The following is a 72,089-nucleotide window of genomic DNA, read 5'->3' on the forward strand; positions in this document are numbered from 1 at the left end:
AAATCCCATGCTGCTTCTTTTTGCAAGGCTTTTTAGAACAGCAGGGGAAGGGGAGGGAGTTTAAGTTATACAGGTTAGATCCATCTGGCAAAGTTTGATGTACACACCTTCTGTCTGTGAAGGACACCTTAAAATTAGTTAATAAAAGAACAAACTGTGCTTATAAGGTGTCCTATAAGATTATAGCTTAAAGGTAGAAATTGCTTTGATGTTGTAAATTCTACGTAAGGTTATGTTAGAAAAACCTTTGACTTCAGGAATTCTGTTATTAAGGTAATCATATTATTTCCTGTTTGTCATTTTGGTCTGTTTGTGAGGTGGTTTTTCAAACAGCTACAAGTAAAGGATATTCTAAGTGACAACTGAAATAGCTGGAAATCTTCCTTACTCCTCCAAAGCACTCAGAGGAGACAGATTATTGTGTAGTCAGACCTGCTCTGTGAGCTTGACTTCACTGATTTAAGTTGAATACAATAATGCACACAAACAAGAACCTGAACTCCTTCCCTTAGGGTTTCCTGCCCTGGTCTCTTGCTTGAAGAGACAATTCACATTTTTCATCTCTCTTAAAACAAATTAGTCCCACATGCCAGCATGTCTTAGTGATTATTCAGTAATTATCACTGATATTTATGCAGGTTTTCAATAGCTAGACTTGGGATGAGTCATCAGAAGGATTTTATGCTCCTGTGAAGTCCTGTCCTACCTCCTGCTTAGAAAAGTCATTTAGCTGCTACTGAAATGGTTTCTGCTTGGCTTGAATTTAATCAAGATTTTTGGGCTATCTGCATTATTTTTCTTATGCAAATGAGAATTTTAGGTGCCTTTTAATTAATGCTTGACTGACTTACCTATTTTCATGGGTTAAAACTGCATTTTGTTTGAAAGTTGCAGACTTCGTCTTTGTGTGTCTAAATGTGGGTGTTAAGTTGTAGAAATGAGATTTGAATTAAAAGAGAGTAAATCAGAGCTAAATTGTAAGGTTCTGCCACTGCAGCACTCTCCATGCTGAGACAAAAATAATTTTTCTGCCTATTTTGTTCACTTTAGTCTTTCTGACAGAGTCACTGTTCATTTTGCTGGTTTTGGTTGTTTATTTTTCTTTTTAAAAAAGCAAGTTCACTTTTTCATCTTCTAAATCCAGTTCTGGCATCTCTTCAAATCAGCAAACTTTTTAAATGGCTTAAGATGGCTTTGATTTTTTGCAATTAAATATCAGTTTTTCTAATCCAGCTCAGCTCTATTTTGACATATCAAGCAAAGTTCTGGAATTACTTTCCTCACTGACTTTTGTTTTGGCTTGTGATTCTCTTGTAACTCTATAGGGTGTAGAAATCTTATCTCTGGTTTTGTGCAGTGGAGAAGGTCCTTTGGTATTTTTTTACCTTTAACAGACTTTGTCTGCTACCTACCTGTTAATCTCATGTGTATGTATGTCTTGCTGTCTAGTGCTGTCACAGGGTACTGCTAAATTACTGTCCCTGCATTTCTTTTTTTCTCGAAGTCTTTTTTCAGCCAGGTCTTTGTGGCAGAGCTTGCACACAAAGGACTAGGTGCCACGTGGCGAGCACTTTCTCTTCTAGTTGTGCTGAGGAGAGCTCTGCACTTGAATTCATGCCTGCAGCAATTTAATACGAGAAATTAAGATTTCACATTCTTGATTGCAGCACAAGAAGTCTAAACTAACTCCTTCCAAAAGCTGAAACCATGTGGTCCAGCTCTTGCCCTAGTGAACTAGTCTGTGGCAAGTTTTCCAGAGAGCTATATTTGGCTAGTCCTTCTATTTTATTTCTTCTACTTGTCTACCCTGCTTTCTTTCTCAATTTCCTTAGTTTTCTCACATCTGTTTTTTACTTTTCCATGCTTGCTTTCTTTGTCCTCATATTCCTTTAACCTCTCTTATTTTCTCCTTTTCCCTTGTCCCATTCAATTACATTCTCTCTCCTCTCTCATTCTTTTCTTCCTTGCTTCTTGCCACCCCCCATATTATTCTGTTTTTCGTACCCCCACACCTACTCCTTTCAGCCTGCTCTGCTGCTGTAGTTGGCAGCTGATCTCTGTCAGGCAGCCCAGCCAAAAATGAAGTTAAGATTGATTTTTTTGGTTGCTTTTTTTTTTCCTTTTTTTTTCTTTCAAACCAGCTGGACTAGTAATAATTGCAGTTTGTCACACAGTCTCAGTGGGAAATGTTTTGTGAGTAAATCTCGGTCAATCATAATCTGGCACTGTAATAAGGACCTTGTTTAGTCTAGGGGCACTAAATAAATTGGCCTTACATCTTTGCTTTCAAGCTGTATTTGAGCCGTGTTTTGTAATTGCCATTTGCATGCCAGAGGGATTGCGTAGGGGTGCTACTCAGATCAAAGTTACATTCATCTGGGCTTGGGTGTATTAGCTGCAATTAGTAATGTAATTTTAGGAGACAATGCCACATTTGTGGGATGAACTGAAACTACAGCAGCACTCTAGCAAAAAAAAGCAATGTTGATGCAGTCTGTTTCTCTACCAGTAGCAGAGACTAATTGCAGTAGGAAGTACTTACATTATACACACAAAATCCCCTGACATATTTCCAAAGTAACACGAAGTACTAACTGAAACTTTAGGTACTTCAGAGCTGTGCCTCTCACCAGGAGGAGGGAAAGCACTGCAAGGAGAGGACATTTGCTTTGTGTGTTACGTGTGGATAAAAGAGATAAGTGGCCATGAGTCAGAGAGAGAGGCAGGAGGGTTTGGGTTGTAGTTCAGGTTGCTGTCTGTTTTCTCATTAATTAGTTGCTTGCTTTTCCCCTTCCAAGAACAGTTCTGCTTGGACATTGTTTTTGATTCTGATGAGAAGAAAACACAAAACAGTAACCTTTCATTTCACCTGTCCTTTAAAAAAAATATTAAATGTTATGCATTTTGGTAGGCAGTTGTTTTGGCTCTACTCTGTCATCTTGGTCTTGTCTCTATCCACTCTAATTCTTTCCTGCTCTGACCCAGTGTACAGCAGGGAAGATCATAACAGACCCTGAGGAAACTACAGATCCAATGGTTACATCCTTTACAAAGTATGGCTGTGTGTGAGGAAGGTGAGGTTATGAGGTCATTAATGAGGTCACTAAAGGTGAGATTATGAGCACTACAGAGTGTGGCAATTGCAGTCAAATTGTGCCTGAAACTTGCAACACTCTTTATCAATGCAAAGGTATCCAATAAAAGATGTCTTTTGGATATACAGAGTCAAGGGCCTACATTGTTTCAAATTCTAGACACCCTCATACTCGGCTATGGAAAAAAGCATTTTGGGTTGAGCACTATAGGTCATAGTTGTGCATCCCAAGAATTGAGCTCAAGTGAGATTTATCTTTAAAAAACCAAAATGGATCCAAGGGAACTGTTCTTGTTGGACTTGGCTGACATGGATGTTTTTTTCAGTTGTCTCAAACTCATCTCCATGTGATATGTGGAGCAAGCACATAGACAGTAAGTACCTATCTGTGATGTTATTACAGAGCCCAGACGTAAGCTTCTGTAGGTGTTCTTCAGTAAGGGTCGTTACAGAATCACAATTCAGGTTGGGAGTCAATTCAGATTACTTGGTCCAAACCTCTGCTCAGAGCACAGACACTGGGAATTGTATCAGGCTACAGATGTTGTGTCTGGGCAAGTGTGAACATCTGCAAAGATCAAGACTTCCTTCAACATTTGATCCAGTTCTCTACCATACCCTTCATACATCCCCTTTTCCCCTCTTCGTACTGGATTGGAATATCTCTTGTTCTGGTTGCTTCTTTTTTGTATCTCTGTTCATCTGCTGGAAGAGTGTGGTCCCTTCTTCTCTATACCTTCTGTTTAGGTGCACCCATTGTAATGGCAGCAAAGAAGGAAAAACAAAACCAAGGGAGGGAAAAAACTGGGTGTAGCTTAAACCTGGTAATGTATCACACTGCTAAAGCAGGAACAGCACCAATGACTGCGGAAAGTCCTACAGAGGGACTCAGATCACCTGGATGGCTCCTCTCCTAAAAGACCAGCATGAGAAGGCAATGGAAATGCCCAGTTTAAAGAGATATAACTGGGGTTAGACAGGAAGTGGGAAGGGAAAGCTTTGCTGTAAACTAATTCTTAAAATGGATAGATTTGGCTATTGAAAGTGTGCTTGTGGACTGGACTTCTGCTCTCCTTGGAATGCACTCAACATAACATAAAGATGAAAATATATTGAACTGATGTTCTTCCCTGCATTTGGAATAAAATATGGAAACAAGAAGAGGAACTATGGAAAATTATTGTTACCACAAACCACCTTCCCTGAGTGGAAAATGTCAGAATTTATTATCTTTTCTACAGAGATGCATTACTCTTACAGTATTAATTACAGTACTGTTCTACCCTACTTATTGTTTTGGGATTTATATTTCTAGTTACAGATGTTTTATTCAAAAAATCTGACACTTTGCTTTTGAAATATGTATCTCAAGATTGTCATTTACGACTCAATTATGTTTTCCTTCTGCAAAAGTCCATTGGCAGTAGAGATATTTATGTAAGCCAAGCAATTTGGAGCTAGCTCAGGTCTGTAGTAAAATGCTCAGCCAAACGGTTTTGATAGTAAATGGAATATTTTTTAAAATGTATTTTTAAATGGGTGGATCACAATCGTGGCTGAGAAATCTTTGCTGTTCCCTTTTCTCCCATCAGCAGCACTCATATCCAGGCTGAATAAGTCCTTTAGCGACATTCTTTGCTCAGGGTTGTTTGATGTGGTTCCAGCAGCTTCAAACACAGGAGGCATCCAAACTGCTGGAAATTGAAAAGGCTGAAACTCCACCATCGTGGGAGTCCAGAGTGGTGGTGGGGCAGCTTGGCAGTGCCTTGTGGTATGAAAGATGCACACACACAGAGTACTTCTGCTCTCCTGCTCTCCAACACTCTTGGAGCATCTTTGCCAGCAGTGGGGGCTGCTGGAGAGGCCAGCAGTGTGGTGGCAGGGTGCAGTGAGCATTGGCAGCACAATGGGACAGGTTATCTGCTTGTTGGAGGGCAGCTGCTGGGAGGAATGACAGTGACACATGTGCCCTGGCTGTGCTGAAATGAGTGTTTATGTGACACCATGCCTCCTGCTCACTGTGCTGTACTAATGAGCCCACCGGCTCAGAAAGAAGGTGGGGAAGGAGAAGGTGACTGCCAAGACTCAGGGAGTAGGGTCATGTTGTGTCCATGAGACTCTTTCCTTAGGTGGTGTCTTGGGGATGTATGGTTGCTGTGGGTTTTGTTGTTGGGAGTTGGTTCCTAATGTTGCTAAGCCCAGTGGTTTGGTAGCTGGTGTGTATGAATGGGCTCTGCCTATTGAGAAACAGCAGCCAAGAAATGGATGGATGACTGGAGTGGGAAGGGCCGGAGGAAAGGCAGCCTGGTGATCATGAGCACCTTTCTTGGACAGAAAGTGATACCTCTGCTTAGCAAAGGTCATTTGTGAGTGCAGCATCTCCCCCTGCAGCAGGAGGTCCTGGGGAGTCCAGCTTTAGGAGCAAACAGATAACTGGATGCTCCAACCTCAATCCATCACCTTTTTCCAAGACCTAGGCTGGCTAGAGCACACTGATACTCCATCAAATCAAAGCTTTCTCTCTGATGGTTGTGCAAATGAAAAAGTTCATTTTAACAAAAAATTCCCAAGTAAGAAGACTCAAATAATTAGAGGAAGCCACCCCAGGGGTATACAGTATCTGGTTAAAAATCTTGCTGAAAACTGAACAGATTATGCTTGTTATATGTGGTTAAACTGGGCCACTAATATTAAGACTGTTCAAAACACAAAATAAATTTTCTTCTGTCAGAGCTTGTGGTTCAGTGTTCACACATTCTAGGCTCCAGTTAAATGATTTACTGTACTGTTTAATGCCTTTCAGCTGTCACTTGCACAAAAGGATCCCTTGAATGATCTGCCAGCAAACAAAGGCAACACTTGCCGCAGGTGGAGTTGGGTCAGGAGTGCAAAACCCAATGTGCCAAGATACACAGGAGCAATTGTGAAAGCCCCTGTGACCCACACTTGGTACTCAGAAAAGTGAAGGTATCACAGCCATGACTGTATCAGTGAAAACACATTATTTGAAATATACTGAGACATTCATTCTGCTGCTGGTCTTCTGTGAGTAGTTGCCTTTCCGAAGGCCTGTATCACAAACATGCTTCAGTTCTGTGCCCTTAGGAACTCTTCTCTGTTTCTGTTCTCTAAACGGTGTGAATTTTTGAAGGGTTTCTCAAAACTCCTTCACAATAGCTTTTTTAAATTTCTAATTCTCAGATAGAAACAGGCTGAGGAGAAACAGGTGCCATGAGACAGTGAAAAATACACTTCAGGAACAAGGAGGGAACTACTCTTCTCTAATTATAGATTTTAGGGTTTGAAATGGCCTTGAGTTCCTTGTCTTGTCCTTGGCAAGCTGCAGTCATGGCATATGACCAAATTATCAGTGTATGAACAGCACCTAGCTGTGACTCCAGTTGTTACACAGCTTCCTCCACCTCTGGAGTGAAACTGTAGATGTACTCAGAAATTAAATACCTGCATTAGGATTTGGCTTCAGTTTTGGAGTTATTCACCGCTTTATATGTTCAAGACCAGACCAAACTATTAGACTAAATCTAAGGTGACCACAGTGTGGAAGGAACAAAAACCTTGTCTTGCCATTTCTATATGAACCTTGTAACTTATTTTTTACTTACTAATATATATTTTAGAAGGTCCTGCTTTTAAGACCACATGATGAAGAATCTGCTGCAGTCCCAAGTAAAACCTAACACTTACTTAATCCCTGTTAATACCATGTACCCTGGTACATCTGAAAATTTTCTAGACTGAATTTTTTCAGGCCCAGGAGGCATTTTTGTGAAAGTGAGTTGGTTTTGTAGGTAGCTGAAATAGCTGGGATACCTTTTGAAGATCTCATCCCCTCTACCAGCTGATCTGCCAGAGCTCAAGCTCACTTATTCAGCAGAAAACTGCTTGTTTATTTTCCGGTGAGGATAGTGTATGGGATGAAGAAAAGACCTCTCTTCTAGAAGTAGGGAGTGTTTTGGGCAGCCTGACCAGTCCTCCTTAAACATGTTTGAAGACTCTCACTCTGTCACACACTTTTCTATGATTCTGAATAGCTCTTGCAACTTTCTTCTGAATTCTCATAAATTTTCTCATAAATATCTTTAATTCTGTGACAGAAAATGACATCAGCTTCACTGCAAGGTCTGCTCTTGCCCTTTCCTGTGAGCTATGATTCAGCACTGTTTGAAAAGGAAAAGAGACACTGTTAGCTTCTCATTGTTGTTCCTCTCTGTACTTTGATGGGTAACTCAGCTGGGAGACCTCTGCTAAACTGGGAAAAGCAGGCAGGATCAAACTGCTTGAGATGGTCTGAGTCTAGGACAGTCTCCAGAGCTTGGCTGACACCACTGGCCCAGAACAGCCTGGAAGTCGAATAAACCTCCACACATTCAGCAGAAGTAACTTCTAGGCTCCAAATGCACCTTGTAAAAGAGCCAAGCTACGTTTGTGCCATGTAGCTGTGTTTTCAGATCCGAAGCAGTGGGGCAGCAGCTTTATAGCTGCCCTCCAATTTCACAGCAAAATCTTTTATCTCTAGTAACTTCACAGATATGAAGCAGTGATATTGTATCACTGTCTGTTTATAAGATGAGGAAACCTGAGTGGAGTGTTGCACAACAGATAGGAAGGTGGCAGTAATAATGAAGTTATAATTACTGTTAATTGCTTACCAGGTTTTTAAAAGTCTCCACCTCCACACCCCCCACACCAATTTCAAAGGGACATTTACTGTCTTGTCTTATCAAGACCTTAATTGTTGTGCTGGGTATGACAGAAAAAGCATACCTCCCAGTTAGCCACTTTTCCATGTAATTATTCCCTCTCTATTTTCTGGAATGTGGAAGGGCACACATAAAAAAGGAATGCATTTTGCTAGGAGAGGAAGCAGAGTTAAAAAGAAACACAGGAGTCTGCATTCCTGTTTTTATCAAGATGCGTTCAGCAGATCTTTTCTTTTAAACTCTTCCAGAACAGCCTTTGCTATAGACCATAGAGCATTGCACTGTAGTCAGACAGGTTGCACGATGATACGTTGAATAATAAACTTATAAAATTAACAAGAACCTAAATACCTAACTACCCTCATGGCACTTTTTGAGTGCTTTCTGTACTTAACAGCTCACTTTTTTTTACCTAAGTGTCCATGTCATTAATTTGCTTCAGAGAAGCTTGCTCTGTCTCAAGCAGAATAGACTCATTTGAGTGAACAAAACTTACTTCAGTCAAAATACTAACCAACCAACTTTTCTTATTGTCCTCTAAAAACCCAAGGAAATATCATATCCAAAGCATTCTTCTGGCCACATTTTTGCAGCTCCTTTTCCTTGTGGATGGTCAACAAGGTGCTCGAAAACATTGTAGTACTATTGTACTTCCAGGACAAAGTGCAGAGTTAAAAGTGGTGTTACTGCAATATCAAATTGTTCCTCTAAAAAGATCAGAAGTGGTGTATCCTAAACAAATGAAATTATTGGAGATTTCAGACTCCTTGGGTCTATTTGATTATTTGTTTATTCATTTGTTTATTTGACGTTACTGTGTTTTAACAAAAACCAAGAAAAGGGCAGCACAGTAGGAAGGAAAACCTGAAATAGAATATTTGATGAAAGGCTGGGAGAGATGGGGTTATTCAGTTTGGAGAAGACTCCAAGAAGACCTTATTGCAGTCTTTCCATATATAAAGGGGACTTATAAGAAAGACAGAAATACTTTTTACCAGGTCCTGTAGTGACAGGGGCAATGGTTTTAAAATTAAAGAGGGCTGGTTTAGAGTGGGCATAAGGAAGAAATTTTTGACTGTGAGAGTGGTGAGACACTGGAACAGGCTGCCCAGAGAAGTTGTAGATGCCCCATCCCTGGATGGGCAGGTTGGATGAGGCTCTGAACAGCCTGGTCTAGTGAAAGGGCGGAGCTGGAACTAGATGATATTTAAGGTCCTTTCCAACCCAAACCATTCTGTGTCTCTACATTACTAAATCATATATTGTAAAGATGTTCAGGAGCAACTACCAGAACCCTCCGGGATATCTGTTTCATCTCCCTGGCGGCAACAAAGATGCACTTCCAGGGGGCCACTATGCACACTTCACCTGGTGTTACTGCTTGTTTTCAAACACCAACTAGTGGGGTCTCCTGGGTGGGGAAGTTTCTACTCTCACTGATAAGAAAGGCACGTGGAAAGGAATAGAAACTCCAAACTCACCTCTCCATAGAAATCCTATTTTTAAGTGGAGTGCTGGAAGCTGTGACATCTAAACCACTCTGGACCACTCTACAGTCAAACTAGGTTAACATTTCACTTGCATTTCAAACACAGTTGATTCCTTTTAGGAATAAGCCTTGGAGATGGAACTATCACTACTGAGTCAGTCTGACACAGGATAAAAACAGTGAAGAAGTACAGTCGGTTCCTTAATTGTTGCTGTAGCTGTAAGACGGGAGAAATCTTTATGCCTTTACACAATAAGAGTGGTTGAGAAAACACTGAGTGGATTGTGCTGAATATTCATTAACTTTTTTAACAATGACACATCTGGGAGATGTGTACATTTGGCAATCACTCTCCAGATAGACCAAGAGAGAGGTGACATCCACAGTGGGCACTGGAGGGTGGAATTGTGCATGCTGAGAAAAAGCCATGACCTTAATTAACTGCTCAGATTTTCAGCTGGATTACCCTAATTTAAAGAAGGCCAGAGTCTAGCACACAGGCAGCTCCCATAGTAGCCAAATTTGTCCAACAAAGTCTGGCAATTTGTAGTAGGAGGACTGTGGAAAATTCCAGCCTAGGGTCATGTCAGGCTCCATATTGGGCAAGGCTCCTGCAAGCTAGAGATGATGGTTAGCACAGAAACATGATGCACAAGGTATAAACACTGTGGGGCATCCTTTCCAAACACTGCCTGCTGGAGAATTTGTGGAGTCCCACTGGTCCCTGCCTAGGAGTGAAGCTCACTGGGATGTCTTGGCAGGAAGGATGCAGAACAAGTGCAGCATGCTGATTAAATGATATATACATAATTAAGGGTTGTAAAGCCAAACACTCTGAGCAGCCAGAGCCAGTTAGCTCTGTAAACCATGCGCAGTGCGCCAGTGCCAGCTCCTCAGCTGTAAAACCCCCCAAGTACACTCCAGGAAAAAAAAGTGTTAGAAAGCACTTATGGGGAAGCCCCTCATAAGCATCTGAACTACTTTTGAGCTGTGGTTTGGAAAATTTCACATTTCTGTGGAAAGATTTCTGCAATGAGGCTGCTCTGTCTTCTGAAGGGCTACGTGGAAATTGATTAAAAATGCAATCTCTGCAACTAATATGAATAACAGAATATGGTGTTCTAAATAAAAAAATACAGAGTGAGGCTTTTTTTTTTTTTTACCTAAAATTGTCAGGGTTCATTTAAATTGAACTTCAGAAAGCCACAGAGATAAGAAATAAATCTTCTCAGATCTGCATGGATGCCTTTTCCAAACCTGGCGCTGTTCTCCTAACCCATTTGTTCTGTGCCCAGCTCAGCTTTGCACTGTTGCTGAGTGTGGGTGAACTTGCATGGCTGGACTGGCTGCTGCCCCCAGCCAGTACCAAGGAATGTGCAGTCAGCTGTGCTCCAGCAGAAGCTGGGTGCTGGGGGTCACTGAGGGACTGGTCAGTGGCTCAGCAGCCATCCTGTTAGAGAGATGCAAGAAAAAATAAACAGTAACTGGGACACGTTTCACTTGAGACTTTTTTTCAAACGAAATTCTTTCCTGTTTAAAGCATCTGGCACATTTTAATGGAGAGGGTGTCACTGGTTTAATCAGGGTCTTCATGTTTGGCAATGTCCTGGCTAAACACAGCACCTTGTCACCTCATGGAACACAAAATTGTAATCACACTGAAAGATTTGTAGGTTTTAGTAGGATTTAATCCCTGTAATGGATGAGAGCACTTTCAGCTGATGCAATTCCTCTAGGCTAGAGCTGAAATGACTACAAGACCTGGAGCTGCTGTGAAGCCATGCCTCTGAGTGATGCCTCAACACCCACTCACACATTTCCCCCTGCCCCAATGCCATGTTGTGGGCAGTGCAGGCACCTGGGGAATCCTGGCATAACTTCAGGCCATTCCAGGCAGTTTCCTCTCTGCTGCTGCCAGATCTCACCTCAGTATCTGCAAGGAGGAATTTTTTCCGCAGTAGGCAATCCCAGTAGAACAAGTGATGTAGAGAAGTGAGAGGAAAGGAAAGGTAACAAATCTGTCCAGCAGAAACAAAGCTGACATTTTTGAATTAACAGCAGAAAGTCTGGCCAAACCTTTGAGTCTGGCTTTTAGAGTTTGACCCCTACAGGCAGCGAGTCATCTGGAACAATTCTGAATTTTTTTCTTTATAGTTTTTTTTCCTTAATATTCCTTGAAACAGAGCTGAAGCTGGAAGAAGAAGAACTGGACCATTCAGTCACACCACATGGAGAAAGTGTGCTGAGTGGCAACAGCCAGTGCTGCCTCCTGGTCAGAAGTACCCCGTGAGCAGCACTTGGTGTGTGCAGTGGTGCTGAGCCCTTCTGCCCCCTGGTACCTCTGCTTTGCAGGTGGTACCAACACAGGCTGCCAATTCATGCACAGCATGAACAAGCAAAGGCCACGATTCTCTCCAGCTCCCCTACAGTCAGGTGGAGAATTGAGGAGGCACTGAAAGAGACACATTTGAATCCAGCGGCATAGACAGAGGCAACCTAAAATGCAAATTCCAAGAAAAAAAACAAAAAAACAACCCCCAAAAGCATGTGCATCAGTTCAGTAATGGCAGCAGTACAAAAGAGGCAGTTTGCCCTTAGGATGTCTGTTTCTGCTTTCTTTGTGTGCCTTGTGTGATTGTCCTTTGAATGGCTGTGCACACCTGGACATAGCAGAATGCCAGTACTGGATACCCAAATTATGAAGTACCATTAGAAGCCCTTTGTAAAGCTATAAATTTGTCAGTTGCTCGAATTGAGATTTCTTCGGTAGAGCTATAGTGATTTAACATTTTATGTTCTACTCATTTTCATCACCGTACAGCTGTTACTCACAAGTGCAGTGTTTGGCATCTTGCTCTGGCTAACTACAAATTTTCCAAATATCATTGAAAAGGCAGTTTCTGTCTGACCTATTGTAGTGGATTGGTATTTTGACTTTCTTTACTGGTATTTTAAAATAATTTTCATCTCTGGCACTTTTTTTTTCCTCATATGTATGTCCTGTCCAGTGACAGACAGAGTGCGATAAATTCTGTAGTTTATTTTCAAATGGCAAAATTGCTTCCAACTTCCAACTGGCCTTTTTCTGGAAGATTCATGTCTTCTTTTAGCATTCTCAGTTATCATAGACTTTTAACTTAAAACTCTGACATCAAGGTCTGTCTCTTACACAGGAAACTTTGTGCTCAGACTTGCAAAGCCATGGAAATTTTGTGTAGACGATTGATGTTATTTAAGAAACAGAGTTATGGTACACTGTGCACTTTGAAGACTATTTTTTCCTTTTGTAATCTCTCTGATTATATTCTTCTTATTAATGATATTTCAAAAACATCAGTGGTAAAACTCTGAAAACAAAACGGCAGCATTAAGTGTCTTTAGGGCAAGTAGCAACAAACTTATCCTGTATAAAAGAATACACTTGCTGTTTTCAAGGAAGCACCTTCTAAGAAATTGATGGGAGCAGAAAAAGTTCAACCAAAATACCTGAGGAATTTTAAGTAAGAACTTTCTGTGTTTCTTGTGTGACAAACCACTTAACCTTTGCTACAGAAAGAACAAAAAGCATGCAAATAGGACATTCACATTTGTACACAGCTCCTGAGGCATCCCTGGGCATACAGGGCAGCTACACATTTAATCTCAACCTAATATTAATCTCCTCACTACTTTTAAGAAAAATATCCAGAAATGTTTCCTTCATGAACAGCTCCCCCCAGGTTTTCATCACCTAAGTGTTTTCTCCTCTGCCTCAGGCTGCCTCTTTTCCACCTTCTTTCAAACTGATTAGGGTGTTTTTAGGACAGCACTGACTGTGGGCAGAGGCTGAGCACCTTTCCTGCCCACATCTCCTCTTTCTGGCCTCAGCAAAGGAAGAAGCCCAGCTCTAATGCTTCCAATTATATGTTATTTATCTTTTTATTTGTCTCCCAGATAATAAGATTGCCAGAAATACAGTATAGCAAGGTCAGTAATAATTGGTTGGATATTTACTGTTCTTCAGTGCAGACAGAAGCCATGTTCCCTACTTCCAAGCCACATCAAATTAAATATCATGTAGCCCTTGACTGTTGCAAGAAGCAGCACCCAAACCTTCTACGACACAGGACCATCACCCTTGAACAGGAACCATGGTCAGGACTGGATTATTACTTGCTCAGACAGAAGCTGTGAGAAGAATATTCTGAGTAGGTGAGGTGCCACGAACTGGGCACACCACAGGGCTGACCGGAGGTGCTGGGGGAGAGCAGGACGTGGTGGGGGACAAGCACAGGGAGCGAAACACGTGGCCTTCCATGTTATCCCCTGCTTGGCAAAGGCACAAGAAGAAGTTGTTCTTCTGAAATATTTTTAAGAACCGGGGGGCTAAAAATAGACACAGGGAAACCACAGTGTCCCTGCTTTATGAGTGTGCTCTAGAAAAGCCATCATCCCAATCCAGTGCTTGAGACTGCAGGAGGCCACACAGAACAGTATTCAAAAAAACTAAAGCAGCATCTTTATTTTATACATAACCGTCAGTATAAAAAGTTTATTACATAAGAGCTGTTCTGTTTACAATATATTATATTGCTTCAAGCTGATGCATAAACTTCATACATTACAGTTCTGCTTTGTTTACAATATATTATGTTGGTTAAATGGCAACACTGCAGTTTCTTTTTAATGCACAAAACTGTAAAGCCAAAAATAACATGGAATTGTGTTATTCAGTTTTTAAATTAGGGAACTTATTTTTTTTTTTCTTAGGGAAAAGTCTAAATATACAATTTGTAAAAATTTGCAAAATGCACCTTTCTTTTTTTTTAGGCAAATTACATCTGTAGTCACTGAAATAATTCAGGGCTAGCATCTACAGGGTTTTCTGCTTGAATACTGTTACTTAATTTTTGGAAAATATTTGCAGCTCTATAACCAAAAAAGGAAGTTTAAATGTAACTGAAGTATAGTACAAAACACCATCCAAAGCACTGAAAGAAGAAGCCTATATAATCATGCTACAGAAGTATTTATAAAACTTAAAAGGAATAGTAAGTGTCAGCTCAGTGGTTTATAATGAAGCTAATAAAATTCCAGCTGGTAATCTTAACTGTAATGAACAGCATTTTAACATTCAACCCATGAGAGGTTAATGAAGGCTGTGAACTTTGTGTAACACGAACCATTTCAGATGTTGGAGCTCACCAGATATAATTGGATTCGGGTGGAACATGTGTCTCCTCGGCCCTTTTCAGTGAAGGCGTGTGCTGCCTGTGCTTGCTGCCTGCTGGCCTCAGGGCGCTCACACTGCTGGCTCCATACCCTGCAAAATTAGCCAGTTCAAGAAAAAAGAACCCACAGAAGTGGGCTCACGATCCACAGCTAATATTTCAACTGGAAACTGTCTTTCCCATTTGAACAAAGGATTTTGCGTTGCCTTACAGAAGTGCTCACGCCTGTGTTACTCCTCAGGCTGAACAAAGTCCTGCCAGACAGAAAGATGCCAGGGAGCCCAGGGACCTGAGCACAGCCAGGCTGTCCCTTAGCCTTGGGTTCACATGTGTAACCCCCACACCAGCTGGGTTACAGTCACGATGATCTGCCAGCAAAAGGTTCTAGAGTGGGGTGCCAGCAACCCCTCGGGGACAACCAGCACCAGCTACCTGAGCTGGGCTTTGGTTTATGGATGAATGCAAAGAAAAAGAACACCAGTGACCATAAATACCTGCGGGGAAAAAACCCATCTGAAACAGGCTTACTAAGGCCACTTTGTTGTGGAAAATGAAAGTGAACAATAAAAATGGAATTCAAAGTATTATGTTGTAATTCTTTATAGATTCATTTACCCATCTCATTACTTAAAGCTCATGGAAATGATTTTGAAAAACTGTGTCCTCTGTTCAATTTTTTAAACCACTTATTTTTTTAGAAAACAGCTTTACCAAAGAGTCATCCAATTGATGGAATATGAAACAAGTCTCTCAAGTTAGCTATAAATCTCTCAAGATTTGTTGATTTTGGTTTCAGTTGAAAAGAGTGAATTGCAGTGCATGGACATTAATGGACACTTAAAAGGGGGTGAATTTTGTCCAAATGTCCATTTCACAGCTTCTTTGCTAAAAACAAGAAGAGTGTTGCAGTACTAAACACAGCAGGACTGTACCCTAACTCCAAGTAATGAAGGATGCAAAACCTTGGAGTTTACTCCAATGTGAGACTATTGACTTCTCATCACAAGGCAGGTATGAGCTTTGGTTTTGCTGTACAGGTAATTAACTTCTTCAGTCATGGTCACCTAAGGCATTTATTTGTTTTCATTTGCTGTCTCAGTTTTTTTATAAGAAGATTATGACAGGAAGAAAAAGTTCATACCAAATCAGTTCATAAGTATGAACTGTACTGGTTTATTTTGTATTGGTTCATATTGTATTGGTTCATTTCCTTATATTTTTTTCTAACCATAACTTATATTAATGGTATTTCTCCTTCAGAGAATAGCATGAATACTTAAGCACAAATCCACTAGGTAACAACAGAAAAGTGGACTCCCAGCTTTTACAGCAAATCGAATTTTCACAGCAAAATCCAGCTTAGTTGGATAACACTCTGTTTTTAATGAAAATGCTATACTTATTCTAATATATTTTGATGTGACAAAAATCATATGTATCAACAGATTTTAATAAAAGTGAACATTCAGTTGATGCTGCAATGTAAGGTTCACATTTCTTATGGCTGATTTGTTTTGTAGCTGCAAAATTTTTCAACTTTTTTATTATTGACAGATAAAACACAATGTGAAGTGGTAGGTAGCAGTAATAAATATTAATATCTTCTGGGAGCATATAAAGATTGTATATTGAAGATCTGCTGTTACAGTACCATTGCATGTGAAACATAAAATTAAATCTGAAGTTCTTACTAGATATATCCAATTGTATTTCAAATAATTATACAGTACCATTTTAAGCCCAGTGAAATGATCAGTCACTACAATAGATGGTAAGTGGACCAAAAAGCACAACAGAAATTAATTTTGAGAACTTTAGCTTTGCTTTGGGGCAATGTATTTTGTATGCTTTGGAACACAGGTGGGAGGAGGAGGAGAAAGCCATGAAGTTGATAAGAACAGATCTTGCATAATTCTTCAAGTTTTCCTTAAAATTTCTTAAGGACATTTTATTTTTTCTAAGTTTCAATCAGTTTTAAAACCTGTCAGAGTTTTACTTTCAAAAGTACCTACTCAGCATTTCAAAACTAGCTGCTATTACTGAGGAGTACTGAAGAAATTGGATCCCTTCCATACTATGGCTGAATGACATGTAAGGTCATCCTCTGATGGACACCAGATTCTGGAATTTCAAATACAAAAATGATCTTGATAAAACACTTTCAAATTATTATGAGTTTTTTAAAGGTAGGTAAAATGATGGAGTACTGAAAATCTTTGTTCTATTGCTTGGATTAAATATTAGAGAAAAAGGAATGCAGTGTCATTAATGATGCTGGAAAAGCTTTCAAGACATTAATTTCTGTATAGCATTGAGTGTGCAACACCTCAGATACGACTCTCAGGGTTTGTTTCCCACTTACTTTTATTGCAGTGTCTGCCATGCCAGCCTTCTTTGCAGTGGCATTTGTTGGGCTCCACACAGGTGCCATACAGGCCACAGCTGGGTTCGCAGACAGCTGTAAAAAAGTGAACACATACACCTGGCTTCTTGACATTTCATCCAGAGACAGTCACACTTTTGCTTTCCCTGCTCTTTCACATGATGGGCTGGTCAAGGCACAGGATGAGGCTTACAAAGTAAATCTGTGCCTTTGCACTGAGCACAGTAAGAGCCCTGAAACAGTCCACACTCATCACTTTACCTGAAGGGTCTGGCTCTGCCCCTGGCAAGAGAATCAGGTTGTACAGCAGAGCTGAGCATCCACCAGAACCAGTGGGAGAAGGACAGCTGTCCCCAGCACCTCACTCACAAAATGTTCTCACTGTATTTCAACATGGCAAAGTATTGACATCTTATTAAGCATTTCTCTATTACTAAACTGCTGTTGCTGAGCTGACAAACTGCTGTTTTATGGAAGCTCAAGAGTAGAGAAGAGACTGTGAGGACACTTCTGTAAAAAAGGATTTCTGGTTTTGTAATTTCCTGGAGTCTGTATGATGTATGTCCAGAAAGTAAAATAACCTTGACAACAAACAATTAGTACTGACATGTAAAAAAGATGCTGCACAGTGAGCTCGATGCTCCCACAAGGACCGATGGAGTTGCTTTGGTACTTACGCTTTGAACACAGGTCTCCCTGGTAGCCTTTGGAGCACTTGCATTTATTCTTACCAGTACATTTGCCTCCATTTCGACAGGGTTGATGGCATTTACCTAGAAATTGAAAACACAGAAACAATGGTCTTAGTCCCCTGTGCCACTGAAGACAAGTGTCTGACAAACTTGCTTTGTACCTGAATAACTCATCAGATGTTAGAGCGTGCACTATGGATCCATCGGGAAAGACTCTGCTGGAAGTCTGTGCTTCCAATTTATGAGCATTCTTCTCCTTTGAAAATACCACAATAATTTGGCATGGCCAAAGCCTGTGTGTCCTTGCAGCTTTCACCCAGGTTTGTGCCACTCGGACTCTGCAGAATCCCCCACGACTGGTCAGTATTGACTCCTGCTCTCCTCACCCTTCACAGGGGAGGCAGCACTGGCCAGACTACATGGCTCCAAAGAGCAGGATCCAAACCTGAGGGGCCCCAGCAGAAAACAATCTAGTGACATCTGATTGTCAGTAAGATACTCAGGAGATGACAGATATTGCAGACAGTAAATGGACTGGCTGGGCCTGTCAGCTTGCAGCACAGGCTGGGGAGCATGGGGGTGCTGTGCATGGTGCAATGAGGATGCTCCACATGGCAGATCAGAAAATACGGGCACATTAAAAATACATGCCTTCTTTCCTGTTTGCAAAGAACAGAGCAACGTTGCTAACAGTAATTGGAACTGGCTGACATTTTTCCAAGCTCTTGATCTGGAAATTAGTTTCCTTCACAAACAGATTTTGCCAAAGGCATGGGCTGGGTCTGATGGTGTTGTTGTAGGAAGTCTTGTTTGACTCTGATCGCCCCTACTGGTGGAAGAGAACCACTCTCAATTTCTTTCTTTCTTTCATGCCGGGCATGACACACCAGGGACCTTCTTCAAAGTTAATGTCTGATGTCCCATCATCAGGCTGCCTGTACCTTGTTAGAATTTGTCTGCTTTACTGAACTAATTAAATCTTCATTCATCTCTAGGAAGGGAAGAACAGCACCCAAGAGCTCAGTCACTCCCAAGCAGAGGGAGGCTCACTGTCACCTCCCTGGGCACTCTTGGGCCAACAGGAACTGCACCCTCACTTTCCTGCCACCTTGGTGCCCATATGTACCAGAGCAGCTTTTCTTGTTATTGTCCAAAACCATTTTTCACCTTTTCTAATGCCACTACATTTCCTAGATTCTTCAGAAAAAGAGAAAAAAGGCACCCTTCCTAGATTTAACATTAATATTTACCTGAATCTGTGAACAAACCAAAACTGGAATCTGGGGCAGCAAACAGCTCCCTTTCCCTTTCCCTTTCCCTTTCCCTTTCCCTTTCCCTTTCCCTTTCCCTTTCCCTTTCCCTTTCCCTTTCCCTTTCCCTTTCCCTTTCCCTTTCCCTCTTCTCTTTTTTGTTGTTATGTTTTCTTAAGAAAGGTATGAACTGAGACCTGCATGCCATAATTTAAGTATCAATACTGGCTTTCTGTGCTGATAAGCTCATTTCATGATCACAGACTGCCCTCTCGGGAGCTCAACATCACAGGCAGCACCTGCATAGCCCCCAATCCCTGCAGACCTTTGTGATACACATGTATTGTCAATATAAAAGAAACACTCATTCCTGTTGTACAGAATTATTTTAATAACCCTGAAACAAGTTTCATAAGTAGCTGAACAAATTATGCTAAGGAGAGTTTCTATAAAAGCACAATTTCTCTGCAGGAGCCTTTGGGGTGGGAAACTTCAGGCATTCTAATTTGGAAATATTTGCATCCCAAGTAATTAACAACTGAAAAAGCAATGCTAAAAAAATCAATGTATTTTCCTAGTTCTTTAAGTAAGTCCAGAGGATACGGGTCAAGAGACATGACCCAACTTCCACCAAGTTGCAACAGGCAAGCATTTGGCTCAGCACAGCTCAATTAATTTTGGACTAAGATATTACCACAGAATGAAGGAAAGAGTAATAACTCTCTCTGTTATTGACTGAGAAATGGAAAAAGCAACAAAACAGCTGTTGACAAGAAGGGGAGAGATCCAAAGCAAAACAAAATTCTCTGGATTCAAAGTGAAACACTAATTAGAGACAATGCATACCTATAACTAGAAAAAAAATCTGGAAGATTGTGAATGTTTGTTAGTGTTGTAGACTGGATTCAGTACACTTCACAGGAGTCTTACAGAGGGATTCAATTATTACACAAGCCCTGAAAACATATACTCAATGTGAAAAAAAAAAAAAACAAACCAAAAAAAAACCAAACAAACAACAAAACCTTGCAATTTTCAGAAGATGGCTTTCTGCCTGTTGAAAGGTTTCCCCCCAGCATTATTTTAAGAAACCCATGACTGAATGTAGCTGGCCCTGGATCTTAGAAAATGGAATGAGCTGTGTTTCTGCTTCGGTGTTTCTAAGTCTTGTCTAGATTTCCTGCCATCTAATGCTGTGCAGGTGCTGGTGCAGCGCCCAGAGGTGATGACAGCTGTCAATCACAGTCTGACAATTCCAGCCCTGTCTTTACAAGAGCCAGAATGAGTGCATAGCTTTTCTTGCTCTCATTGACATTGTCCCAGTTAAGGTTTTAGCATGCTGTGATCCTGAATTTGCTTTTTTTTTCCTTTTGTATAGAAACAAGTTTACTTCCTATATATTAATTAATTAGAGTTTCACAGGTAAGCCTTTCCAGGAAATCAACACAGTTGCACTTATCCCAAGTACCAGTAGACAAATATGAGCATCAGCTCCTCAGACAGATCAATTAAGTGGACTGCCTTTAATTATATATGCTGTAATAACAGTTCTAAGAATTCTCCTCAAAAACCACCACCACACATAAAATGCATGGTTCTCTCTTTGAACCAAACTTCGATCTTCATCTGAAAAATGCCAACAATGTTGACCTTTTGGGGACTGAAGAAATGGGGTTCTGCCAAATAGTCAAATTTGAACTTGATGAAAGCCTGGTTACTAGTGAAAACAGAACAGGGCAGGGGGTGAGATGGTCCAGCAATGAATCAAACTTCTAAGTAGGAAACTTGTTTGGAGGCGTGTGGCATCTGACTCTGAGGGTTCCAAACTGCTGTGTGAGACCCTTGTTTTGCACTCAGTGGAGGCAGGACACGTTACCATTTAGGCATTGACACTAGAAGAAGCTGACATACATGAAAGCAAGCACACAGAGATGCTACTCACTAATTTCACACTGGTCTCCTTCATAGCCTGAAGGACAAATGCATTTTCCCAGATAGAAACATGTCCCTCCATTGAAACAGGTTGTTGTACAGTTTGCTGAAACAAATAAAAGAGGAATGAACTAAGTCGTTAATATGAACTAGGACTAACTTGGACTTAACATTCTCTGCTGTTCATCATAAATAAACATTGAGTAGGTTGTAAAAGCAGGATTAACCTCTTTTCATCTGGTTTACAAAGTAAGACTGAAATGCAGTAATTCCTACATAATGCTTTACATGGGCAAACACACAAGGCAATACAGAATGAGACAAGTGAACAATACAGCAATGAGCTCTCTGAGGACAGACTGTGCTACATCTCTATCAGACCCCACACATAAAGCTCATTGAAGGATTAAGGCACTATTGCTATTGAAACTGCCACCAAAAGAATAAAAGGAGCACAGCCTAGGACTGGAAGCTACTTCTACAAGAGGATACTTCACTACAGTTTTTAAGTAATCCTTTGACTAAAAAAAGTCTGTGAGTTTTGCTGTGTGGTGACATAAATGCAAATGCTCTGACTTTCAGCTGCCGAATGACTTACATTGTGATAGATGTGACTTTTCACCAGACATCTGGGATTCACATTAATCCTTCAAGGCATCAGGAGTATTTAATTAAAGTGCACATTTGAAGCATTTTCTAAATGTGGTACAAGTTTGTTCAAAGACTAAATACAAGACATGAAGGCATTGACACCAACACTTTGTGCAAAATAATAAGGTTCCCACTATTGTGCTGAAAAGTCCTCTAGGACCTTTTGCATTCAGTCTTTTCTTTACATAGACCTGCAACAGCAAGTGCAGCACGATATTCTGCTCAGCCATGAGCAGTTATATTTCTGCAGGAAATTACTTGTTTTTTTCTACACAGTAGCTTAGACTGTTCCAAATTACTGTTCTGAACAACTGATTGTTGTTTTTTACCCTTCATGAGCCCCAACGTGCAACAAAAAATGAACAGCTTACATATTTTTTCATGTGTCCAGACGCAGCATACTAATTTACTAAATAATTAGTAAAATTATTTTTACTACAGGAAACTAGAGGTCAAATAGAGGGGGTTTTTTTTGTAATTTTTTTATCCCCCCCCAAGAAATAGAAGTAATTTTTGGGATAAGATCCACAGTTTTCAGTGGATCAACTGAAGTGATTATCCAAACTTCCCTTCACAGAGCTGGGATGTATGGATACCTATAAATCCCTGTATTATTCCAACAGCTGCCAGGCTGTGCTACAGCACCTATTTTAAGAACCACAGTATTTTAAAAACTTATTTACTTATCGCTTGCCTGACTTTCCAAAATGCAGTCCTAGAGGGAAACTGCCAGAGGTGAATAAGGAGAGGCTGCTGCGAGCAGAGCAGAGCCGGGGGTTTAGCTGGCGTTTACCTTTGTCGCAGTTGATGCCGTAGAACCCCGGGGGGCAGATGCAGAGGCCGGGTGTGATGCAGAGCCCGCCGTTCATGCAGCGAGGAACACACAGGGCTGAGGAATGGGAAGAGCAGAAAAAGCATTGCTGGTGGGATAGCAATTGGTATTTAAATACATGGCATGTTGACTCCTTAAGCTACTTTTCCTTCTGCTTGTTGTTCAAGTCACCTTTGCAAAGTCCCTCTGGTAAGGGGTTAAATCTATTACAGCTTTGGTTTGTATCTGGCAATTTCTGTATAGTGCTACTAAAACCTGTAGGCTAATTCAAGTTCAAATCTGATTCCACATGTAAGCAGAAATTGTCTCTTTTATAGTTAAATACCAGACAGAGGAGAGCAAAGTATCCACATACACCTACACACTCTGGATATTTAAAATCCCCCCAGACAATTACTCTCTATGACTGTATTCTGGTTCCTCAGCTGTGCAGGCAGGACTATCTCAGAGGGGTCAGTAACTCAATGGGGTTCCCAGACAGGCTTTACAATGAACTTTCCCTATTCCTGCACACCTGAGCTTAAGCATGGCTACCTAATTTTGGCTAGGAAAACCTGCTGCACTGCCAAACTGTCCTGCATGCTCTCAGTGAATTTTCTCTAGAGCTCCTGTGCTCTTCCAAAACCTCTATGCCTTGTGGCCACCCCAAAAGGCTCTTCAGGGAGACATGTTAGGGGGCAATGCTTCACTTTGCGGTTGCCCACAGTTGCCCACAATGCAGCAAGGTTGTGTCCATGCTAGTGAGTCAAACAGCACCCAGACATGGGGCCAAATGGCCCTGTGAAATCATCTTGTGAAATTCTTGGTGGCTCGGCTTTGTTCCGACTGACTAGCAAATCCTCCTGGCCATGGCCCTGGGTTGAGTAGTGACCGTGGGCTCCTCCCAGGAATGAGTTTATAATGGGTTTGTTGGAAGGTAAGAGTTTATTAAACATAGGAATGTAAGCTGTGCCAGTCGCTCTCCAGGCCAGAGAACAGTCCTTGATCTGTATTTAATATTTCTGATGTAGCCAGATTATCTGGGAGTGAATGATTATATTAGAGTAGGATGCCCATGGGGGTGGGCATCTCCAGTCACCCTGGGGAGGGACTGCCACTGGGAAAAGGAAGGGAGGGATAGGAAGAAGTTTCCTTGCCAAGTCACACTAATTTCCCAGTTCTTCACTCCTAGAAACATTGTTTTGGGCTATTATCCCCTCATGGAAGACAAAGAGAATCTTCCCTTTATCTTCCCATTTTTGTTTTCAGCCTGCTTACAAATCTGATCCTATCTGCAAATAAACAAATGCAGAGCATCCAAAGCACTGGTTTTTGTTTCCCAGCTAGTCCTCATTAGCAGAAGAATTTTATTTAATCTTCTTGCCAGATGGATTCCCTGTGATTAAGGATCACTTAGCTATTGCATCAGTTTTTGTTAAAAGCAATTTGTGAAAGAGAAAATATTTTTCATGTAAGCAATTTGTATTTCCACCAGACCATGGATGACAATAACAATTCTCTTACATGTTTGAACTCAAAATATACAAAATCTTCAGAATAGTCCAGTCTTAATTTTTGGAGAGCCTACAGTGCAGGAGATACAGTTTTATTGAGACTGGGATAAAGAAGATAGTTGAGATTTTTTATTAAATTACCTTTCTCACAATGAGGCCCATAAAATCCATCAGGACATTCACAGACATGTCTTTCGTTGCAAACTCCTCCATTTCTGCATCCTCCCGGACATTCCGCTTCATAAAATATAGCAACAATCTTAATTAAAATGCTTATACTTCAGCTGCCAGCCAGATCTCAGTAGGATCAATATATTTCTTTGACACAGCAGTTAAAATATTTGCTGGCAGACAAACACTGAAGAAATGGAAATTCAGCTAAGATTTTTTCAAGATAAAGTAGTTTCTCTTTTAGTAGTCTACAAATAGAAGTTCCATCCTGTGTTCACTCAGGTGATGCACTTGACAGACTCTGCATTTTCATTGCTCTACTGCTCTGTAAGTGCATGAGCAATAAAGATGTTCTGCTCAATCTAGCACTTCCTTTTCCATGTGGAAATGAGCAAGCAACTTAGTGCAGAACTTGCATGGCTGGTTAGACCTACCCTTAGTGTGCAGGACCAGTTTTGATTTCTGAAGCCTGAAGTAGACCTCACAGCAACTTGCATTGCATTAATTACCACATCTGTTACTACTACATTGAGGTGACAGTGATGAAATCTGTGCTCATATGAAAGAGTGAGCATCAAGGCTAAATGGAAGAAGGCCAGAAAGGAAGATGAAAGCACTCCTGCACAACAGTTCTGTATCATCATCAACTCTCATTCATATCTCAATTATTGATCAAATATGTAAAAGCATTTGGCAACACTGGCAGGATTATACAAGAATGAGAGATACCTCTGGGTGCCACCACCATCCTCAAAACACCAGAGTCCACCAAACAAGAAGGCAAACTAAATCAAGCCCTATGGAACACCATCAAAAAGGCTGCTGGGTAGAAAAACAATTACTCAAAAATACCTTCCCAGATCCCTCACAGAGAATAAGGCAGGCAGGAGAGACTGCCTATTCCCATTAGAAAAACTTAACATCAGTAGGTATCAGTGGTAGGCACAACCTCTTCATCTTGATGCTCTGCTGTGTGACATTCCAAGTGAGAAGGTTCAAAACCTCTGAGGTAAAATGATATGCTTTAAAAGTAAAGCTGTTTGCAGTTGTAGCAATTGTAGGAAAGGTTTTTTGCTCCTACTGTGTTCTAACACTGTATTCTACTACTCTTTCTGGAAATGCTTCTCTCTTTGTACTCAAATGCAAAGCTGCTATTCATTACCAAAAAAATGCATACTTAAATACATACCATTTCAAGAAGAAAAATAGGAAAACATGTATTTTTTCTTTGTGAACACCTCTTAGCCACAACAAATCCTCTCTTATCTACATAATTGCTCCCTTGCTTCCCTCACTTCCATTTGGGGCCTTTCTGTATGGCCAGGGATAACTAGAAACCATGACTAGGGCCCTGACAGGAGCTCTTCACCATGTCTGATATATCTCAGAGGAAGGAAACTCACGCCTACTTTAACACCAACTAATAAAGGCATTCTTATCCTTCTCAGCATCTGTCCCAAAACACTGCTGCATCCACCTTACTAGACAAAGGGCAGGAATGGGAGTTATTCCAGTATGGGCTGGAAGAGATGATGTGAGAAAGCTCTTCCTCTGCATGTCTCTACAGTTAGAAAATCTTTGTTGTGTATCTCAGCTGGCTTCAGGAACAAAGGACTGGGACAATAATCAACCCCAGGTTTCTTGAGAAGTCATATGATGCACTACTAAATTGCTATATATTACAACTCAGATAAAAATGGTAAAAACAAATAATGACACAGAAATGATAACTTGGATGAATGCTACTACTAAACTGAGTTTGGAGCCTTTCCTCTGTAAGCTATTATTTTCCAAAATACAGACCTGTAACTCTGCTGTCCCTATTGGAATACCCCAATGCTATTTCTGAAGTTTATTGAGTTCAGTATCCTTGAGTTGAACTGAAAATAAAAAGATAGGAAAAGCTTTGTGTTGTATTTACACCAGATATACAAGTTCATACATGAGATCTGATTGATTTTGTGTCCTTTGAGTTTCCATTTTTCTTCCTATTTCTCTGCCCACTTCTTCTCCCCCTCCTCCACTTTCCCTGGGCTAATTGGCAGCAACAAGGCTTCAAAGGAGACAAGCAGCTTTGCTATTTGTGCGTAGTGAGGTTTCAAAGAATAAAGAGCTCTTGCTCCCACTGCTCATTCTTTGAAGCCACACTACAGCCAATTATCCCAGAAAAAATAGTGCAGAGAAGAAAATGTGGGACCGTGAATGAAGATTTAGTAGGAGAATAAAAATTTTGTTCTTTGTACATCAGCCCTGTCATGGGGTTAATTTGATACAATTGCATATGATGTGGGATAATTATCTTATCTTAGACACGGATTTTTCAGTTTCCATACCCTCAGCTTAAAATGATAATTATAGTTGTTTGTGGTGTATCAAATTAATTCAGAAAGTCTTATTAAATAGTGCTTATGGTTCATAGATCAGTTGATTGAACAAGTGCTCTCCTTTCCAAGCAAACACTGCAGTAACTTCAGGGTCCTCTTCTCCTACCAGCCTCTGTGTCTTCTGTGTGCTTACTGCTTGATTGCTGGAAGTACTGAACACCAACTTCCACCATTTACCTGTATCAAAAGTCAAGAGGTTGCAGAAGGTACTGAGCGAGAGAGAAGGTAAAGCCAAGCTTTGCAGAAATTTTCTGATTTAAGATTTTTGTATTCAGTTTGGATGTGCAAGTTTGAGATTTAGGGAGCTGAAGACACCAAGCTGGAGCTAAGGCACTGACAGCATTAATTGATACCAGTGTCCCACCATAGTTCCCAGAAGGTCAGTTCCCCAGATGATGTGCCATTTCTGGAAACATTAATCTCAGCCTACTTTCACAGAACTAGCTCTCCTCCAAGCACCTCAAATCGTTTGCTGACAGGGGCTTTTCATATGATACATCTCTGTATCATCAGTGTCCTTCAAGTGATGAGCAGTGAACAGGAGGAAGGAGAGATGTCTCCAACCCAGTCTGCTAAGGGAGTTCAGTAAGAAAAGGCTCAGTAAACATGTAGTAAATGATCAGCAAATGCTCACATAGCCAGAAAGGCTGGAATTCACCATGATTGCTACACATTGTGTGACTGCTTTATTTTCATCCTCTTTAGCTCTTATCCTAAATGAAACGTAAGACAATTAGGTGACCTGGTCTAACAGCATTCCAGCATGTTTTCTTCAGTGTTACCTTGCTGACAGGTTTTAAAGAAGATGGCATTCTGAGGGGTCTGGAGAATAATATTGCCTTCTGAATTCATTATGATCACATTCACTTCAAATGCAGCGACCCCATCTTGTTTTCCAAGGCAAGGAAATCCAACCTGAACAACTAAAAGGATAATAGTACCAATTATACTTATATTTACATGCACATATACATATATACGCATACATTGAAATATTAAAAAAAAACAAAACAAAAAACAACACTATAGATGTATTTAAGCTTTGGAGGAATGCCATTGAAGAAAACTGGCAACATAGAGACACACAGATCCCTTTATTCAGAGGTGTCTCTAGGGTTAGAAGTACAGCAGCACAGGAGAAGAGCTTGTGCTTATTTGCTGAAATAACCTCAAGAGTCTATAGCACAGACAGTGATCTTAACACAACCATACTTTTATTGCAGATGAGGAAATTACTCATGTGGAGGTATTTAAGGGTATATCAAAACAAGCTGGAAGCCTACTTTTAATTTTCTGATTTGAACTGCTCACTTCTGAGCAGTTTCTATGCTGACATATGATTTTTGTAAAAACATATAATTTGGGAAAAAAGTTACTTTAGATAAGATTTCTGGTTTGGATGTTGCAATTAATACCTAAATAAGATACTGATCTAACCAAAACTTACTCCATAAAGTCCTGACAAAATGGTACACTTGAAAAGTATAATCATGGGTGCAGTTTTTAAGAAGATATAGACACCTCACTCTGACAGAACCCGTTAAGCATAGTGATATTTGGACTTTGCCTTTCCAGGAAAAGTATTCAAACTCCTTTTAAATACAAAGAGTTTAAGCTACTAACTAAGGCCAGTAAATCTGGAGTATTTTAATGATGAAGTAAGTCCAGTACCTCAGAACTATGGAATTCTCTGCTGTGATTGGCACAAGAGATTTTGAATAATCTTCAAATGAAATTATTTTATCTCTTTTCTTCAAAATTGGCTCTTCTTAGCTGCTTTATAAGTCAATTCCAACTAATAGAAATTGTTTATTCCTTTCTTCTGAAGCTGGCCTGAGGCTTCCAAATGAAACACAGAGCTAAGAGCCATACATTTGGGTTGGTTTAGACTGTTTTTTACAAAAATTTTGTAAGCTATAATTTAGCTTTTTTTGTTATTTGGTGCCTTGATAAAATACAGAATATTTTATTGCTGAAACACATTCTGCCTCTGGTAAGTCCTACAGACTGAAAAGTTGCTTGCAGTTCTCATTCTAAATCAATTACACAGTCCAAGGGCTTTCACACCAACCTTTGCAAAGACCAAAACCATGTAACCATGTGTCAAGAAGGAAACTCTTACAGTTGGTTTTTAAAAAATACATTTTAAATGCTGTGAACTTCTTAAACCATAGTAACTGTCTCATAGCATAAGTGCAGGAAATCAGTGCTTGGATTGGGATGTATTTTAGTTGAACAAATTGCAATGGGGAGGAAGGTGTGGCAGACTGTTAATGACAGCACCATAGCAGTATCTAGATTTCACTGAATTCATAGCAGCCCCTGAACTCCCCTGAGATGGGGCTGTGGTTTAAATGCCTAGGGAAAAACCCAGCAATGCATCCCTAGAGTCCAAGGCCACAGATCATAAATTTATTATTCCAGAACTGCCTACTCTGGAAGCATCCAAATTTACTTACCATGTGTCCGAACAGCTAGGCACACGGATATGGAGCAAAGGACCCTCCTGTGAGCAAAAACAACCTGGATCCTGGCTGAACTCTGTGGTGGTTCAGAGTTGAAATAAAGCCCCTAAGCTTTTCCCAAATTTTTGTATTTTTATGCCTGTTTGAATAATGCTAAGAATTCACCAAAAGCACCACTATCAAACCAAAGCACAGAGAGAAGTCCCCTGCATCAAAAAACACATCCATGATCTCCCATGGCTCATCACAATGCTGACCAGGGCCACCGTAGGGCAAACCTCAGCTCTGGTCCCTGCTTCCCAAATACAGGATGCAGTTTACATTTGTCCATCCCTGGATAAAAAGAAAGAGACGGAATCACAGATATGGGCTTCTTTCTGTTAACCATCGTTCCACCACCAGGCCAGAAAACAGCCTCTCCTGCACATAAACATTTCTGTATCTTCTGGAGCACTTGTATCCAGGGCTGCAGAGCAGATGGCTCTAACAGGAGCAAAGAAAGTTTAACTAAATTGAAAAGGAACCTAAGGAAACCTAGTGACTTAAATCTAATTTAATTTTAGGTAGTAATTAGAATGTGCTCCTAGGATGCAGAAGATGCAGGTTTAACACCTTTTGTCTGGGAGGTCATGCCTTTTCCCTCTGCTCAGGAAACTGATGTTCTCTAAATTGTCTTCAGTAGAAGCAGGCTGAGAGTAGCTCTCTATGTCTGCAAGTCCTTCAAGTTTACAAGCAATTACCTTACCCACTAACCAAATATGCCAAGGCCAACAACAAAAAACACCTTTAGTCTCAGGTGGGACTGCTTAAGGGACATCTCTGAATGACCAGTCTCACTAGAAGCTGGCATGAAAGGTCTGGAGAGGAGTGGGAGCCCATACACAGCCCTGCAGCCCACTGTCACTCTACCAGCATGGCAGACAGAGCAGAGATGGTGCTGCACTCAGAAAAGACACTGATTTCTGCCACTGAGCTTGGAGAGATTTTCAGCCTCTTTGGATGCTCAGCACCTATATTTTAATGTCTCAACACCAGCAGCGAGGAGGGAGAGAAGGTCTTGTTGTGGTGGCTGCATGAAATGCACAAAGTAGCACTGTCAGCAGCCTGGTCACACCAGCCTGCACCAGCACTGCAGTGCCTGGGTCAGACAGGGACAGGAGGGGCCAACCCAGGGCACTCAGGGGGCCAGCTCTTTCTCAGTCACAGGCCACTACATTGCTTCTGGGCACAGACCTATAGCTGTGTTTACCTTTCTGAGTGTGGTGTTCAAGATGTTAATCACTGATACAAAAATTACTCACTTTATTTTGAACTTGCTAACCTCAGACTGAACCACTGGACCTTCATAGGCTTTCCCCTGCAGGCAGAAATGAGCAGCCAGCTGCTTGTCATTGGGCAGGTATCCACACTCCTCCCAAATATCTTCTTTTGCACAATCTGATCGGTCAGCTCTTTAACCTCCCACTGAAAAGCATCTTCTACAGCCTTCTTAACATCTTACCAGGTCTAATAATATCCATGTTGTGACCACTGAATTGGGCACCAATTCTGGGACTTGGGAATGGGTTTTCAAATAGGTCTAAGGAACCTAGGTGATTTAAATCTCACTTAAATCCAAAGAGAGTTTGTTACCTCATCTCAGGATCTACCAAATTAGAGAAAGCTAAGAGAAGGACAAGGCTGCACCTAATGAGGAGCAATTGAGTAGGTTGTGACTCTTCAGTCAGGCAAAGAGAAAAAAAAAATCAGGGGATACATAATAGATGTGTACAAAATCATGGATAGAATGAACAGTATAGATTGACTAGTGCCTCTACCAGTGCAAGGACCAGTGCCCATCAGATGAAGCTGTTGTAGCCAGACTTGAAACAACAGGAGGGGAATCTTCATACATTGGATGGTAGTGAACTCTTTCCAAGGTGATTGGAGATAACCGAAGATGATATGGACTCAAGGAGAGCCTGGAGAAGTACTGGAAAAAGAGATCTATAACCCATGTGGGCTTATAAAATAGACAAGTCACTTAAGACAAAGGAAATCCTCAAGCTGAAGGTAGTAAAAGCTGAGAGAGTAGACAGAAGTATCACATATGCTCGTCCTCCTTTTGCTCTTCCACAGGTCTTCTTATGGCCACCGTTGGCCATAAGGCAAACACAGGTTAGAGAGGCCCTACACCACTAAAGCTGTTCATATGCCTTGCTTGGAGACAAATATCTTCAAAGCAGTTTTAAGAGTCCACTGATTTTTAAAAAAACACGGGGTTTAATTACCTCTGAATAAGGTATCTGTTAATCCTCATTCTTGTTTCCCACGCTCATATTTTACTATAGTTGTCATTCCCCTTTTATTTCTCCTTAATTGTCTTTAAGGGCAATTAATTGGCTAAAACACTTTTTCAAAAAATACCATCTGTTGATTTGTTACTAAAAACAAGATTGTGACTCAATTTCTTAGGACATCTGTATGTGTAGAAAAATGCTTTGGTAATGCAGTAGATCCAGGCAAACGAGACTAGATTTGTCAACTCTGTTTTGCCTACATTTAAGTTACAGCAATAACTACAAAGTAGCAAACAATCAATACCTTTATAGCATGTCAATGCTATATTTAGCTAATTTTGGCCAGCTAACAGGCAGTGTAAAAAACCCACTATCATAGTAGTGTCCCACCATTAACAGTGTACATGTTTCATGGTACTGAGCACTGGAACACCAAACAGGACTTAAATGCTGCTTATATATACACCCAGTGCAGCAGTTCCCTGCAGATGATCCATGTAAGGGAACACCCATGGACATGCCCCTATTAGCCCTGGAACTGAGGCACCAATGCTGCCAAAGGGGTCCTTTTTGGCTTTAATAGGATCCCCCATCGTGATGGTTAACAGACCTTCTGCTGCAACTATGAGCTCCCATCTCTGGCCTCCCTGCACTCATAGATTAAGTTTTCCTAAACACAGTTAGAAAGGGGTAATTTTGGTTTAGCCTTTCTAGATAGTTAAAAATTAAAGGAGAAACTAGCTTTTATTTGAGAGTGCTGAGTGCAGCAGAGAGTGCTTTTCACATATCTCACATGCTTTATATAGCGATGGAAATAATGCTTAACAAGAACTTGGCCTTTATGACTTTTAAGTTGCTCTTAAGTATCTTTGTTTGATACTCATTTGGCTTGGAACCAATTCAATTGCAGCAGTTGTGGTACAAATATCATAGCATCTTTTATCCAAATCTATTTTTAATACCACTCCTTCAATCCACACTGAATGGAGAGACCAATCGTTCAAGTTAAATTCCAGATGTCATGGCAAAAATTTGTATTGAAACATTACTTCAATGCCAATCTACTGCAAGCTGAAAATGGAGATTATACACAGACTTTCAGAATTTATCCACTGAAAAGGAGAGAAGGAATAAAGACTCATAAAAGGTGAAAACTTGTATATCAGTGCTTCATTTGCAGTCCAATCCTCCTGTTTCATTACCCATTTCTTTCCCACATTTATCCCACAGGTTGGCTGAGGCAGTTTAGGAAATGATGATCACTAAAACACTACTGTCATCAAGATATGCATTTCTGCCTTCTTACCAGAGGCTACTACATATGAACCCTGAAACATATGATATAAACTGTTACTCATCCACTTCAGAGCTAACCAGATTCAATAATGTTTCAGGGAAGGCTTTTTTACTCAAATCAGCTCACTACGTGCCATGGTATTTCTGGAGCACTTGTATTGGCTTGGGTTCAGCCTCTGCTGTGGAGCTGTAAATTCCAGTGAAGGATTAAGAATGCACAACTGAGGGACAAATGATAAATTATTATATGCTAAACTAGAACTTCTGTCTTTGAGCTGAATGCATGACAACCTCAAATGAAAGCAAACTATCCACAAACTGCAACCTCTGAGAAACAGAATAATTTGATAATTTTTCTGACAGTGATCAAAGTATTTGTTTTCCAGAAGCTGTACTATTTAAGTAATAGCATTTGTGAATTTTATGCAACAATTTTGCACAAGTTTCTATTGATTTATCTACACATAAATGTTTCATGTGTCTTGGCTCAGACAAAATATGCTGCTGTACTTAGGCAAGACAATTACAAACTGTTCAATGCCAAGCTTTGCTTTAGGCAATAAACTTCAGAACTACAATTCATAAAGAAATATTTAGACTTTACTGGCTGTAGAATATTTTGCACAGAAACAAAATTTAGAATATCAACAGTACAAACCTGATGCTTTATGAGGAACTGTTCCAAGCAGGGGGATATTTATAGTTGGATCAGCCATTATGCCTTTATCCAAAGAGTGCAAAGACAGGAATTCATAGTAGTATTCGGCCTATGACAAAATAAATAAAAAAATCTATATTTATTTTAATTGTACCCACAGAAGCAAACTACTGAGCACATAAACTATAGCAGAAAAATACTATACTTTCCATTATGCCATTCACTGGATTAGTTTCTATAATTTCCCTGAGTGCTTCTTCATCTAAACATAATTTTAATATATTTTCCTCTTATTTCATAGATTGCAAGTGACCATACGTAATCAGGATGCAGCATATCAGGAAGGGAAACAGCATGTGTATAGTGAACAAATGTTATACAGAGAAAACATTTTTTACAACCCACACCATTCATCTGGCAGACAACAAAAATATTGGAACACTAACTCATTCTTAAAGCTGAATTTTTGGGCAGAATCCTCCTGGAATTGACTGGTGAGCCTGGATGGCCTGACTGTCTGCAGTGTGGCTGTACGCACCATGTGCACCTTAGCCAGTCACTAGAGGCTTCCATAACTGTCAATAGCACAACTGGTGTGTTGGTGTAGCTGGTGTGCAGAGCAAGTGGAAATGAAATTTTATGTTGAATTGTGGCATCTCATCTACCATGAAGCATACAAGGGATTACAGTTAATTCTATCTGCTGGTCTCAGGTAAGTGCTTGAGACGTTAGCATGGGCACTGCAAAAATGTGTTTCCATCTGCTCACTGACAGTAGGCAGTACTGTTCTGTCTACCTTTTAGATAAAACAGTGCAGCAAAGGGAGATTAAAGCCAAAATTTGGGCTGATAAATGATAGATAGTTTATGTCTATAAGATGACCTTCCATGTCCTCAGCCAGAACAAGGTCCTTTTTCTCCTGTAATATCCTGGTTCCCTAGTACAAGAAGGACATGGACTTGGTGGAGTGAGGCCAGTCCAGGGCCACAAAGATGATCAAGGGACTGGAGTGTCTGATGTACAGGGAGAGACTAAGAGAGCTGGGAGTATTCAGCCTGGAGAAGGCTGATGGGGGATCTAATCAATGAGTGTAAATAGCTGACGGGGGATGTAAAGAAGATGGACCCAGGCTCTGCTTGGTGGCGACAAGTGACAGGACAGTAGGCAATAGGCACAATACAGAACACTCTCTTAGAAACTGAGAAAACACTGTTTTAATGTGTGAGTGACACTGCTTTAACAGAGGGATGACTATAGCATCTTGAGGTCAGACTGTCTGGTCTCAGACACCTCATCCCTTCTGTGATTCTGTTCTCTGCTAACTTGAGCACAAGCCCTAGCAGGGTGTGCAAGACCATCTTGCTTTAACTCCTGACGACACCAGAAAAGTACTCATGACCTGGGTAGAAAGGTTGTTATGAAATTCCTGATCAGCCCTGGCAGTACATCCACTTGGTCTGTAGGGACAGCAAGGAGATCCCATAACAGAGAGGAGACAGCATGAGGGACTACACTCTACATGGACAATCTTCAGAGGGTGTTGCGTAGGCACAGAGACCTCAGAGGAGGACTTGCAAAACAATAGGGCAGGAAACAATGAAAGGTTTTAACTGGGGGTTAAACACATGGAGTAAATGTGTGAGGGAGAAAGCACATGGAGAGAAGCAGTAAAACCAGAGATGAGAAATAGAGTCTGGGGTAACGTTCAAAATGCTGCTTTTAATTAAAGACTCTTATTTTCCAGTACAATATACCATGCCAAAATATGAAAACAAGCCGTAAAGTCAGATTGTGAACATTTTTGTTTTCAAATAAAACTTTGTTTCAGAAAAATAATTATATGTCTCCACACATCTATAGAACAGTGCAGTAAGTGAGTCAAGGCTCCACTGTCTGTTTCTCATTGGTTAGCTTTGATGTTTGGCTGTATCTAAACCAGGTCATAATGAGTTATGACCTGGGATATTAAAACATTATGTTCATACTATTCTAGTAAACAACAACTGGTAACTAGACTAAATAGCTCCACTCCCGTATTTCCACTCCAGACACACTGCTGTAGAAGGTCAGCTTCTGAGCCAGATTCCCAATCTGTAGGAAAAGGAGTGGAATCTCATTTTCTAGAGCAAGTTTTCTAGAGCCTAAGGGTAAAGACAAAAAGAAACCTCCTCGTGGAAAAAGGGACCCATTGCTGCATGAGCCACTATACCCACTGCTGCTCAAGGAAGTAACTCCTCTAAGCAGAGTAGAGGCGTAGCAGCAGTTAGTGCCTGAGGCAGGAGTATGTTCTGATGGCATGTTAAAAAGATGGGGAGATTTATTGCACAAGCAACAGGCTGCTCAGAAGGAAAGCCACATATTGCACTGGAGAGAGATAACTGCTCTCACCATTTCTCTGCAAAGGTTTGTGCATCTGCTGAGTTGACAGAAACTGAAATGATAGTATCTAAGAGCTGTAACATCTCAGGTAGATCCAACTAGCATAACTTCAAAGGCATGTGCTGCAGAGTATGTTTGCAAATCGTGTGTGCTGGATTGAGTTGGTTAAATTTTGACATAAAGGTTATATACAAAAATTCCAGTCTAAAGAGGCTGCACAGTAAAGCAGAGTAATTTAACTCCTCACATCTGTGAATCTAAAACATGATTTGACTGCCATAAATCCTATCTATTTGGAAAAAATCTATCTTGACACAAAACCCGAAATCAAGTCTCTGGTATTCTCCTGCTGTAATTGGAGTTGATTGCCAATTAACTTGCATTAATCATCATGACTGAAAAGCAAACAACATGCACTCAGCAAATATTTACCATGCTCCAGCCTACCATGAAATTTAGTGATGATGGTTAATTGAAGATATAGGTCTGTGCAATAAAAATATTGTCTAGTGACTACCATTATTTATGCTATAAGTAGTCATTATGAATGACCTGGTTGTGAAATTGAAATTTGCTTGGATATTGTTGGTAGATAAAGGGAAAAAAAATCATAATCTGTAATCTCTTTTCCATTATAAATGCACTCTCATGTTTATTGTTTTTTGTTTTCTTTTTTAAAGCCAGCCTGTGAACTCTCTGGTATGTGAAGGTCTAAATTTGGTAGTGAAGGAGGAATCTTAGAGGAACAGTGTTGTTAGAAGTGGTGAAGGAAATGGGGTTTTCATGAAATTGCTGATCACTGACAACTGCACACTTTGCATGGACAAAGGACTTTTGACTTGACTTCAGGAAGCACCCGAGGAAGAGTATGTTTTACTTCTGTGGAAAATCTTTGTTTGAGATCCTCAGAAACTTAGGCAAGGACTCCTGCAAACCTTGTCTGAACAGTCTGGGGAGTTGGTGCTTTCAGGCAGCAGGTAGTCCCAAGCAGCTGCCCTTTAACAGTTCCCCATGTGGGTAAAGCCCTCAGCAGAGAGGGGAAATTTCACTTTAGGCAAATAATTCCTTGGTCAGGATTAACTTTTATGGACATTGAATGGCTGTTTTCTATAAATCAGAGGAATTTAAAAGGGTATAAAAATAATGAAGCCCTCTAACAAGTATTGTAGCAAACATCTGTCGCCAGTTTGGTTTAAATGATATACAGTTAAAATTCCTACAGATCTCCCTTGCTTGGTTCAAGATATATTGCATTAAAGCTCTCTTATCATTCAGATGCCATGTTGTTTCTGCCTGTTTTTTCTTTCATGTTTAATCAAACAATTCATGATAATATACTCTATGTTTCCTTCATTTTACATGATACTCATGGAAATGTAGTACATAAGGCAGAGTAGCTTAAATTGTTGTATGTCATGGTTCAGTAACCTAATGAAATCTGCACCCTTTCTAATTAAGAGGCAAATGTATGTTAGCTTTGGAAGTAGATGTAAGAAATTAACTACATTTTCTTCTCATTATTTTAAAGAGATCAATGCTGATTTTTCTGTTACCAATTAAATGACAAATATATCTTAATGCCAATTTTCTATATTTAAAGAAAGAAACACATCAAAGAAGTTCCTTTTTATCCCAGATCCACGAATATTTCTGGCTATGCACTCACTGCAAGATTCTACCCTGTGTTATCCACAGCAGATGCTCACAGCTGCATATGCCATAAATAAAGTCACAAAGTGAGACAGTGTATGTGTTTGTTAGGTGTTTACAGCATGGACCATTGCTTCTCCAAGATATTAACTGCATTAGGTCAGAGAAGTGGGTCTGTGTTCCAAGATGAAGCGTGAAGCAAAGTGAGATGAATTCCAACAAAGATTATCTGTACTACACATACCAGGCTATCGAAAGAGTCTGGCCAGAGTAGGAATATGTACATATATGTGAACATTTTGTTACTGCAGTGCAGTCTAGACACTGCTGTAATAAGCAACATAACGGGGCTTCCTTAGACAAGCAGACAATAAAGTGCCTGCCTACAGACTGCCTATTTTTGTGCTAGGGACAGAACCCATTAATTGGTCCTGTCACAGAGTGGGTAAACCATTTTTCACACTTCAGCGTAACACTCAGAAGCTTGCTGTCAGCCTCAAGAGGTAGACCTAAAATGGGAGGTATGCTCAACAGCATGAAGCAATACTGAAACCTGCTCTGAGAAAATCAGTTTGCACAGAAGACAGGATAACCTGTCTTCCAGTATCAGCTGCTAAGGGTATGGGAATAGACTGAAACAGCAGGGATGAAAAAACAGAGATGCACACAAAAGGAGGAATGGAGATATTTGGTGTTTCAAAGAAATAAAAAAAAAAAAAAAGGACACAAACCAGAACTCAGAGAAATGGGCAATCTCAAAGAAAAATATATTATGTGACAGTAATAATTAGACAATGCTGTGGTGAAATGCTCACAAATCTGTAGAGCCTCTTCTATGCCTGCTTTCTTCACATTAAGAAAGTCGTGGCAGACTGAAGAAAATCCATGAACAAGAAGGAAGACTTTTTAACAATGGAGTGCATCCCTGCATGAAACTTTCAACAATAACTACTTGTGGTTTTAATGGTTTTAGAAGAATGGTATAAAACTCTCTGATTTTGCCAATGGAATATGACTAACTGGTGCTTAATGTCTCCTGTGGCATTCAGCTGTGGATGGCAGATCAGGTCCTCCAACAGAATGATTTATGAAATTGGGAAAATGAGATTTATTGTTTGCTTTTAAAAGAAGCCTCAGATTTTAAAAGGTGACATTACAGGCTTCCAAGAATGCTTTGCACTGGGGAGATGGACTGAAATATTTGCAGAATACATCAGCTTTTCCTCCAAATAATGAGAAAATAATTTCTATAAAGATAAGTAATATGGAAAAATCACTGTCAAGAAGCTTAGTGAAGTCACAACATAATAGATTTAGATTATATTTAACATTGTTTTTGGAAGTTGTCTGCTCTTTGGGAGACATGGGAAACAGAGCAGCTACTCAGTAATTTTGAGCAAATATTTTCTCTCACCAGACCCTGAGCTCTGAAAGCACCCCAGGATTTGAAGCAGTCATTTGAAACCAATCTCAGACTGGAAGCTGAAGGGCTTGGTAGAAAGACTGGGGTTTGAGAGGAACAGAGGTAAAAAAGAAAAATTCAAGTATTCTAGCAGAGCATTAACTCTGAAAGTCATCATCATGCTGAAAAAGAAGGCTTCTGAGACAGAGGCACAAATAAAAGCCTAGCACACATTCCTGTCCATCATTGGCCTGCTAATGACCATATGGTTTTGGTTTAGATCAGAGGCAACCCCTTGATGCAGCAGGTACCTGCAATGGGGACAGTGGAGCCGTTCCACCAGGCTAGAGCCTTGGAGAGCAGCATTGTGCAAACAGAGGCACAGCAACCTCCAGGTTAAGTACTAGCTCATGGAGACAAAGGCATGTGACATGCACAGTTTTTGTAAAACAGTCACAACAAATTTACAACTCCTCAGCAACAGAAGTCTGGGAGTTTTTCACTTTTCTATCTTGTTTATTTGGAAACAAAGTAAGCAAAATAGACCAACTTCCCATATTTAGACCTTTTTATGTTTGACACATTTTCTGTAATGCGTTTTAGTACACCTTCACTAGGGTTACTTTTGAAAAAAAAAAATTAAGCTGAAATAAGACAAATTCACTAAGGCTTTGACAAATATGCACAGTTGAAAATCACATCTTGAAAATTTCTACCAAGGAATGATATTTCCCTGCATGAACCACACGAGCTGGTGCACGAGCTTTCTTTGTTTTCTCTTGTGTCTTGCAGATGAAAATTAGATAATTCTGCTTTGGGGAAGGGGAGAGAAGCAAACAGTATACCAAAAAGAGAAATATCATTAAGAGCTGAGATTTAAAGTAAGTAAAAGACACACAAGCCTTTGCTATCTTTGAATCTTCAACAAAACATATTGCTCTGGTATCCTGAATTTGAAAAAGGTATTCTGAAAAGCTAGTTGTTGTTCCAGCACAGCAAGTGCTAATGCATCCCTTGTTCTCCCAGGAGAAGATTAGTGCTCTCTCTGGTGGACATTTCATGATCACAGATGTTCAAAATACCCATATCACAAAACTAATAAAAAAGAAGAAAATTATTACTTCTCTTGGAGAAAAAAAAATTACAAAATACTGTCTCATCGGGTTATTTCCTAAGAAAACAAATTTTGTGGGTCTGCCACTGCCACCTGCAACACTTCTATGTGGATCTGTCTACACTGAGAAAAACCCACAGGGTTATTTTCTCCCCCTCACAGCTTGAAAAGTAAGTGAATAGCTTGATTGGCTGATCCTGGGAGGGCATCCTTAGATTACAGTCTGTTTACAGTTTCAGGCTTTGGATAGATTTATTGATAATTAATTATTACCCTGAATAGTCTTCACAGAGAACCTAAAATAGTTTAAATAAAACCTTTATGATTAGAGAAATTATTGCACTAGCAAATATTTAGGTTAGTTATGATGGGGATCTGAACAGACACTATATTTAGTTAACCAGAATAGTTCTAAAAGCTCAAATGTAAACCTCAGAGATGGTGGCTCATCTGATGTGATGAGGGAAAGACCACAGATGAAGAATAAGCTAATCCACTTCTTGAATGGTAGTAAACATGGATAATGCATACAGATGCATTTTGGCCACGCTTCAAACTTCCAACCCTTTGTTCTTAAGCCTCACAGAATAGCTTTGAAGTTGAGGATAAAGCTCCTCTAGCACACCATTACCAAAGAACCACCTCCTGATTATGATCTCATGAAAGTGTAATCAATTACTTACACAAATTTAAAGCGTGGCAAACAGCAAAGGTCACATAATTGGCCTTTATTGAGTCCATGTGTTTCAATCCTGACTTTAACTGGCACTCCTGTATAATAAATATAAATACCTCTCTTCAAAACGTAAGCAGTGAACTTTCTCAAAAGTTATGAAATCTCATAGCAGCTTATGTCAGACTGGAGTCCTCCAAAGGTTTCAAAGAGGGACACCTCCACTTTTGTGTAGCAGTGTGACAGAAAGTTTGCAGCACCTCTGACTGAGAGTTTCTTTATTTGTTGTTCAACAGATACTGGTCTTCAGCCTTATTTTACAGGAAGACGAGTGTTTAAAATTCAAAAAGTTGCAAAAATTCAACTCCCTCCTGACTAGTCATTAGGAAGGACTTCCTTAACACTGCTCTACTTTAATACCTACTGCATGGATTTTCAAATTCCTTTTTTTGTGAAAATTCAGAGTAATTTTTTTCTTGTTTCACAGGCTGTCATTGATCAAAGCTAATTCTTTCTAGATACTACTGTGAAAGAAGAACTAAGTTCATTACTAAGAGTTTGCTAAGTGTATCTGAAAAGGAACTTATATGCTTGCTGTTGTACCTAAAATCACGCTGATTTTTCTATTGAATGAAGACTCTGATAAGTGGATATATATTGCTGTCATATTTCCATGTACTGTAGAGCCCTCCACATAGTTCTGTCCTCTATAATTATACCCTTAATTATTCAAAGCAAGATGGACTTCTCTTCAGAGTAAAGCAAGGAGGTATAATCCTATCCCCAGTTTCTGATGGGAAACTGGATGTTCTACAAACAGCTTTTCTGTCTTCTGGACTGTTTCCATAGGCAGGGTCAGCACAGCTTCATCCCTGGGTTACAGTATCAGCCTCACAAGTCCAGTCTTTAGAGCTAAGTCCAGTGTATTTCCCAGTATTTAAATGAAGGAACTTGTTTAAAAATAGCTCACCCTTGACTTCTATACACACAAATCAAAGGGCAGAGACCAGCACATGCAGAAAAAAGTTCAGCCCAGCTAAAATCTGATATACCTGCTGTCTTGAACCACCTTTCTTTCCCTCCCTGGGTGCAGGTGGGGTCTATCTGCAGCATAGGCATCTTCACAAAGCCTGGACTCTGCTGACTTGCACAGGATCAAGCTGACCTGCCAGATAAAACTTTTAAACACACTTTTCCTATATAAGTCCTAATAAGTCCTATTAGGGAAGGCAGGAAGCTTATTTTATGAAAGCTGCATCCTTCAGTTGTGTTTTTTTTAAATTCTGGATAATGTGACCTATGCTGTGTCAGTCAAAATCCTGACAGGGAGGGCCAGCAGCTGAAAGTTCCCCAGAAGAATCTTTTTCAGTGACCTTAACCTCATATTTATTAGAGAAAAAGCAAAGAGGGACAGCAGCCCCAGAAATGAATGTGTGGGCCTCCCCAAGCCCGAATTTACCTCTGATGAAAAACGAACAAGATCTAATGACAGCAGAAGTCTGCACTCTGCTGTAAGACAACTGTCCCATTTGGGATTCAAGGGTTTTGCTAAGATCAGAAATGCAATTTATTCCTTGATGAATATCTATGGTAAATCTTGTCTGCTCTTGCAGACTGAGACCAAATTGTCCTTTTTGTCACTCAATGCATTCCAGATATGTTGTCAATCCCTAGTTTCTGCTGGAGTTGTAGGCTGCTGGCGATTTCCCCAAACACCCCAAACCAGCCTTGACAAATGAAGTGGATAGTACTGGACTGAGTGGGGTCCTCAGTACTTTCAGGAAGAAAAAAAATGCAGGAGGGGAACAATGTCCCACACCACAAAACCTTGCTGAGAGGTCATGTCTGCTCTCTACAGCACAACAGGGCACAGAAAAGGCTGAAGAACCTCAGTATGATCCATCACCTACTCTAAATCAGGAAGGGGGAGAGACCTCACTGCACTTCAGTCTTTGCAGTCAGGGACAGGAACACATATACAAACTTAGAGACAGAAGTTTCTGCTGAAGTTGTTGAGTTTGGGAAGAGGGGGAAAAGCAAGAGATTCTACAAAAATTTGCAGAGATTGTGAGCTTTACCCCCAGGTCACCCCTCCTCCTGACCAGAAACCCTCAGATTCCTTGTCCTTTAAAGTATTTCCTAATTAATATAATTTAATGAATTTATACTGTTTGATTGTAATTTACAAGATGAGAAAGCCCCTACTTTTGGATTAATAAAGGTATTATATAAATATGATATACATGTAAAAATGTTTTGCATCTTCTAATTCTAGTGTCAGGTGAATCATAGAATGAAAGCAACAGTGGCATAATGATATTATAAAAATTATGAAGCTTACTTTACTGTGCATATTTGGTAATACAACTAAAAAGGGGCTATTGACTAAGCAGGATATTCACACTGATACAATTCAAATGTGAGCGCAGTCAGTGGGTGGGATAAGGTGCAGACGTTTTCCCATCAAAGGAAAGTTACAGCTACATCAAGTAAAAATGTGAAACCCATGGCTCTTGATGTGATGAAGGCTTCTAATTTTTGCCTTTAAGGATCAGTATGAGCTGCTCCACCCTGTATCTAATACCAACACATCACAGGTCTGATCAGAGGGAATCAACATGTTGGGTTACAAGCTTTCAGCTTCCCACCCTTGCCAATACAGAAACCAGATCATGCCTGTGCAACATAAATAGAGGTTCTTGTGCAAAACTTGAAGGAAGGAGGTAAGAAAGAAAAGCCAGCACAAACAAACAAAAAACAAACCAAAAACATAATTCAAGGTAACTGCCAGCATGCTCTGCTGGCAAATTAATTCCCAGCTCTTAATATGTCTATACATATCTATTGCTCATGATTACAGACCCAGATAACTGTATTTTGCCTTTTCTTCCTCCCTTCCTGTGTGCTATGCTGTGCAACCTGCCTGTTCTCCCTGACAGTCTCCAGAATATCGCAGCCACATAGCTGCTTGCAGAAACTGTATGTATCTGTGGCTTCACAACGGGAAAATAAAAATTTGTTTCAACCTGGTTACTCAAATAGACTCTGTTTAAACAGCTCGATTTATTTCCCAAAACCTCTGCAACTGGCTAAAGCTCAAACTTGGCAAAATGAGACCAGTGTTGGCGGCAGTTTAAAAGCAACAGGTTGAAGTTGGTACTTGTACTCCTTACTGAAGATGTTCAGTGGACTTGATTATTTGCCTGCGAGGTTTTAAGTCTCAGATTCCCATTGGCTATACCACTATTCACACATTTGCAAGCTGAGCGCAAGTAGAAAATGTCACAGGGAGGGTTTAACTTCTGCTCATCAGCAAGTTGTGATTTGTCCGTATCTTCCATGTGTTCTGAGGAAAAACTAGGTTCATAATCACAATACAGAAAGCTCTGTTCTCAAGATGGTCCAAGAGCCTGTCCTCTGCTTCTCTGGACAGCTGTCATTGCAAAGGCTGGCTCTCTGACTCTCGCTGCTGGTTTCATGCTTCAGTGTTCTGAGCCAGTGACAGATCTTCTCTTTAGGGGGCTGCTGTTTGGGGAGTTTATTTTGCCTGGTGGTGGGCCAAAACCTGAGGTTGGGGGATTGCCAGGATAGATGTCAGGCATATTTATTTCCTCTAGGATCAGCTGGGTTTAGCTAGCTTTTTATCCAGACAAAGGGACAACTTCAGAGGATTTTATCCAGGCAGATTTTGGGTTGCTGCCTCACTGTGAGTATGGCCTCTGAGGTGGGCCACCAGCAACTGCTCTCCAGCTGGAGCAATGCACTTTGCTTACTTAAGTGCCACTTGCTCACTTCTGTAGTTGGTGGGAGGCAGTGCTGAAGGCCTGGGCTGCATCAGGCACAGCCCTGCCAGCCAGTCCAGGTGGGTATTGCATTTCCACCTGGAAATTCATCTAGGCTGCAGTTTGATGCAGTGAAGAGCTTGGCCACAAAGAAACCATCAAAAGACAAACAAGCGAACAAAAGTCTCCCAGCAAAACAAAAAAAAAATCCAACATGGTAAAAGAGACTAGTACAAGTAAAGTAGAATCTTTCATGGTGGAATTTGTACAGAAAAAGGCAAATAAAAGAACAAACTCTAACAAGCCAAGTGTAATCCCACAGGAAAACAAAAAACAAGAGGAATTGAGATGCATTTTCTTGAAAGCTTTAAAAATAATAATCAGGAACTCATTGTTCTGAGCTAAGGTATTCAGCTCTTGAAATTCTGTTAAACGTGATGCAAATATCTACTACATATCAGTTTTGAAAACTCTGGGGCACACCGTATTCCTCACATACCTGCATGCCCTAGGAAGAGTGTGGTTTCTTACATTTGTTTTGTATGTACATGATCCACCACTTGGCTAGAACCAATTCAATAATAGTTGTAGCTACCCCCCAAAAAAGCTCTTTGGAAAGTGTGAAAGCGAGAGAATATGTTAGATATGTGAAAAATTCTTCCTGCTAGTTCAGTTAGTTCTCATTTTTTTTGTTCTTTCTCTACAGCACTACTTGTTAATGGTATTAACTTTAGACCAGAACATAGGGCTAAGAACATACCTGTGAAACTGTCTGTAAAAAGAAGTGATGTTGCCAGAAAACATTTGCACTTCCACAAACAGGAAAGCAACACAGAGGAAAGCAACGCAAGAGGAAAGCCTGGATTTTCTATTTCAGAAAATTGCTAGTAACACAGGGAGTGAAATCTATACATTTTCACAAAATATAGTCTTGAAGCTTGGGGTGTCCTTGTTAGTTTCAATGCTTTTCAACAGTTATGTTGTACATTGTAGCCATTACTGTAGAAGTAGTGAAAATATTTTATGACTTTAGCTTTTTTTGGTTAAAAATGGATTATTTATAGAAATGATAAACAATGAAAATCTTGAAGAACTGCTTACTTAACACAGGTTTACTCTGCTGTGTAAAAAGAATAACTGTGCAGTTTACACATATGCCATGTAAATTACTATGGAAACCAGATGCAGCTTACACTACAAGGTGCCTTGTAACTCATCTTTGCTGAGCAATAAATTCCCCCCTTTTCTTATTGGCAAAACTTTGAGAAACTTTACTGCTGTTTTCTATCAGCAGATAGAACAGATGGCTGGCACATGCCTGCTTTACTAAGAAAGTGGGATCTCTACAGCATTACTTTGATCCCTGGTGGCATGTCTACAACACTGAGATGCAAAATACCACAGCTGAGCAGAATCTAAATATTAAAGGTTTGGAGCTGTGCTCTTGATATAAGAAACCCCGGTCTAAAAATCATGCTCACAGTATGTAAACATCTTCACATTCCACATGGAAATTTTGGTACAGAGGTCAGAAAACAAAGTATTTCCCTGGTTTGGTGACATGAAAGTGCAGTGAAGATATCACTGGAAATCACAAGAGTGTGAGTTTATGCAATTACCTTGACCAAACTTTGAGAAGAGATGTACTTTTAGTGGAAAAAATCCTCCTAAATTTTGCATAGTAGACATTTTTTAAGCTGAAAAGCATCATTGTAATGACTGGTTGCAAATAAGATGCTTACAAAAAATTCAGCAGTTTCTTTAAAGAAAAATTTCCTTTGAAGAATTAGGTTTAGAAATTCAGTACTTTTTGGTTTCTTTTAGTTTATCAGGGAAATAGCCATATTTGACTGGAGCACCTTATTGCACCACTGATTGATGGTCTCTTAGCTTTCCTCTGAGCAAGGAAACAGATCTTCTCCTAGCATACCTGGATATTGCATCTTATATTTATGGTCAGGCTACATCTCAGCAATATAAGAGAATTTCAGAGAACTCAACTGAGCTGTTCAGGGCTGATGGCGACATTGCTGAGATCAGCTAGCCTACAGGAGCTGTTAACTATACAGCATTTCTGACCTTCACTTTACAATATAGAAATGATGCTAAAAAATACACTGAGGACATGCATTCCCTCTTTCTCAGACATGGGTGTCTTTTTGATTTACGTGGTGTTATCAGTAACCCTTTGAGACTTATTTCAGATGTCACATCATGGCATGCACCAAGAGAGGAGCTATGGGATACTCATAACAGTGGGGAGGGGGAAGTGAGCTGCTACAATAATTCACCTGACCACAAATAGTTCTGAAAGGAGGAAAGCAGCCTGGGCAGGTTGCGGTCCAGACTGATTATTTCTGTGGATCAGATCAGAGAATGTCACACAACAAAAATTCCAACTTGCTTTTTGGTTTCTTTTTTCCACGTCCTTTCTATTAAATCCACCAGGCTGCTGCTCTGTCACTGAGCACTTGCTGTCTGGGAAACAATCAACTTTTTTTTTCTTTTAATATGATTCTCTCCCACCAATACTCTCCCAGATGTGAATTTAATTTTACAGCTGTCAGAGTTCCCACTGAAATTTAAAAAATACATATTGGGTTTTGTGGATATGGAGATTAAATACTTGTCATAAGTTCCTAGTACTGTTGAGATGATGTTATCAACAGAAATCTTTGGTAACTTACACTAGTGGACACGGTAAAATATGTTGCAGCATTAATCAGTGCTATAGGGTCTTACTGGGAAGATTTTTAGCTCAAACTTTCACAGAGGCCAAGATTCCTAAAAGCCATTGTATTTTCTTTTACAAAAACACATCCAGAATAAGAGCAAGAAGAACACCAGTGAGCTCTAGTGGTTAGATAGATGCATACTATATACTAGATATTATCATTGATTTTTGCTTTTTTAAGCCTTTCAATTCAAAGAACAATATTTCTAACTGTCAGTTTACACAGATTACATTTATTTTCTAAAGAGAACATAGTATCTGTAATGTTATACTTTAATTTATAGGTAGAAGCATAAAGTGCATAAAATCACAACAATCCTGTTTTGCAGTATTTTAACTTTCCTGTCACCCCTGGTTCACCCTGATTTCACTAGCAAACACCCTGTATATTCAGCACCATCAAACCCTCAAATTTTGGGTTTCCCCTTATATTTCTTAATAATTAATTAGAAGTAATGTACTAGGAATTGAAAGCAACTAAAGCTTTTCTTTGGTTATTGCTTTCTAGCAAAAATTATTTTGCTTATCAAAGAAAATCTTTTTCACATAAAATTTATTCAGGACACAAAGGCCACTATATCAGAAGCATAACACCTAAATGTAGTGAGTTTCAAGCACTTCTGTTTACATAGAATACAGATGTAATCCAGTCCTTAAAACAGGCCTTTCACAAGACTTTTTTGAGTTAGAATATTCAGCCACAAAAGACTGAGAAGCATTGCCACTCCCTGGGTTGGATTATTTACTCACCTCAAACTTGGATCATTGTTTATCCCAGGAACAGGTAGATGGGATTTACCCACAGGATATTTATACATGCTAAGGTGCCCTGCTGGGGATTCCAGGTGTGGTGGGTTGACCTTGTCTCTCTGCCAGACACTCATTCAGCTGCTCTCTCACTCCCCCATCTTCAGGGTTATCAGGACTAGGAACCATGTAATTCCATAGACAGGGTCTCTTGCACCTACTCGGGAGAAGCCTAATAGCTGTAGACCCAGAATGGGTCCAACTACTCCTAGAGGTGAGGCATATACTACTGAGAGTCCCCAAACCTTGGGTCCCAGAGAAACACCTTCAGATTTCAAGGGGGATGCAGGGTGAAGACGTCTATAAGACACAAGTCTCACAAAAGAAATATTTCAGTTTTACCAAATGAGAGGCAACAGTATGCTAGTTAATAGCTATTTTGCAGAAAGCAGTCTAGTACCCCAGCGTTTCAAATGCCTTTCTTTCTTCAAAAAGTACTAGTCTCCATTTTTTTCCTTCTTCCTCTTCTCTTCTCTTCTCTTCTCTTCTCTTCTCTTCTCTTCTCTTCTCTTCTCTTCTCTTCTCTTCTCTTCTCTTCTCTTCTCTTCTCTTCTCTTCTCTTCTCTTCTCTTCTCCTTCCTTCAACTTCTTGTTTTCCCTTCCCTGACTTACAAAATTCCCAGAAAAGCACAGAATAAAGGTAGCAAGTTTTTAGTGCTTCCCTGGATGTGTTAATGGAAACTTCTAAGAACATGTATGCTTAAAGCCAAAATAGAAGACTGGAAAAAACAGTAGAAGTGTACTCTTTTCTTCCACTCATAAAATATTGGAAATTCCGGAGAAACACAGAAATTTTTTAACCATTTAGGTATTTCACTTACTAATTATGCTTTGTCTAAGAGGAATTCAGTAATTCAGAACATAGGAGAAGGACTAATGAGTTAAATACCTTGCAGCTGCTCAGAAAGTATTTCATCCAGCAAGTTGCATCAAGCAGAACTTTTAAAAAATCATTTTCCTATACTGTCTTTAAGCCTTTGACTCTTCTCACTGAAATCCATGTTGGAACCACCTTTTCCTAATGACCTACCTGTAGGCAGCAAAGGGGGAAGAGGAGAGGAGAGCACAGGAAGGAAATACAAGAGGAGAGTGTTCAGACTAACATCTTGATCACCCATTGAAAGAAGAGTTTTATCAGCAGCAGCAACTGAAGCTGGAAGAGAAATGGAGCAGGAAATACAGCCGCAAAAGACAGTAATTATTTCTAGGTATTTAAATGCCAGCCCTTGGCGTACAAAGTTGTTTTCTTTGTAAAGGTTGATGGGAACGCCAAAGACCTAGAGCAAGTCACTTAGCCTTTGTGAGTAAGTTTTGTCTCTCCACATTCACCTTCCTTTTTGGAGGAGGGGGGGTAGCACTTCCTAAACCCGAAGGCTTTGCGAGGACAGCAGAAATTGCAAGGGTGTCAGACACCACCTTGAAGCCAAACAAGTCCTGCAGACAGAGTACTTTCAACCAACCAAAACCACAACCAAATTTGTGAAGCTGCAATTAGTGGAATTGCAATGCAATCAATGTTCACTATTTAAATGTAAATATTTTTTCGTCTCTACCAAGTTCTTTATTGTATAAAGTCAATGTTCAGCATTGTAAAAATGAAACTATTTTATCCAGGATTTTATACCACCATGTTTTTTCTGTATCCATGATAATGTACCCTAACAGGTTTCAGCTTTATGCAAATTCAACATATGTTGTCAGTGGGTCAAATCATACATATGTTTCTTCACAAAAATATGTCACAGATTCTTACATTTTCAACAAAAGGATCCAACAGGATTCAATAAACTGTCGATTTATGTGGTTTTGCAATTTAACTTGGTAAAATTAAGTCTACGGAAGAGAATTGTTATTTACCAGAACTACAAATTAAACCTGCACATTTAGCACATAGAGATCAATGAAGACCCTGTAGCGTGCGTCCATAAGCTAAAGAAAGTCGAAAGAAAACGCACCCAAGTAACTACCGTCCGGTACAAAATTTTACGGCAAGTACAGGCGACAGGGGCGTTCCTGGTGAGTTCTGTCTCACGCCTCACCAGCCTGCGGCTTCTCCGGCGCCCGAGCCGCCCGGCGCTCCCACGCACCTTACCCAAGACCTTCCCGACGCGTCTCGGACTCCCGCACCCAGGGCTGCCCCGGCACGCCTCGGAGAGGCTTTTCTCACCTATTCCAAGGCCGAAACACCTGCCCGAGTTTACAGAGCATCCCCCGCCCCTTGCCGCGGCCCCATCTCGGCACCTACCCGTCCCGTTGCCTGCCAAGTGAAGTTCATGGCGTGGATGCCGACGGGGATGGCGGGCATCCTCTGCTGGGCTTTCCTAAAGTCGTGGGTGAACGGGGCCATCTTCCCCTCGGACACGATCAGAATGTCCTCCTCGAAGCCTGCGGGAGGCAAAGGGGTGCGATGTGCGGCTGCCCCGCCGGGCCGGGCTCGGCTCCGTGCTCCCGCCGGGCGTTCTTACCGAGCAGCGGCCGCACTTACCGATGAGCACCCGCGCTTGCTGGCCGTCGATCCACAGGTAGAGGGTGTCGGGCTGGCGCGGCGCGGCCCGCAGGCTGCAGAGGCTGAGCGCACCGCAGAGCAGCGCGGCACAGCACAGCCGTCCCGCCGGGGCCATCTCCCGCACCGCCCGCCCGGGGCTCGCCGGCTCCGCCGCCGCTCCCTCCTTCCCTCCCTCCTTCCCTCCCTCCGCCGCGGGCCGGCCCCGGCGGGGAGGGCGGGCGGGAGCGCGGCGCTCGCACGGTCCTTCCCCCGGTCCTTCCCCCGCCGCGGAGGCTGCGGGTGGCCGCCCACTCCCGTAAGAGCAGAACCGGGACCGTGTCCCCCGGCCGTCCTGCCGCAGAGGAGCCGTGACGGGCGCGGTCGCCGCCCTGCCGCGCGTCCCGCCCCCCTCCCCGCGTTCACCCTCCCCGCAGGGGCACTCCGGCCGTCGAGGCGGCACCGCCACGGTCACAAATGGGTCGCTGGAGATACTTGTGTCTGCGTGAAGAAACAAAGTTCGTGCCTAGCCGTGCCCCTGGCACACGTGGGGTTTGAGTCGGGGATGGGGGGAGCGTCATCCAAACGGCAGGTGGGTGCGGCGTGGCCCTGGCTTCAGCGGGGACCCGCGAAGCCGGACAGGTCCGGCTCTCAAGCGAGCTATCAGCCGGACGGTGGCACAGGGACACCCTTCCCAGCGCCACGGAACGATGCAGAAAATGAGGCAATGTGTTAAGGGAAGAAAAGGCTTTAACCTTTTGTCCGAAGGTCTTGAGAACAGGTCTTGGAGACTGAAAAACACAGAAATGTTACCATTTACACAGAAGCTGGAACTGGCTCAATATAGAAATTTAGTGAAGCTTGAAATGCTTTTCTATTAAAAAATTATTTAAACAACAAAAAATCTCCTAGTGGAATAAAAAAATATTGCTTCTAAGTTTTCTGGATTCTTCCATTAGAAAAAGAAAAGCCTTCTAAAAAGCAACAAAAAATAAAAACAGAAAAACCAAGAGCCAAAACTTAGCAGGATAGATGAAGTTTGAGTAACACCCCCAAGTTTCTCTCTGTAATGTTCTGGAAGGAGCTGGAGGGTATTTTATCCTGTGGTTACTGTTTTAGATGCTGCTGGCGCTCCATTTCATCCTGTTAGTGTCAATGCTAAAGTTACCTTGGTGCTATCTGCCGGGACTGGAATTCTCTGTGTCATGGACAACAACTGAAGTTGGTCTTTCTTTCCCAGACAGATGTAATTGAATGGTGCTCCCTAGTAACTTGCCCAGATGAAAAATCTTAGGCTCCAATAACTGGAGTCACTGTATGTAGTCTACCAGAAATGCCTCTGGTGAGTATTTGGTATTTTTTGTTTATTCAGTGGCGTGACAAGCAAGTCAAGAGACGTGATTCTCCCCTTCTACTCAGCTCTTGTGATACCCTACTTTGGTATCTGCATCCAGTTCTGAGGTCCCCAACAAAGGAAGGATGTAGACCTGTTGAATCAAGTCCAGAGCAGGGCCATGAAAATGATGAGATGGCTGGAGCACCTCTCTTATGAAGACAGGCTGAGAGAGTTGCTGTTGTTCATCCTGGTCAAGGCTCCAGAGAGACTGTAGAGCATCTTTCCAGTTCCTAGGGGAAGCCTAGAAAAGAGCTGGAGAGGAAATTTCTACAGGGGCCTGTAGTGATATGACAGAGGGGAACGGCTTCAATCTCAAAGTGGGTAGAGAATGGCTTCAAAATCAAAGTGGGTAAGTTTGGATCAGAAAGAAATTTTTTACTGTGAAGGTGTTGAGGCACTGGCACAGGTTACCCAGATAAGTTGTGGATAGCCCGTTCCTGGAAGTTATAGAGACCAGGATGGATGGGGCTTTGCACAGTCTAGTAATAGGTGAGCTGAAACTTGAGATGATCATTCAAGCTTCCTTCCGTCCCAAACCGTCCTGAGGTTCTGCGATTCTATGATTCTCATTGATTTTGTGTAAAATACTTTCTTTATCTGGCACACTCCGCTGTGCTCCCCGCGCCTGGCTGCGTGCGGTTGGAAGGAGGGGCCGTGGGTGCGGTGGTCCGGGATGCGCCGCTCCCGCCCGCTGGAAGCGCCTGGCCGCGGCTTTCCCTGCGGACCGGAGCCTGCCGGGCCGGGACCGCCCCCTGCCGGCCGCTGCAGGCCCTGCCCACGGCCGCGGCTCCGCCGACCCGCCCCGCCCCGCCTCATAACCCTGATAACACCGAAACATCATTTCCAAAACTGTGACGGTACAAGTGCAACACCCCTGAGCAAAAAATGCAACAGCAATCAGCTTACTTTCTGCAGAAATTAGCTGGTACCTAGTGACTGAAGTACAGTGTGATGGGTATGTGTTTGCTCCAACAGACTACCCAAGCCCAGAGACACCTCTGCAGGTGTTTTAACCGTGTGTCTCTCCTCCAGCATCTGCCAAGGCTTAGCTGAGTCCTGCGCTGGTGCTGAGACTGGCCCGTTGTACTGCAGTGTCTGTTCTCCCCAGTTTCTCTCTGCTGTAGTACTGTAGCACAATGAGATTCACTGAGGGTAAGGTTTGATAAACTCGTGTTCACACTGCCTGCTTGCATTCGATGTGGAGATTTAGGTATAAGCTTGGTATAGTTCTTGATCCCTTTTTAAAATGTCTCCTAAATTATATGACATATTTCAGGGAAGAATAGTCTCTGTCTCTTTTTAAGTGAGTTGAGAGCATTAGGGAGAGAAGATTGGAATATACTTGGGAAAGCAAATATTTTGTGGTTCTTTGTTTAATGAGATGGAAAACATATGAAAACAGAACTGTGTTGTGAATATAGCTTCAAGTTCCACTGACTTTCATAAGAATGAACATATAGTGCATTTGTGGGCTGCTCTGACATTCATTGCAACTGACAGCATCCTCTTGATGACAGCCTTGGAATGAATTAATGAATGGATGGTTTGAATGATGACATATCCAGGGAAGGATATGGATGTCAGAGCCTGATGCCCTTTGATCATCAGCTATGAATAATATAAAAAGAGGGAGAAAAAGACATAAATAATAACAGTACTGGGCAAAAATATGGCTCGAGGCAATAATTTTCATTCCCAAGCTTACAGATGCTGCTTCACCTCAGGTGTACAGAAATAGCCAAGACATATTTTATTGGTTTGTTTCTATGTGGTGAACACTGGTAGATAATAACTAACACCTGCACAATTTAAATAAACAAGAAGATGCCAAATTGCAGCAGGATTTTCAAAAGTGCTCAGCCTTCGCTATGTTTATTCACTGAAGTGAATCATACAATCCCTACCAGTCTCTGCAGACACAAAGCTTATGCATTGGAAATTAAATCCCTTTAAATTCTTCCTTCTTAAGCCAAAACAACTCTCATTAAGAGCTGTCAGGAGAAAACCCCATAGAAATAGTTTTATTAGAAAAATCAATTTTGCTGAAATTGGAATAAATTGAAGTTTCTGAAATTTCAAATGGGAAATTAAAGACTCCACCTTTAATTATTCTGAATATAACATTCCAATTATTTATTTTAGAATAAACTCTTTATTGTAGTTTTTAAAAAATTATGTCAAGGCAATACTGAACGTTGCAACAACACACACTCTAGAAGCAGAATTCTTCTATCACTTATGATGCATTTCATTATCTCTTTCATTTCTTTTCCTACAATAGTCCTGGTTCATCCACTCGAGACCATGGAGTCAGTCTGGCTTCGAACCCAGTTGGACACTGAAGAGGACAATTATTTTTACAGCTATTGCCCCATTCTTTACTGAAGCTGAAAAGTGTATCAAATGAAAGCTTGCAGAAATAAAAATTATCAAATTGCTGAAGAAGTTAGAGAGAGATGTCCTTGTCCTTGCTTCTGTAATATTCTTGAGTGGCAGTAGGCAAGTTATTTCGTTCATTTTCTGAGCTGGTCACCATTCCATTCTTCATTTCAGCATGCCTGACATCAAATCTTTGATCTTGTCTGCAGAATCCCAGAATCTGGTTATGTTATCCCAAAGGTTTTTAAAGTTTTTGAATAATTGATTTTTCAATGGTTTGGGGTTTCCTTTTATGTAAAACTTGTGTGACATTCCCCTGCTTCTAAAAAGGCAGATCTCACTTTTTAAACTTCACTAGTAAATTGCACTGCTTTAATTTAATTAATTTTATTGTAATTTCCATTACTTTAATAGACTGTAGTAAATTCAGACCTCAGTTATTTAATCTGTAAAAGGAACAGTCCACACTAGCTATTTTTATTAATTAATCTCCAAACTCGTCATTGATATTATCTTGAAGACATCAGTTCCCAGCTCTCTCACCTGGTGATTCTCTTTGTCCTGGTCACATTACTTCTAACTTTGCTTCAGGTTGCAAGTTCCATTTCTGAAACCGATTTTTTGTATGACTGGGAGGTGTGAATACTTGCTTCTAAATTATTAGACTAAAACAATTTTTAAGAAAGAAAAGTAGGCTTCTTTCATTTATTGCTTTTCTAGAAATAATTTCTATGCAAGTATATTTTTAATTGTTTCTGTTCCCTTGAATCTTGATTGTTTAATTTTTCACTGAAAAATATATTTGCAATGCAAATTACTTGTCCTTAAAACACTGAAAAACATACTAAACTAAATACTTACATTAGTATTAACACAATTAATTGTGCCTTTCCTATTTATAAGATTCACAATTGGATTTAAAAATTTAGCTAAGTTTTCATTGAAACATTTAGTTGTGAAATACTCTCAGAAATAATTAAAATGAAAATTTTATATTGAAATATGTTTATACAAAACTATTTATACGAGTTTCCTTTTATTGTTTGCTTTCATGGAGCTTCTTTAGTACTTGTTAGTGAATGAAGAGAAAACTGCAGACTCACCAAGTTATTTTGTCCTGAGTTGTTTGAGTAAGGATGTAGAATTGCCCTGAAAAGGCAGCCTTAGCTTAGACAGTGGGTCCAGCATCTGGCTGACAGAAAGAAGATTTTAGAAAAGTAAAAAATAAAATGGAAGGAGAGAAAAGTGGATGCAGTTAGATTTCTGCCTTAGAAATTACAGAGAACATGAGTAACAGAAGCAATTAATCCTTCACAAAATTTTTTTACTATTGTAGGAAATGAAGCAGTCTCTTTTATCAAATTTACTTACCTGCAGCATCGGCTCCAGTGGGTTCAATGTTGACATCTATTGGAGGAGGTAATGGGCAAATTGTATGAATATTACTCAATGAAAATGAATGAAATGTATGACAGCAGTATGATTCGTTGCTGAATGTGGCTGCCCACAAAGCCTTTGGTACTTTTGTCACACACTGGACATTAAAAGCTCAAATTCTGCGACTATGGGATCATGCAAGCTTCCTTGATCAAGTGGTCTGTGACTTGTCTAGAAAGAAAACCTCAGGCACTTCCAGAGTCAAGGTTAAAACTAAAGATATCATTATAATGTATCACATAAATAACAACAAAACACCTCAACATCTTTCAGGAACATTCTCGGAAAACCATAGTCAATGTCCAAAAAGACCATCAGAGTGACTGCGCCTCAGGAGCAGAAAGACAAAATGCATATTGTCCATTCTGTCATAAGGAAGGATAGACATGGGAGTGATTATACGTGCCATAGCATGAAATAATGCCTCGCATATGGTAAAAAATATGTGAATTGTAAAGTGGAAAAGAACCACTATGAGCCATATGTTCCTGTCTGGCATTAAACTGCATGAGAGAACAAAGTAATCCAAAAATAATGTAATTTTTGAAGCACAGCTATTCAACTGTGTTCTCCCCCTGCATTTGTACACTACCCAGAGCAGGTATGAGAAACTATAAAATACTTTGAACTGTGCCAAAGATAGGGATTCAAGCATTCCCTGTGCTGGAAAAAGCAAGAAAACAAAAGAGCAAGGATGGGCAGGGCACAGACCCTGATACTCGGTTCCCAGTTTTGGTAGAACATGAGTCAGACAAGCAGGATGCCATCCTAGCCTTAATAAAGGCAGTGACAAAACTGCCATTGACCTAACAGGACCAGAATTTCTGTCTCATTATGCATCCTGAAGTCCCCCATCTTCCTGGAACAACTGTACAGCTGCTGCTGAAGTGTCACCCTGAACTGCTGGTGCCATTGTACCCCACAGCTCTTCTGACAGCATCTGAGGGTATGATAGGAGATTTGAGTGGATCATATTTGGAGCTAGACCATGTGTACCCCACATTTTATGTGTGTGTATTTTAGGTGGTGTCTGAAATATGGCACAATGGGGATCGGATCATTTGTAACCTCTTCTTTTCCTGTCCATTTCTTTTTCAAGCACATAGCCTCTTGGCCATTTTTTTTTTTTTACAGCAAAAGCAATACAGTTACTTTTCCCCTTGGAGCAAAACCCCTTGAATCACTTAGTTTTGCTACTTTATTTACAATGCAGCCAAAGAAACGTGGGAAACCTGGAAGAAGTGCTTCATTCCAAAATCCACATGTTAGCAGGAGATAGGACGTGTAGCAGTTCTGCTTACACAGGAAGCAGAGAAAGGTATAATGATCCATCCCAATACAAGGAAAGCTGTGTAACATGACATCCTTTAGAAATAAGTGCAGTGTACTGAGTGATAAAGCCAAGAAAAGGAGAAACTTTATACATTGAGGTGATCTGAAACACCAGAAGACTACACCATGAAAATAAAGAACTTATAATTAGGGCCTTTTACATTCTCTAATTGTGAAATACTCCTTTCCCAGCAAATCATTTTCTACCACATATGTTTTGATTTCTCTGCTTCCTGGTCATTCAAGTGGCACTTTTTGTTTTCTGTTCATGTTTATTACACTTGCTAAGCCCTAATTTATCATACATTAGGGAATAAAATATTTTGCTGACTTTCAACTTTCAATAAAATCTTTTGCTGTCTTGGCATGGGGCAGACAGACTAAGAGGTAGGTTTCATGTGGCACTGGATACAGAGAATCAAAACATCTGTACTGAGGGCAGTCCTTTTTCTAATGACAGGTAAGGGAATTGAGGAATGGAATGCTAAGGGATGTAATCCCCAGCACTCAGGGAAGAAAGCTAATAGAAGAAATACAGTAACAGATGTAGAAGGATGGGGTGCTGGCAAAATCAAAAACTATTAAAAGATCCAATCAGCAAGGGCATATGACATGTCTGGCATTAAAAACAAAAATTTCAAGCCTTTTTAATTGCAATAAATGTCTTTCATATTTATGTAATTACATGTTTGGAAGCCATCTAATTAAAATAGGATATTCTGAGAAAACAAGAGTTCTGCATCTCTGCAGAAGGTTGTTGCTGCTTTTTAACTGAAAGCGGTATGCATTCCACAGGACTTCTGAGATGTATCTATGGCAAATAGTGACATACAAATGTCACTGCTTAGAGAGCTCACCACTGGGATTCCTCTTAGTCATATTAATTGCTGGAGATTAGGGTTTTCCCAATAGCCAGGACCAGAAATGTTTTCACACAAGTGGTAGATTGGAGAGAACAAACCTTTTTGTAGCTCCAAACTGCACAGTACCTGAAACAGAGTGAGAATAACCACCTCGTAGAATATTTATTAATAGGTTAAAGTACTCCTTTAAACACAGCATGTTCTTGAATTGCACAGTTCATGTTGTACTGAGGACTCCACAGTGAGTACCAAACAGGCAAAGCATAGTGGGTATGCTCATACAAACAAATTCAATACAGAAACCCATAGAAGGAAGAGATTCAGTGGAGGGAGTGAGGGAGTAGCTGAATTTGTATATATCCTCGGCAGTCCATTCATTATGTAAGTTACAGCACTACAGCATTACTGGTTGTCAAAAAGAGAAGAAATAATGTGAGATTATGGGAAAGCTGAAAGTAAAACATGAAATATGAGAGCAACAGATGGATAATGACAGTGCTAAAATGTATATATTATCTACAAGATGTATTTAGAAAATTTTGCCTGGCGTAAGTTCTTTAGAAAATCCTAATGACAACTGCAGATAGATTTAAAAATGTCCTGGTTTCCACAGTTCACAGAATGAATGAGGGAACTTGTACAGCCAACACAATGTCATGATGAATGATGTAAAATGATATAAAAATTGCTGAACTGTGAATAGTAAAATGTTTCCTGAGGGAAGGAACAAGGAGTAATAGATTCTAAAGAATGGTTTCTGTAAATGATAATTTAAGTGAGAAATGGTCCAAAGAGCTAGTAAAAAAGCCATGGAAAGCAAATAAATGTTATTAAAGAAAGCTAAACTGAAATTACGAGACAGTGATATAAAATAAACATCATAGCATTGTGCAAAATATGCAGAAACAATTAAAGCAGTTAGGGTTTCGATAGAACAATTCAGCTTCATACATATCTTTATATTCTTTCATATGACAAAAATAGATCCAGACATTATCTAGGAATGAACAGGATATTGTCCTAGAGCTGAGGATAAAGGAGAGTTAAAAACTTGCTTGGGTAAGAGCATAAGCAAAATCATGTTTTAAAATCTATTGGATATTGGATTTACTGAGATTGAACAATATTGTCACTGGTCAAAGGGTTTAAAATATTTTATAAATAAAATCAAAATATAATTTCCATATTATGTACATTCAGTTGCATATGTAAAATGTAGATTTAGGCATTAGTTTGACAGTACGATCTTGGTCAATATAAGATACTGCTGGCTTCTTCATATGGTTTATAACAAATGGCAGATGTACACTAGGTTGCAAACGTGCAAATGTATGATATTGAAAACTCTAATTCAAGTAAATAATAACAGTTATTAAAAATCTTAGCTGGCAAAATTTCCCTCCTATATTTTTCTAGATGGTTTTTCAATTAATTTCATTTAGATTTGTGAATAATATTTCTAAAAGCTGGTCTTATGTACAACTTAATTTGGACACTTGGATGATAAGGAATAATTTTTAGAAGACTCATTTGTAAACTTTGGTTTACCTGTCTTTCCCATTTTAGTTCTTGAAGCTTGTTGCAGGGTTAATTCTGTTTCCCTGGGTACCAACTACAAGGTAAGGCCTGTACTCCTATTGTTGTTCCTTAACTCCTATGTTTTCCTTTATTTGCTGTAAATAATACAGTTGACTTTATAACCTTCCTTTTATAGTCTAACATAGTTTCATTCATTTTTTATATCTATGTCTGTTTCAGGACATATTTAAGGATCTAATAATACAGGCCCACCTTGTTTCCCTTATAGTATGACAAATTTTAAAATTCCTTAGTCACATACTGCTTTTCTCTCCAAACTGAGTACTGAATTGGCATTTCATTTTTTGCTTGGCTGACACTGCTACACAGCTAACTTCCTTTTAGTACATCTTCTGTTTGTTTATAGCACATAATAGAAATCATCCAGCATTTAATTCTTCTTTTGTTATATAATTTTGCAGCTTTATTATCTCTAAACTAATACCATTCACAGTAACAAAGACATCACTCTTCAAAAAATTCAGCAAGAGGACAAACAATAGCCTGGAGAGCACACTGGAATGGAATTCCTACTTCACTTTTCTATAACATTTTCCATCGTCATTCTTGAAGTATTTCTACAAAGATGAATCACTATTTCAATTTGCCTATGGGAGAAACTGAGTCACCTGAAGAGGAAGTAATTTGCCACGCAGCAAGTCGGTGGCAGAGCCAAGGGCAAAGAACAAGGCTCTTCATTTCCTGCCTGGTGCCCTCGTGACATTAACTCAGTTTACAGCTCTGCCACAGTGTTTTTTATGACCTTAGGTAAGACCTTTTGGGTCCTTTATTCTCCTAACACTGAAGTGCATGCTTAATTTAAGCTTGTATTTTTAATAATCACAACTAGATGAAAGCTTTCCACTAATACATCAGACATATCACAGAGCTGGTTCATACTTTCTCTCAGGTACTTCGAAAGGGAGTATTATTTTGTTCAGCATACTGGACAAAAATTAGGTAATGTTTTATTTTTCATGCTGTCTTTATTTTTGCCCAGAAAGTTTTCACAAAGACTTATTCTAGCCAGGGGAAACTTGTCTCTGTAGATGACAGAAAATAGTGAGTTACAGGAGCCTCTCTTCTGTTGCTCAAAGAGTACAATACCTGTGTGTTATGATCCCCCAGTTCTTCAGATTTGCAAATACTATTTTCCTTTTTCATAGACATCTGGAGAACAACTGTTTGCACTCCTGATGAACTCAGAGTGTGGATGAGAGGGAAATGCACTCCTCCACCTACTGCTCCCTACTCAGTGTGTATGAATGAAAAAAAAATACTTCTTCCCTTGCCCTACCCATTGGCACATAGAGCTCCTCCAAACACTTCCGCCAGGTTTCCTTGTAAAAATGCGTCTTCACTGTCCTACGAAGTCTCATGGGGTGCAAAGCAGACATTTCAGTATTTGGTTTTTAATTTGTTCAATATTGCTACTTTCACTGTTCCCTGTTCTTTCTTCTGTTCCCTTTAACTTTCTTACTTCTTTTTGATACTCTCTCTGCTGTACCTCTCTGTTTCATTTCCAAAGGGTTTTTTCCCTTTTTATGCTTCTTTTCCATGAGAAAAGGGAGGTGCTCCAGTCTAGGCCAACTCATCATAGAGGCATGGAGAGAACTGGTAGAAATCATTGCTCATGTCTGGCTGTGCAGGGAGAGGACAAGGGTTTTGCTGTTGTGAGGATTTCTCAGAAGTGATACTGGAGCTGTTCCAACAGTTTACAGTAAGAGGACTGCAGCTCTAATGCAAACTCAGCAAGGTGAAGGCCATCTTTTTTTTCAGGTACAATAATAAATTGTGTCAGATGTGTCTCTGGTCTGAGAAATTAAACCTTTGTACAGGATGCCACATGGTATGCTGTGGAGATGAAGGATCCCACCTTCATACGAAGTCTGACATTGAAGAAGAGAGGAGAGAGAGATTTCTGACCTGTAAGGACCATAAAGAATTAAGCACAAAAGGAAACTGAATGTAATGATGACATTCATATGTGTTAAGAAAACAAGAGTATGGGGGGGGGTGTGTTAGAGACTCCCATGATGTGTGATACAGAAGATTCAGTTCAGACAGGATCAAGCTGCTTTTCGATGGAGATGCTTGTACAGGCCAAAAATCGGTTGTTAATGTTCCCTAGATGTACTTGACTTTTACAGGAGAAAACGAAGTTCTAGAAATGCAGCATGTACTTTGAGGTAGAAATTGTAGTCTTAGGGCCAGTGGCACTTTTTTCCCATTGTCTGCGAGTAGCTCTTATGGAAGTTCTTCCTTCTTCTTTGTAAGATATTTTCTGTGTGGGTGGAGTTATCAACAGTGGAAATAACATAGTCTAAGGAAATCTTTAAAATGTGCCAGGACGCTAGAACAAAAGGATTGATTCAATATTCAATAAGAAGACGAGAGTAGGAGAGACGGAGACTTGTGGCAGTCTGCGCTGCTGAGATGTACAAGTGCTTCTCTAGAAACAGAATTTTCTAAGGGCTACTGGCTTCCGGCTTATGTACCGTGCCTGTACTTCAGGTGAGAGGAAATGGAGGCAAGTGGGTACTCAAGGGGAAGGGAATATCTTCTCTTCTGTTTGCACAGAACCAGGTACAAAAGAACAAAGAAAATGGGTCAGATCACCAAGTGCTAAAGAGGTGTAGACAATATCAATAATTGTTTGGAACACACTGAATTTAGTGCTTTGCAGAAGTTTAATGACATGGACAGAAAAGAGAATGGTGGCCCTATTCTGACTTCTTGGATTTCGTTATTTTTGTCAACTCTATGAATTTATATTCTGCTTAGTTACTGAACAAACTGAAATTAGAGTTTTGTGGCATAGGAAAATGCATTACGCAATTCCCCTTGTCTGAAAATGTAAAATGGAAACTTCACTTTTTATTTCTGCACATAATAGCTCTTCTTTTAAGCATTATTATATGAATTAAATAATCATAAATTTTTAATACATTAACCTTGGATCAAAGGCAAGGATGTAATTATAAACAGTGAGCTCTTTACAGCTCCATCTATGCTGCTCATCACTTTGTTGCCAAACACTATCACGGTTTCAGGCTACAGTACCACACAGCCATGTTAAAAGTTGTTTTGGTCATCACAAAAAAAAAAAAATCTCATCAGGTGTAGTTAACATGCCTACATTCTGTATGGTGCTAACAGGTATTTCCTTATGTGATAAAAGTACAAGAATGTAGGGAATCAGGCATCTCCAGGTTTACAGGCTTCTGTTGATATCAAAAAGGCAGGATCCCTTCTCAATATTCTTCTGCGATTAAGCATGCATCTTCAGTTCTTATCTTTCCTTAGATCTTGGAAATACTTGCAAGAGACACCTAATCTTAGGAAAGTAGATTCTCAAAAGCCAGAGTAGTGTATTGCCACAACTTTTGGCCACAACTCTGGTGGGAGGTCATTATCTATGTAGAACTACTTCTGCCAATTCCATATGGCAAATATGTGCTTTACCCAGCCAGAGTTTCTGTATGTTAAGGGTAGTGAACCAATAATAAAGTACTCTGCCTGGCTACCAAGCTTAGCTTCACTTTTTCCTTTTCATTTAAACAAAAGTTCTGGATGTAACTTTATAATGCTTTAGAGAATGAAACAGAACTGATTTGCCACCTTCTTAGAAATATTGATTACAATATGCAGTAGTCTTTAGCAATAATTATTCTGAGACATAAAATAGAAGGGCAAGAAGGTTTTAGGGACCAATAGGTGGGTGAGCATTTTGATACTGTCCTACTAATGAGATTTTTCTATTCTCTCTGAATAGCTTCAGGATGATCCCCTCAACCATTCATCTTCATTCATGATTTTATCCATCTGCCCCTCTGTAACTACATTTTTGCTTCCTGAAAGGAAGAGGATGGAAGGCAAAGATTGACTATCATAATAAATGTCAGCTTTTAGTCACTATTACTTCTTTGTTTTATTCCTAAAGCCCTTGTCTTTACTGTTGGCATTTTCTTAAATTCTATTATTTCTTTGTCACAATTTGTCATGAAATGTCTTGTTTCCTGATAGCTGACATTCTTCTTTAAGCTCAGTTCCAGGGGAATTGAATTGCTCAGGTTCAGGTTTTAAAATAAATATATGTATTCTGGTTCCTGAGAACTCAATACAAAAAGTGAATTTAAGTGAAAAGCTCATATGTAAATAAACGGTCCTTTCAAAAATAAATACAGTTTTTCAAGCCAGTCTTTAGGATTTAGAGTTCTGCAATGTGGATTAATTTTTTCAACTTAGAGAGTCAGCAGTAATACCTCCAACAGTTTCATCAAAATGGGCAACACCCAGGAATACAGACATTATAAAGTGAGCAGGAATTACATGACCTGATCAGGGATGACCACCCAATTGAGGATATGCTATGGATCAGTTTAAATTACATAAACATTGACGTATTAACTGCAGGAGGGGATTCTGTTGCCTTTTTGAAGTCTCAGAGTCATGAACTAGGATGTCTCACTTTTAGCAACAAGAACTGCACAGCCACAGCAGATCATCACACACTTTGTGGGAGTGGAACTAGTGGGACACTTAAGAAGGAACTGTAATCTGGCAGTACATGGCCTCTTTGCAGGAGGTGGGGAATCCAGGACACTGAGTTCATGCTGCTGCAGTATGTGAGTGGTCCAGCATCATGTTGGAAGTGTGGGCAAGAGACACTTTGCACATCCCCACACCTTAGCCACAAAAAAGCAGCAATGTAAAGGCAAGAGACAGCATAAGCCTTTTTGACATTAATAGGATAGCCACAGGAAAGAAAAATGTATACACAAGCTCATATGCTGAATGGCATGGTCAGTACATAAACAAATAGTATGTATTAGTACCATAACACCACTGTTAACTTTTGCAAAGATGATTTTGCTCTCATTAAAAAAACTCATATGGAAGTCGTAAGGAGGAGAAATAAGAAATTAAAAGAAGAATGTGCAAGTGAGTCTGTTCACTCAGAAATGCGGCAGCAACAGTAATATTTTAAATTAGTTTCCTTGGGAAAAAAGACTATTCAATTTTAAAAGCGAAAGGTTATTTCATGTTCATTATGCAGTATTTGAAACAACTGGATAAAAAAGAGTAAATAGGTTTAAAAATACGGTAACACTGTTTTCAGAGTGGAGTTATTTCTTCCAAGGCGTACTGCCGTAAGAGTAACTCCACTAATTCCTGGAGGTCTGTGATTGTGTTACTATCTCCACTTTTATTAAAAAAGACAGGAAAGGCACATTCCTACTTTTCACTAACATTCACATTCATTACCATTGCATTCCTAAGAGAATGTGATCTCAGCCTACCTTAAGGCTCAAAATTCAAAAGGTAAATAGAAATGCACCAGCATTTACAATATTGGGAGTTTTACAAAAGGATAATATTTCATTTAGATGTGACTCATGACTTCTACATGCTTCAGGCATGCAACAGTGATTTGTATAGGGAGCGGGCTACATTAATTGAAGAGGAAGCTGCAGTGAGGGACTTGCTAACATTTGAAAGGCAGCTGCCATTCACACATTCTAAGAACTTTAAAAAAGCATAAATATAACACAAATCTGGAATCAGGAAAGAAAAATAAAAGAGGTGTTAAGATACAACTTTGAGTACCAGTCTAATGATGTCAATGTAAGTATGGTTGCTAACTTCCAGAACAGATTTTCACCCAATGGAAAAATTGGCAGTTTCTTTAGAGCACTAGTCCTTTAAGAATGAGAGGCAAAATATAACCCAAAACATCTTATCAAAAAAATAACCACCATTTTTTCCTGATGAATAACAGTCTCCACACTCCCTGAAGTTGAAATTTACCTTTAGAAAAGCAACCACTTTCAGTATTGACTTAAAAATTGGCTATGTGGAGATACTGATAAAAATAAGGGATTGATACTAAGGTATTCTATGAAAGAAATGTGATTTTGGATTGGTAATGCAAGTATCTTTACTTCAGTACAACCAGAAGACATACTTTTAAAACATTTAAAAATATTTTGGCACACAGATTTTATATCATGACTTGGAATATTTAGGCTTCTCAGTCAGTTGTTCTATATGCTATAGTTTTGCAGGACATTATTCAATTGTTAACAGTTCATAGTATTTACTGCGCTCCTGCTGCTGAGTAAACAGTTTTATAAAGTAACTCATGCCCTTGCTGTAACAAACAGAGAGAAGGTATGAATTGCATTGGTGGGATGACAGGATCCTCCCTTTCTTGCAGGACAGCATACCTTCCCCTAATAGAAGGAAGGTGTCCCAACAGGTGCTTGCCAGAATGGTACCTGGGCTGGGACTGCCTGCTGTTAGTTTTGCAAGTGTCACAGGCAGCTGGAGGCAGGCACTGAACGTGGCAGAGCATGTTCAAACACATATCCCAACTAGCTGCTGGAAAGTGTGGGTTGCTTCTCACTGACAAGGAGGAATGGAATGTCAGGAGCATTTCTCATGGCATTTATCATATCAGCTGGCTAGTATAGATTGGGAAATATGACAAAAGAGGTACATTTACATTACTGGTTTAATGTGTGATGGAGGCCCTGTTGAGTGTAATCATCCTTAGAGCTGGAGTTCTGTGCATTCCTCCAATGCACTATACTGCTGTATGTGAAACAGCTCCTGCCAGAGGAGCAGGAAGCTGTTAACAGTGGTGCCACATAAAGCATAGCAGTCATACAGACCCTTGGCCCCTCCTCTAGCTCAGCAGACTTGGCCTGATCTTCAACATAGCTGCCTCACAGCTACCCCAACTCCTTTTCTGCAAATGTTCCTCAATAACAAAATTAGCAACTTCAGTTTTGACAGTAGCAGGGCACATCCACAATATCCTCACTGCAGCAGAGTATGAGGGGGGAACACACAGTTCTTTATGCAGTTGGCTCTGGTTCCTGGACCACTTTTGCCAATGGCAGTGCAAGGCCAGTCAGAGGTAGGTCAAAACTGGAACTCGGCCTCCTGTGCTTTTTGATGTGGTACACAGAAACTGAGCCCAAGGTTTTGGCATTCAGGGTGGATACGTAGAGACAGGCAGGCCAGGAGATTCTGAAGCCTTCACATGAGATTCTGTGGCCAAAGGGCCCATCCAGAAGGATCAGCACACACTACATGCTTTGAGAAATGCCAGGACGACATCTCTTTATACTGGCACGACCATTTGACAAGTACATGTTTCTGTATACACTTTGACAATTTCAACTGCAATACATACAAATAACTATATTTTCCAAAAGAAAGAAGCAAAACGCATCCAGGTAATTCCAAAATTAATCATGCAAATGAATCATTAAACATGCAAAATCACACAGAATTTATTATGCTGGAAAAGACCTGAGACCATCAAGTCAAACCTATGACTGAATAACACCACGGCAACTAGAACACAGCACTAAGACTGGATGTGGCACTTTGTTTAAATGCCTCCACATGTGTCTCCACCACATCCATATAGGCAGTCCATCACAATGTCTAACCGCCTTTTCTGTGAAGAAATTCTTCCTAATGTGCCACCTAAACCTCCCTAGCCCAGCTTAAGACTACATCGTCTCGTATGTATGGGAGGTTTTATGTCTCCTCGCAGCCGAGATGTCCTGATGCTGGAGTTACAACAGGGAAAGGTTTGCTCCCCCCAGGCACATTGGTGGAAAGGAGCCGCTGCCTGCCACCTCAGGGAGGGCCCGCCACGCAGCCTCTTCCCATTTCTCCAGCCACCTTTGGGCTAAATTTGACACGCGGGAGCGGGTTTAACAGAGGTTCAGTGTTCAGTCTGACGCTTCTCACTGCAGCACGTTCCCGATCCCTCCAACGCTCCGCAGCGGTTTTGTCTGTTCACAAGCGCGCTCGATGCAGCGCGTTTCCGACCAGCGCGGCCCCTCCAGCTCCGAAAGCCGCCGCCGCCTCCCAAGCCGCCGCCGCCTCCCACGCCCCCGGACTCGGCGCCCCCCGCCCCGCCACCTCCCCTCCGCCGCCGACAGCGCCTCCCGCAGGCGGTGCCCTCCCTGCTCCCATCCCCCGCCCGCACGGCGCGACTCCCGCCCCGGAGCCCCTCCGCGAGCCCGGCGGCGAACGGGACGATCCTCGGCCCCACCTCTCGCCGGGGCGGCGGAAGCGGCGCCAGCCCCGCGCGATGGCCGTGACCGAGCGGGGGCGGCCGGGAAGGGCCGCCGGCGCCGGGCGACCCCGCCCCGCCCCGCTCATCCCCCCCGCTCCCCCGCCCGCGTTCCCGGCGGGCGGCGCCGCGGGGTGACGGGCGGGTCTCGGCCACAGCCGAGTGCGGCGCGTCAGTTCCGGCGGGGAGCGCGGCGCGGCGCGTGGGTCGGAAGCGCCGCGGCGGCGGCGGCAGGGGAGCGGAAAATGGCGATGGCCGCGCAGCTCACGGACGAGGAGCTTTTCTCGGAGCTGAGGCGCTTCGGATTCTCCCCGGGGCCGGTCACCGAGAGCACCCGGCCCGTCTACCTGAAGAAGCTGAAGAAGCTGCGCGAGGATGAACGGGCCGGGGCCCGCGGCGGCGGCGCCAACAAGACCCGGAACAGCAACAATAATAACACGGGAGCCGGAGCGGCGCCGGGCGGAGGCGGCGGCCCCGGGCGGGCGGCCCCGGGAGCGCGGCTGGCCGGCGCAGAGCACCCTTTTCTCCCCGGGGCTGCCGCCGGCGGTGGCCGGGGCCGACCCGCACCCCCCGCCGGGGGCGGCAAAGTGCTGCTGGGCTTCAGCTCGGACGAGTCGGACGTGGAGAGCAGTCCCCGGAGCCCGGCCGGCGGCAGGAGGGAGCGGGCTGCGCCCCTCTTCCGCGGCCTCAGGCCCGCCGCCCCCCACAGCGCCTGCGGCGTGAGCAGCAGCTCCCCCCCGGAGGAGGCGGCCCGGCGGAAGCCCAACGCCTGGTGGGGGGCGGCGGCCAGGAGACCGGCGGCGACTCAGGGTGTGAGGGAGTCCGGGGACGGCGAGGAGGAGGACGACGAAGAGGAGGAGAAGGAAAGCGAGCAGCAGCGGTGGAAGAATCGGACCGTGAACGGGAACCGACTCCTCTCCTACGGTGGCGGCAGGGACAAGTACTCGGACTCGGAGGAGGAGGAGGCGGCGGGGGCGAGGGCCAAACAGCAGGGACCGAAGGAGGAGTCTGCAGTTCGCCGGCCCAGACGGAGCCTCAGCAAGTCGCCTGCTCCATTCATAACAAGCAAATGCGCTGCAGCCGGCGCTGGCGTGATGGAGACGGGCCAAGAAAGGGCTGGCGGAGGCTGCGGTGCTGGTGTGCTCGTAACGAATGACAGGGCGGCGGGGGCGGCTGCTGCCGGCAGTCTAGACAGGGGCAGAAATCAGGAGGAGGAGGAGGAGGCGGCGGCGGCGGCGGTGGTGGTGGTGGGAGGAAGAGGAGGAGGATGTGAAAATCTGGACTCTAGTCCTCTCAGCCCCAGATACCGCATTGGCCTATCCAAGAAATCCCCATCAGTATTGTTGCTGCCACCACAGCTCACGGACGTGGACAGCGGCAAAATCACTGGTCCTCCAGGCACCATTAGGAAAGCGACCAATAATCATGTTCTCAGCGGTGCTTCTGGTAATGTTGAATCCAGGATGTATTCATCTACTAATAGCCTTCCCACGGCTGGAACCACCTCTTCCCTTAGACTCAACCACTCCAATCATACGGGTTCAAATCATACCTACCTGAAAAACACCTACAAGAAGAATCTGTCTGAGCCCGAGGAGGAGCTTCTCCAGCAGTTCAAAAGAGAGGAGGTATCCACCACTGGAGGCTTCAGTGCACATTACCTGTCCATGTTCCTCTTAACTGCTGCATGCTTGTTCTTTCTGATACTGGGATTCACATACCTGAGAATGAGAGGTTCTGGAGTAGCTGAGGATGTGGGAGCCAACAGTAAGTATTAGGTGAAGGGTAAGAGCAGTTTCCTGCAACTGGTTGTAACAACTGTTAATATGCCTTTGCATTCCCAGACATCCTTTACTGAACAGTTCTGGGTTCTACCTTAGTATAATGTCTCTTTAGAGGATTGTGTACAGAGAAATTCTATTCCTTATGTATGTGCTTTGCAAGCTGGTATAATAAGCTTGCAAGACATTCGAGGATAAACTTAAATCCCAGCATCCCCTGCTGTAATCTGTTGATATCTTGTTTTCTAGCAAGTCTTCCCAAAAGAGTTCTGTGGGTTTTGTTCAATTTAGCAGGAGTATGGTTAATAGAGAATTGACGAGGTGAGGCTTTATGTTAATCTCACAGGAGTAAGTATGCAGTTAGATACCTGGGATTCCTGCAGGGCTAAGATTTGACTGAAGTTGTTTGGTAAAAAAGCAGGTTGTTTTCATTCATGTGTGCTGAGGCTTGGAAGGGATCGTGCGTTGAGATGATGTTGCGCACTGTGACAGACTTTGAGCAGTGAAATGCTTGACCTATTGTACATAGTTTTCTAGTAAGTACTTCCTTCTAAATTTAGTTGAGAATAACGTTTATACATTAAATACTGCTGTACTTTAGTCTGAATTACAGAGCATTCAAATTTTTTTTTTTAATACTGAATTATTTGGGAGCTTCTTTAACATATGGAATTAACTTCTTGGAATAGATTTTAAAACTACGGTTTTCTATTAATGAAGAGTACAGAAATGGAAACGTACCACCTAAGGGTAGTGATTAATACTAATACAGTTCTTGGCTGCTCTGAAATGGGCAGTGGAGATTCTAACATCACAAAGAAAAATCATGCCATTGCTGTCTTGATTTTTCATTGCTCCTGGTGAGAAAATATGCAAAAATCTGTTTTTGGGATGTAAGAGCATTAGAAGGTTCTTGGCAACTTGCATTTTTCTTGAAATAGTTGAGGATGGTGTGTGAGGTGTATGCAGGTGTGTACATTTTTTTGTATAGAGAGTAAAGGGTTTATATACTCATTTGTAGACGTGTATACAGTGCCTTGTAAGGAATGATCTGACTTATCTTGGGATCTGCTAGATGTCACAGGGCAGCAGTGTGGGCTGGCTTTTTTTCTATTCCCTTTCAAACATTGTTCATTACATTAGGGTAGCAGAATAATTCTTAATTCTGTTTTGCACTCTTTGGAGGGGTGGGGGTGAGTAAAACATTTGATGTTGAGGAAGGACAGTAGCAGCAAGGACTTGGAAATTTGCAGTGGTTTCATTGCAATGGTCCACGTGGCTCTTAAATACTGTTCAGTCCTGTTTTTTGGCCAGGCTGTGAACATATGCAGGTGGGCTATAATTAGATACAGTTTAGTGTGACTGTTGGGACTGCTCATACTCTGATTAGTTTGTGGCCATAACTGCTAGAGACACGCCTACATTTTCTTATGTATGGTTAAGCTGTATTCTTGTAGTAGTATGTATTATATGCCTCTTTTAGTCTTGAAATATGATGATTTTAATGGAAGAAGATCTGTCAGCCTACTGGGGTAAACTGCCAAATTCAGTGGTTGAATTAAAACTGGCTTGTCATCCTGTTTGATAAAAGCAGAGTGTTTCAGCAATGCAGATAACAATAGTTCTTAAAGTTCAGAGTGGATTTTTTTTGCATTGAAAGAAAATTTGGTTTTGAATGTGTGAACTTTCCTATAGAGCATGTGGGATGAGTGTGCTGAATATATTGCTCTTAAAAAGTTAACCCAGCTGGAACTTTTAGACAGGAAAAATTATCCTATTCTTAGAGGACCTTTCTTAGTTTATGCTTTCCAGTCAGTGCTCTGGTAGCCCAGTGTTACTTGGTAGTTCCAGTAAACCAGTTCTTGGTCTGTTCTTGCTGTCTTTCCAGTGGAACTCTTGAAAGTGGATTTCCTGAAGAATTGTTCTGGCAATGGCACTCCTATTTCATCTGTCCTACTTCCTCACACCCCCAGGCTTTGCTGCAGCATAACAAATGGGAATAGGGGGGATAGTGTCCTTTGGCAGGAACAAACAGCAGGTTTTGTGGCTAGCTCCTTTGGTAGGAAGAGGAGCAGGCGACTTCTTTTAAGTAATGTGGGAATGAGCAGGGAATTAGTTCGCCCATATGTTTATCATGTGCTTACCAAATTTTTCTCAAATCAGCATATGGAACAAAACCACGGTGGGTCTGTAGAACAGGCAAGAACAGACAAGACAGGCTAATAAAAACTGATTTTTACTGAAAAGGGGAGAACCTTCTATTGTATGCTTCCTAAGCTTAAACATCATCCAAGTGAGTCCTTTGACTCTTATGCTTATATGGGTCTATTGTCTGTTTTTTTATAGAATCAGAATTGCTTCATGCTTTCTAATTAAAAAAATAATATTATCTTGACAAAAAATTCATTTAGGTGACGATATTGAGATTTTTCTGTCTTTTAGGTGGCTGTAGGTAAGGTTCTGTTGGGTAAGAGTGATTTGCTTGTGGAAGAAAATCCATTCTTTTAAACTCCAATCTATGCCATAAAAACTTTTAGGGTTCAGCAGAGCTGGAATAGCTGCATTTCTGTAATTATCAGGCTTAATGTGATAAAGCAATAAAGGCAGCTATTTGTATATTTGGTGTCTTCTTATTTTAAATTTGCAGGGAATTAAGCACAGTGAACTTAATGTTGGTTTACGTAATAGTTAATTGCCTAAAATTAAATGCAGTCAAAAGAAGGTGATATACTGTTTGTGACATTGAAAAATATTTATCACAAAGTACACTCAATATCAACACTTAAATATTTGTCAGGCTGTAATCTAAGAACAGAGGAGGTGTGTCTAATGAGAGGGAGGCTTAAAACCAGGTGTTGGAGTTGAATTTAGGCCAAGTGTAGTAATATAAATGAGAAGGGGTGAGCAGAAAATTTAAGAATAGTCCTGTCACACTATGCATAGTGTTCAAATGATTTCTTATTCAGAGCTGTGAAATAGCTATGAAGTGCTTTAAAATGTAGCATAAAATGTTCAAAGACAAGTCAGAACTGGGCTAATTCTTCTGTATCTAAGCTATACAGGCCATTTGAAGTAAGGTTTTTATGCATTTTGCTGTCTAAAATATAGCTAAATGTCTGTGGGGATTTTTGTAAACCTATTGAAATAAACTGCTCTTCAGGCTCACATGAAAGACCAAGTAATGAATGTAAGTGCATAT

General features: G+C 41.0%; 2 protein-coding genes across 4 annotated transcripts in view; one reads left to right on the forward strand and one right to left on the reverse strand.

The window, feature by feature from the left end:
- Positions 1-14,484: 14,484 nt before the first annotated feature.
- WIF1 (WNT inhibitory factor 1) lies at positions 14,485-50,162 on the reverse strand. The gene is made up of 10 exons (XM_062491173.1): positions 50,027-50,162; positions 49,787-49,926; positions 33,001-33,109; positions 27,085-27,225; positions 23,889-23,984; positions 22,216-22,311; positions 20,782-20,877; positions 17,575-17,670; positions 16,877-16,972; positions 14,485-14,606 (listed from the first exon to the last, which is right to left on the reverse strand). Exons 1-10 carry the CDS (start codon positions 50,160-50,162, stop codon positions 14,485-14,487), a joined length of 1,128 nt encoding a protein of 375 aa, XP_062347157.1.
- A 17,183-nt stretch (positions 50,163-67,345) lies between these two features.
- LEMD3 (LEM domain containing 3) overlaps positions 67,346-72,089 on the forward strand; it is a 42,438-nt gene continuing 37,694 nt past the window's right edge. For 2 of the 3 annotated variants that reach the window (XM_062491991.1, XM_062491993.1), the window contains exon 1: positions 67,346-68,876. In XM_062491991.1, coding sequence (XP_062347975.1) covers positions 67,355-68,876 — 1,522 coding nt within the window. In that variant the 5' untranslated portion in view covers positions 67,346-67,354. The remainder of the gene's footprint in view (positions 68,877-72,089) is intronic. The other variant, XM_062491992.1, reaches the window with a different exon arrangement.

The sequence above is a fragment of the Cinclus cinclus genome, chromosome 4 (assembly GCF_963662255.1).
Source record: "Cinclus cinclus chromosome 4, bCinCin1.1, whole genome shotgun sequence".
In the NCBI taxonomy this organism is placed as follows: domain Eukaryota; kingdom Metazoa; phylum Chordata; class Aves; order Passeriformes; family Cinclidae; genus Cinclus; species Cinclus cinclus.

Bases quoted from the DNA above. Each gene is read 5' to 3' on its own strand.
- WIF1 (XM_062491173.1), bottom strand. From the start codon at position 50,162: ATGGCCCCGGCGGGACGGCTGTGCTGTGCCGCGCTGCTCTGCGGTGCG. The intron at 49,927-50,026 runs GTAAGTGCGGCC...TGCCTCCCGCAG, and splicing joins GCAAGCGCGGGTGCTCATCG to GCTTCGAGGAGGACATTCTG. The intron at 17,671-20,781 runs GTGAGTAGCATC...TTCAATTTCTAG, and splicing joins AGGAGACCAGTGTGAAATTA to GTAAATGCCATCAACCCTGT.